This window comes from Scleropages formosus, chromosome 12, assembly GCF_900964775.1.
Source record: "Scleropages formosus chromosome 12, fSclFor1.1, whole genome shotgun sequence".
Lineage (NCBI taxonomy): Eukaryota > Metazoa > Chordata > Actinopteri > Osteoglossiformes > Osteoglossidae > Scleropages > Scleropages formosus.
The window spans coordinates 21196415-21268503 of record NC_041817.1 but is presented as its reverse complement, the minus strand read 5'-3'; the positions used below and the strand labels follow the sequence as shown (position 1 = coordinate 21268503).

Below are 72089 nucleotides of genomic sequence, written 5' to 3'. Positions count from 1 at the left end.
GGTGGACGAAAACCGAGGCAGAAAATAACACCTTTTCTTTCCGCCGCTCCTTTATCAGCGCACATCACAGGGGCCCATGGAAGTGGCTGGAGATATTCCTGAATTGAAAAAGCCGTGGCGAAATCCTGGATATCCTGAGATTTGAAAGCCCCACAGGAGGAAGGATTTACAAGGCCAAAGCGGTGAGTCCCAGCACGGGCGAAAAGATCTGCTTTGGGTGGATTTAGACTCCTCGGGCCCATTGAGGGACATAAGGAAGGGGTCATATGCGAGGTGAGGGGGATAAGCTTCGCACTGAGACCTGCGTGTCCTTTCTGTTTTTCTACGGTCATTGTGGTCGTAAGTAACCTCACGTCTCCCACCCGGGACCTTCTGCACTTTCGGAGAGCGTGGCTGCCCTCAAGTGATGTGCACCAACACGAACTGGGGAGGGGTCACATCGAAATGTGCAACAAATTTGTGTTTTCTCAACCATCTTCCTGCTTCATCATAAACTATGATCAGTTGCTTGGCTTCCTTTCAGAGTATTTAGACCTCCGACGCCCATGAAGCTGTAGGCACCGCTGTGTTTGACAGATGACGTTTGTATGTAACCTTGTGCATCTTCATGCCTTTCTTAACACATCAACGCATTATCGTGCCAAAATTGTCCCTTTCAAAGCCCTTTCTGTCGAAATGTGCCGCCTTGTCAGGCTTCAAACGCAAAACAAAGAAGAGCCCACAATGGTCATCTGCATCTTTCCTGTAGGAACACTTCCAGACTCAGTGATCGTGGGCTTATTTTCTGCTGGGCTCTGAGAAAAGGCTGACTTAAGTGGGATCTGAAAAATCAATATGAGTGTAACTGGAATCCGACTGAGACCGGTCGAAAAAAAAAAAAAAAAAAAAATAGAAGCGGAATGAATTTGCTGCAAACAGTGACAAAAACTTGATTTAGAACTGCTTTAATTATCGGCATCTGCACATTTTCCAAGGTTGTACAATATGTTAATTGCAAAATGAGTCATCACCCAGTGCCAGTTCGTAGACAGTAATACAAAACAATTTGCATGCGGCTGACAAACATCAGATCCTATAAAGGTAAAAATGCCACTGATTTAATGGTCGTGCGGTGAATTATCTCTGCAAAACACACCAAGTGGATGGTGGAGGAGACGCCATCCAGGTCCTTCGCACATGGCACACCTGTCACATATGGATTGAAGGCTAACTAGTCCTAAGTGCTTCCATTTCACCCGTGAGGACTGATGACTGGTTCGCCACATTGTTAAGCAAACAAGTGTGGCGGTATAACCTAAATTAGTTGTTACGGCTGCTCAGATGCATTGCTGACCTCCAGACGGTGTTTAATACAATATGCATTTGTCCTTTTAAGGCTCTAAGGCTGACCAGCAGACAAAGCCGGGAATTGGACGCTTTATCATAATTGAACCTGCAATTTCCACTCAGTGGATATGCACGGTAAACTCGGTGCAAAATTGCATTCCTAGTATGCGCCAGAAATTACAAATCCATTCATCTGCTTCCCCATTTTCTTTTTTTTTTTTTTTGTTATAGGGAGGTCTTTTTTCATTTTGCGTTAGAGCAAAGATGTGGGAGGAGGTTGTGCGCAGATGGAAAAATGAATCAGAACGCGGGAAGTTTATATATAGACATTTGTTTACCACACAGGTAGGATGGACAAAATCCTCGCATCTGATTGAATATGATGTACAAAATTCACTCTTCACAGCCAACAATAGAAAACAATGTGAGAACTTATTTGACTCCAGCACCTATTATTGTGTCTACGTTACATGTTTTTCTCAGCATACGTATTTTAACTGGGAAAACTGCATATTTTTCACACAGCACACTCTCCCAAACTAAACGGGGTGATACACCACTGTGTTAATTACATTATAGTTTGGATACGATGTAAAAATGCAGGGGATACCAGCTGTCAATAATTTGTCTAGATAATTCCCTAAAGTAAAAGCTTATTGGGGCACTTTCTATTTTTCTGTGACATTGATTTTTACCTCCTGAAAAATCAAAAATAACCCTATTAAAGACAGGAAAGCTAAATCCTTTTATTAAAGTATAGGATTACAAGATTAATGGCTGCGCAGGAAAATTACAGCAGCTGCGTGTACCAGCCTTGCACTGAAGAATCTCAAGTAAGGAATACAGGAAAGACCTGAAAGGAACTGATTTGATTGTAAAGGCTTAACTGCATTTGAAGGGGGTTACAATGCCAGCAGAGACAGTATAGCTGCCCTGCTATATGCGTGTTCACCTTATGAACATACAAACCCTGGGGTACGACCACGGGCGCTGGCATAGGCTTTGCAAAGGTGCATGAGGATGCATGTTCATAAGGGTACAAACTTGACTGCTGCGACTAACATACATCCATACGGCCTGAACATTAAATTTCCGATGCATTCGGTGGAGTGTGTTGTGAAAGTATACGATGTCGCACACGTCTCTAGGAGGGAAACTGAACAGAAGTGCTTTTATTTGAGTCACATCTCATATAAAGGGGCAGATGGTAGTATAGCAGTTAGTGCTGCTGCCTTTGGACCCAAAGGTTGCAGGTCTCAACGTGACCTCCAGCTGTAGTACCCCTGAGCAAGGTACTTACCCTAAATTACTCCAGTAAAATTGCCCAGCTGTGTCAATGGTTAATTAATATGAAGTCATTTTAGAGAAAGTGTCAGGAAAATGTAATAATGTCAGATCACAATAATTTACTTAGCAGATGCTTTTCTCCAAAGCGACTTCCAACGAACTCCATGTAGTGTTATTAGCTGACACACCTTATTCACCGCAGTGACTTACACTGCTAAATACACTACTTACACTGGATCACTCATCAGTGAAACACACACTCTCTGTGTCACTCACACACACACTATGGGGGGAACTTGAACAGCATGTCTTTGGACCGTGGGAGGAAACCCACACAGACATAGGAAGAATATGCAAACTAAACACAGACTGAGTGGGGACTGAACCCACATCCTCTCACACCGCCCAAATGCTGTGAGATGGCAGCACTACTTGCTGTGCCACTATGCTACCCGTTAGATGAGACAAAGCGCTTAAAAATACACAGATTTTATGTGCTGTGCATACCAGCATTTCGACTGTGTCCTGCACCCTCTGCACCCCCCCAGTGCGGTGTAGGCTGCAGGATGACTTTGTTAAGTCAAATCGAATTATTTTGCTTTATAAGAGCTAGGCCTGTCACCTTCATATGAATTCTTGAAAAAGTCAGGAATGCACGGTGCTCCAAAGGCAATAATCAGTCCACCGGTCGCATAGCAAGTCTTACACCAGTTAGATGGGCGGCGCCTGCCTTTAGGAGTACCCTCAAGCAACAGCACATTTTCAAATGATTCACTAGCAGCGGGCACCCGGCTAAGTGCCTGTCCTTTGAAATAATCAGAGAGGCTACGTTGGCCCTTTTAATGGCCTGCGATGTCCATGATCATCTACGGCGGCCTGATAATAAATTGTGATTAGTGGTGAAATGAGAGCGTTGCGATTCTTACTTGTATTTTGCATCAACAAGACATGTTGATAGCAGATTATAAGTAGTTTTAAGTTCGAAGTAGATAATTAAACTGGTGGTTAGATGTGATCCAAGAAACGAACAAAGCAATTATTGCCTCATAATGCAAATCAGCCTAATTATTAGTGTTTTAATCATAATGACAGATCTGTTGTTATGAAGGGGATCGAAAGCCTTCGGTAAAAACGACAGAGACGTAATGAAGTGGGGAGCATTAACATGAGGTTCAGCTGTCACAGTACGCGGTCCACGGTGACGCATTCAGTCAGACAGGTGGGGACGTTGACGGCGGTGCTGCAGTGTGGTCTGAGCGTTGCTTTTACATTGACGTTCATTTATTTAGCACATACTTTTCTTCAAAGCGACTTCCAATGAACTCTATATGGTGTTATGAGCCCACGCACCTTGTTCACCAAGGTGACTTACACTGCTAGATACACTACTTACAAGGGGTCACTCATACACACAACAGTGGAACACACTCGCTCTGTCACTCACACACTATGGGTGAACCTAAACAGCATGTCTTTGGAGTGTGGGAGGAAACCAGAGCACCCATAGGAAACCCACACAGACACAGGGAGAACATGCAAACTCCACGCAGACTGAGCAGGGATCGAACCCACAGCCTCTCACACCACCCAGGCGCTGAGAGGCAGCAGCTCTACTTAAAACAGCAGGTTTTAATGGCAACCTGCTCTTAAAGACAACAGCCACAACAACTATATCCACATTTATTCATTATGACACTTGTCTCCTACCCAACTTACAATCATTTACCTACTTACAAAGCTGGGCCATTTTTACTGTACCAGTTCCTTGATTAATGGTACTACAGCAGGAGGTGGGATTCCAAATGCAGGTCCTTCAAGTGCAAGGTCTCAACTCTAACCGCTACGCCACCCGTTGGCCACATTACTTGTCATGAGAAAAGAAAGGACGAGCACCTCTGGAGCGCTGACTCCTTGTCACCTGTCGGCCAAACAGCTTGGCTTTTCCGACGTCCTCCGGGGAGCACACACGGGGTTAATTGTTTCGATGAGGTGCCCGGCGTTGTAGGACAGCGGCGTGGAGCCCAGTGCGCAGAGCGTGGGCTCCTTGTGATTAATAGGTCTGTAGCTCAGACTCTGAGGAGGCTGTTAGGTTCTGCCTCCCTGTGAAAAATATGTTGCAGCATGCAAGAGAATCATAACAAGCCATCAATTTATCAACAATACGTAGCGCTGTGTATTCGGCCTAAATACCTCTTTCCTGCATTCTTAGTTTTTTTTTCCCCCGCTGTCAGTAGGTTACTAAATATAAAAAAAAAAGTTTTGTAATTTTTCAAGGTGTCGAGATTTATGATGCTGGGCAGCAGAACACTTTGATTACCATGTAGAAAGTTTTTTTTCCTAATAGGAGGAAATTCTCCCTGCAACTTCGCAGGATCCTCCTCATCTCGCATAAACAATGTTTTGTTAAAACGAAAGACTTCATGTTAATGTGCTCCGCAGAGCTGCTGGGGGTCGGGGAGGGTGGTCCTCAAAGTGGTCAAATTGCTTTGCTTCACTTTTCACCCGGTAAATTTCGTTTCAGGTGATAATAGCCATCATGGAAAAATGGCAAATAAATGCAACGTGTAGCCAGGTAATTGTGACAGGATCATGTAAATGAGGGGAACTTGCTCGCCGAGAGGTGGCCCGCAGCTGCGTCGCACTGAGATGAACCGTTACCCTCTACGTCTGAATCTCGGGCCAAATTGAACAGGATGTTTCTTCCTACTGGCCCATTTGTAGATGACAGAAGTGGCGTTTTTGGTACAGTACACTGCTTAGTTCGGCTACAAATGTTTTTATCCGAACTGACTTACTTACTCGGCGTAGCGTTGCAGCCGTCTACGGAAGCGGGATGTTTCTCCGAAGCAATTCAGGGTAAAATCTTTTATTCGGGCCACACCGGCAGAGCCATGGAACTTGAATCTTTTCATTTTCCAGTTGCCTAAGCTACTTACATTTATTTAATAAGCAGATGATTTTTCTCCAAAGCGACTTCCAATGGATACTATGTAGTGTTATGAACCCACACACCTTATTCACCGCGGTGACTTACACTGCTAGATACACTACTTACACTGGGTCACTCATCCGTACATCAGTGGAACACACTCTATCTGTCACTCACACACTGTGGGGGAACCTGAACAGCATGTCTTTGGACTGTGGGAGGAAACCAGAGCACTTGGAGGAAACCCATGCAGATACAGGGAGAACATGCAAACTCCACACAGACTGAGCAGGGATCGAACCCCTGTCCCCTCACCCCCCCCTTACAATTGTCGTTGTAAAAATTACTTGTTCTGCGCAGTAGTGTTTTTATTCTGGAGGTTCGTGTCATATGTTGCTGCTTTACTGTTTGTGGTTGCACAAAATACAAACAGCAAAACAAAAAAAAATCACAGTCAAGTGGTATGATCTTACATGAAGTCACATCCAAATGTGCTTCTAATCGGGTTAAAAAAACAAGTAAAGAAATGATGATTATTATAATGATAATTTTTAAAAATTCTGCCGTTACCTCTGCCATATTTTTAACAACTGTCATCGAAACATGTTGCCTACATTACAAGTTAAATTAGAATATGAACTGTTTTTCTTCACTAATATGCCTGTTGAGGTGGTTATTAAGATGCAACTGGTAATAAATAATGCAAATATAAATTAATGAGAATAGATGGCACTAATGAAATCTCAGATAGCAGCTGTATTGGATAACTCATCAAGCATTTCATCCTGAAGGTCATACTAATTATTTAATAAAACTAGTTTATTAGAGTGAATTAATAGTTCAAATCAATTGAAAACATTACAAGATAAAACGCATAATATCCTACCGTGGTGTGTGCTGCTCTCTAAGACCACACTGTAGGAAGCACTTCCCTCATATAAAATCAACTTTGACCTTTAATTATAAAAAGAACCTCTTTCTAAAGGACTGGAAAATACATCATAATTTCAAGCACTGCATTTTTCATTAGTTATAATTATCTAAGAAAAAAATGTTTTTGCAATTTCACCCCCAGATTGGGTCTGCAATGTCCAGCACAGGAAGGAACTGGAAGAGCCAGGTGTTCTACATGCAAATCAATTTCAGTTTTACATGTAATTTAAATGTAATTTTTATACATTTATGTTTTACATGTATAATTTTTCTGTAGCGCTGCTGCCTCACAGCATGTGGGTAGCAAGAGAGCGTGGGTGCGATATCCGCTCCCTCTGTGTGGAGTTCGCATGTTCCTATTTGTCTCTGTGGGTATTCCATGGGTGCTCTGGTTTCCTCTCACAGTCTAGACATGCCGTTCAGGTGGCCTGGTGGTGCTAAATTGCCTGTTGTGTGTATGTGTCTATCCTGCGATGGAATGCTGTTCTGTTCAGGGTGTTTATTTATCAACCTTGGGCCCAATCCTTCTGGCACGCACAGTCCAGTTCTCTATAACTGTTCAGGATGCGCTGTTATTGAAACTGGATGGATGCCTACCGAGAGCTCTGATTGGCCACTCGTGCTTCGGAGGCTCATGGGATGTTAGCACCATGGTGCAGAGTGGGTGCGGCCTGTCATTTAGGATGTTATCCATTCATACTGGAGTCAAAGTAACACTAGGGGTTGTGTGTTACTGCAAAAAGAGGCTTCCTTTAGACCTTCCCCCATATTTACAAGTAAAACATAAAAAAGATCAAAGAGTGAAAATACACATGAGTTGGGAGTCTTCCGTTTTTCACAGTTCTACTCAGTTCAGGATTCGGACCTTTAAAAAATGTCCTTTTAAATGTAAATGAATTAATGAGTTTTATAGGGGTCACCTCGCGCCATAGCTGCTTTATGTGCCCCATCAGTTAGCTGCTCCCTTTCTGGGCTCGGGCTCCACGCCATCAAAGTTTGTATCACTCCCTCTTAACCAGAAAGCTTTTTATTCTGGGATCCTATTCGACATCATCTTGACTCACCAGATGAGTGGAATGTTTTTTTTTTTTTTTTTAAATGAAATCTTTCAGGAAAAATAAATATAATTCAGGAGGCAAATATTGGAATTAAGATCCGCTAAGGTTTCCTGGAGGTGTGTGTGTGTGTGTGTGTGTGTGTGTGGGTGTGTGGGTGGGTGGGTGGGTGGGTGTATTGGTCAAAACACCACCCTCACACTGGACACTATGAGCTAATTCAGCAAGTTTTCCAGGATTAACTCTAGAGACTGAACCCTTGTCTCTCCTCCAAGACGGCTCAGCGTTGAAAAAGGCCATTGATGCACTGCAGCTGGTTGAGCTTCAGGTCACAAAACTGTGTGAATTCGGAAGAAAAATGTCGAGGACAAAAAGTTTAAAGTAATGAATCAGTTAGTCATCTAAAATATGCAAATATACCATCCAGGCTGGGATAACCTTAAATTGGGAGAAGTGAGACCGAGCGCAGGACACCCACAGGGACCCTGCCGTACTTGCGTCTCTCAGCTCATTTGGAGGAGCACATGTAAATGAGTTACCAACACACAGACCTCTGGAACATCCAACTACCGCTTTCAGGAAGTGCAATATCTCTCCCTACTATTCACAGTGACAGGAAACATAGGCTTGAGAAATCTGGGTAATCTTGTAACCTTCCTTCTTAAATCAAATCCTCACAATTGTCTTTATGAAATATATTGCAGGTATTACATTTATTCATTTTGCTGAAACTCTTCTCCAAAGCAACTTACAATTTTTCACCTACTAATACAGCCGGGTAGATTTACTGGAGCAATTTAGGGTAAGTACCTTGCTCAAGGGCACTGCAGTTGGGGGTGGGATTTAAACCCACAACCTTTGGATCCAAAGACAGCAGCTGTAACCACTATGCTACCAACTGCCCCTTTTATTACTATTATTATTGTTATTTAACAGACACCGTGTGTTCTAAGCTAATTCAAATTTTTTACACATTTGTGCAAGTTAATATGTTTTTTAAGCGCGCAGCAGGTGTGTCGATTTGAACCCATGTATCTAGAATTCCCACAATGTAATAATACAAAGATGTACTGTATTCAGGATATACTGTATGTTCATGAGTTTTTTCTTCCCTTGATGGACAAGTAATTTGGCCTTATAATTATTTGATCCATTTAACCAAAATTAAAGTTTTAATGCAGGTAATATTGATACATATTCAGATAGACTCTATACTGTAAATAATCACTAAAGTATATATAGTTTATAACGTGTCTTTTTATTCTCGAGAATTGATAAAGGACTGATACAGAACGGCTGTTTTTGATGTCTCATATTTTTATTTGCCATAAAACACAAATCTTCATTGATTTTTCTTGGTGTATTTTATTATTATTTCATAGGGTGCAGGAACACTTTGCCATAGTGTCAGCAATTTAGAAGAAAAAGAAAAGTCTGGACACTGGAGGTGCTGTAACTAGAATTACGAATCACAGTCTCAATCATTATGACTAAAAAAGTTGCATTAGACTTTCTGGAATGGTTTGTGTGCGTCAGCTTCTTTTCAACTTCACTGGCTGCATACAGATTTACGTGTGGCATAAATACACGCTTATAGTGGCAGTAAACTTAAAAGGAAAACATACCCCAAAATTCTGTCCTGTTACTATGTAGCGAACTACATAGATGATATAGTGTTATACTTCTTACAGATCCCCTTGAGAAACTAGTGAAGGAACCTTGTAAGAAACTTGCTTGTTAAATAAATACTTGCCCATCATGTTTCATAGTTAGTTAGGGATAAAGATTAGTACGATGTAGGAAAATTAGTTCCTAAGCCCTGGTTGCTTTTGATGGATGGATGGATGGATGGATGGATGGATGGTGCTAAGAATGTGCTAATGTCATTTAAAGATCACTGGGGATAGTCGGGGGGGGCGCTGCCAGCTGGTTCAGATACATATTGACATAAACAGTCAATATCACAACAAAAACAAGAGTTATTAATATGCAGAAATACTTGTCCAAAGCAGGGTCATGGTGGTCTGGTACCTATCCTGGAAAAACAGAGCCTGAAGGAAGCTACACCATAGGGAAGGAAACCTTGGGGAAAACGTGTAAACTAGCCTGAGCTCAAATGAATCCCACGTCTGAACGCACAGCCCAGGCACCGATGTACCAGCGCTACCCGCTGCACCACCATGCTGCCTCCAAGCAATAGTTATGTAACATTTAAATGGCTACAGTTTACACAAATGTTACTTGTTTCACTGACAGCCTTGCTCATGTATGTAGGCCACCCAGTGGCTCTGATGTGAAACCCATGATCAATGCATTTACCCTGATTTATTTTTTTATTGTTGTTGTTAAAAACTACCCAGCTGAATAAATGAGTAAATCCTTCTACGTAACAGTGTACAAACCAACTCTTTGAAGCTGCTTTGGAAAAAACGGACCATACAAATGAACGAATTAAAAAAAGAAGGTCACCATTAGTGCAAGCAACGCACATACCTCCACATTCGTCAAATAATCTTTTCTTAAATACGTTCCAATTGCTTTGCCGTTGCTGTCTTTAATGACTATATAATAACCAGAGCGTGAGGTGTCCCGCTCCGCAGGCTCACAGCAGAAGCGCCAGGAGACAGAGGCCGAACGCCAGGCGACCAATAGGATTCATCCATTTGTAATCACAACTGTTGCTAGGGAACCACTTGCCTGGGCTCTTTCCCCTATTTAACTTCTGCCATGAGGAATGGCTTGTCTCGGAATACGTTCCAGAGGAGAGTCATCAATTTATTATCCACATTGATCTTAGCTGAAACAGCGGGCACTGAACAATATTACTGTCATTTGTTTCACCGGACAATGTGGAGTATTCTAACAAGAATCATATAAATGGCAATGAAATAAGTCATCAGCATGATATTCATAATAGCGCAGGCTTGAGGAAGAGGCTCCGTTTCCTCAAAATAACAGGGTCGTTCAAAACATAGCGCATGGCAAGGCTGCTCAAAAGTTGCCTATATTTTATTGTCATTTTACGGTTGTCAGTGGCAGGAAAAGTATAAGTTTCGACAAATGCTGTGCAGCTATTTTATGTTTTTCCACTTTTTAAGTCCTCGGTGAGGCCTGCGGATTTAATGAATGATTAGGAGTCGGTATTGCAGGCAGCTAGAGTATTATAAATACTGGTTGTATATTATAAAAATCTAAGGCTGGGACAAGCGGTTTCAGTCAATGTGTGTGTGTGTGTGTGTGTGTGTGTGTGTGTGTGTGTGTGTGTGTGTATGTATTATTGGAAGATAATTGGAGCTTGTTCACTACTGTTATGAATGATTCCTGTAGTTACGGCAGTCAGTATATAGAGTAGTTTGGATAAACCTGTTAAACTGCCACTAAATTCCTGCCAATACACACAATGCTGCTTGAAAGTATGTGAACCCCTGTTGTCCCTTGGTTTTACCACAAAATGGTTATTTAATGAGGTGTACCATGTGGTATGTCTCATGTGACATAATATATGTGTGTAATGACCAATTCCATATGTTGCTTTAGAGGAAATCATGCATGTAGTAGAAAAACGGAAGTAGTGCAGGTGGAAAAATAAGTGAAGCCCAAGTTGCATTGGTTAAACCGAGCAGGTAAGTAGAATCAGGGGTGTAAACATCACCATTTATTAATACAGTTATTGTAAGATTTAACAATTAGATTGTATTGGATTACTTTAAGATTTTATGCAAGAATGACTAACCCTATAGGGTTCACATACTTTCAAGCAGCACTGCGTTTACACCGGGAGATCATTGAAATTTTGCGTTACATTTACATTTATTCATTTAGCAGACGTTTTTGTCCAAAGCGACCTACACCTCAGCAAAAGTACAATTTATGCATGACATTGAGAGAAAGAGACGTAGATGCAGACACGTGACTCAAGTAAACCTAGTTTGTTCCCTACCGCTTGCTGCACCGAGGTTCATCGTTCAAGCAGGTGCATAAAACACAGGATGGACAAATCCTGATAACCTCCTACCATTTTTTTTTATAGCATTATAAGATACACAAGCAAACAAAAACAATGCCAGAGCAGTGGCTGAATAAATGCTTCATCTGGTGTTGCATAGCAGCACTACTACAGGGCTGCTCCGCTGTAAATAATCTGAGATGACAACCCATGCAACTGGACATACGTCCGGTGAATCACACTCCTTTGCAAGAATAATTAAGTGATTAAGTGTCATAAGCGTCATCTCAGCGTAGCGCTAATTTTATAAATCCTGCATAACAGCCAAGCATTTTGCAGAACATAATAATCACACACTCATAGCACTTCGTTCATTATAGTGTATGCGGAATGTAAAACTCGACTTGGAATTGCCGACCCGCCCTCCCACCGTTCCCCGAATGTGAGAAAATATCGTTTCTGCATTTGAAACACATTAGCTCAAGGTTGCCCTCTGCTGCGAGTGTCGTGGAGCACCGGACTCGCTGTGGGCCGCGTTCTGGAGAGGAGCCGCATGAAACCCTGCTGAGGAAAACCGAGAGGTATCATGCAGCACTGTACCAGAGGTACCTGTGAACAACACCTCTCCATTTAGGCCATTTTTATCTCACATCAGAGCGGCTCAGGTGCCGCGATCCCGGTGCCTGTTGCTCGAGGATGACCTTGACACAGTTTACCCATCTTTTACAGCTTCAGCACTGAACCATTGTCCATTCTCGGAGGTGACGGTGTTCGTGGCCCGCCTTTCAAGCTGCAGTATCTGGAACAGTAGGCAAATTAAAAACTTAGACACCATCTTATGATCATCAGTCGAATTTCATAACTGAATTTGCATAAGTAGTGTTAATAAAGAAAAGTAAGAATGTGTCCCTTTGGGGTCATAGCGACACAGCTGGTGGTGCAGCAGGTAGCACTGGTGCCTCACAGCACCTGGGTTTTGTGTTCAGATGCGCTCGAGGGGTCACCATGAGTCAATTCGGACTTAACGGTACTTAACCATGCTTTTGAGTTTTGATATCGCTCAAAACATTTACTTATAACATAGTCCTATTCCCAAAGACATTAATTAAGGACAAAAAGCAGGAAAATGTAGCCCCCTGTGAGTGGCTTCTGTATTACTACGAAAACATAGTCCAGGATGTTTTTTTTTCATAAAAAAACAAGCTTTATGCATGAACGATCAAATATGCGTAAGAATTTTGACAGGGATGACCATATTTTATAATTTTAGGGTCCATTGGAAACATCATTCGTGATATTGATGCTTTTCTCCAAAGTAACTTTCAGTGTTAAGCTGCTTCCAATGATTTACCCATTTATACATCTGATTTTTTTAAATGGAATGATGAATGACTAATTACTGGTAATTTAGGGTAAGTGCATTGCTCATGGGTACTACTGCAGGAGGCTGGATTCAAACTTTAGCTCCTCAAGTGAAAGGCCACAGCTATAACCACTGCACCGCCTGCTGCCCACTTTAGACCTCATCACGTATCCATGATTCGTAAAACCCGTCTTGTTAACTGCAGATGTTGTTCACATTAACTGGATCTTGACGCAGGAATTGCCCAGCATGGGAGATGCCGTAGGCCCTTAGTGCAGGACGAAGATACGGCAGCAGGTTCGTCTTAAAGCGACAGCCATTTCTAAGCACCATCCCCGAGAGGCCCCGCCGACAAGTGCAATCGCTGCAATTAAAGTGAGCGATTTCATTTGCATACATCAGGACTTTGATCGCTGTTCACAAGATGCGCGCGGAAGAGCGATTGCCAGCGTTTTCGAGCACCAAATCAGCCACTAAATCAAAGCTCGGCAAAGAAATGATTGCTAAACATCAATAAAAGCGAAAGGACCACACGCTTGCAGACGCGGAGCACCATCACACATCCATCATTTCTAATTCTTGTAATCTATTATAATGTTTTAAAAAAAAAAAAGCAATCCTAAGTCTTTGTTGAATACATCGATTCAGGCGCTCTATGATTCCGATTTTGTGTCGGATTGAATGACTTCCAAGGCAACATCCTTTGTAACGCTTAAAATTAATAGAAAAATAATCTTACGTAACCTTTGCTTCGTAAGCAATTACCGTCCTTTGTGGAGAATTTCACTCTTGGTTAGATTAGAAAAGACATTTGAGGTCACAGTTTGTTTCACTGAGTCAACGTTTAGTTTGATACCGTTTGTCGAGGATTGTGAATATTTCATACGTATCACTGCTACAGTGGCTGAGTTGTGTGGAACCGAACTGTACATTTACAGTCATCGATGAAACATACTGGTTCAGTGACAACTACTTGTAGCAGGTGCAGCTGTAGCCAGGAACACCCAGATCGAGGCCTTCACGTCCTCACAAAGTCAACTTGTGATTTTGATGATATTATAGCATAATATTTCCTGAAACAAAAAAATTAAGTTTCTGTGTAGGAATGAGATGCTCAGGGTCTCCTATTACATCGTGATTTAAAAAAAAAGGTGGAAATCGAGCTGCAGATGCTGTACTGGTTAGGATTTTCACCTCGTAACCAAAGAACCTGGTTTGAATCTTTACTGCAGTACCCTTGATCAGGGTACTTACCCTGAACTGCTCCAGTAAAAATACCTTGCTGGGTTAAAGGGCACATAGTACTACTGTAAGTAGCTTAGTTAACTTACCAATTGAAATAATTTGTATAAAGGCACAGAGCAAAGGATTGAGAGACACAGTAGAAACACACACACACATTTTCAGAACCGCTTGTCCCATACAGGGTCGCGGGGAACCGGAGCCTAACCCGGCAACTCAGGGCGTAAGGCTGGAGGGGGAGGGGACACACCCAGGACGGGACGCCAGTCCATCGCAAGGCACCCCAAGCGGGACTCGAACCCCAGACCCACCGGAGAGCAGGACTGTGGTCCAACCCACTGCGCCACCGCACCCCCTCACAGTAGAAACAGATATCAGATATTAAATTAGCCCATGTATAAGATTAGCAATACAGTAAATTACTACAAGAGCTATACTAGGTAGTAAAGCTATGAAGTAAGGCAGCTGGTAACTGAGGAAAGGAAAACAAAAAACAAAACAAAAAAAAATTGCAACCAAAAGGCAAAAAAGAAAAATAAAGCTAAGTGCTATTGTCTGCCCACCCCTCCTGGGCATTCTGGGTAGAAAAAGAGGGCCAGCAGTTACACTGAAAGTTTCCTTGGAGAGGATTGTCATAAAAATGAAGAAAGAATTAACTGGCTATCCAGCAGCTTTGACGCGCCATAGTGAACACATGTGAACCCCAGTGAATCCAGACCCAGAACCCGGGAAAACCCATATATCCTGCAATCTGTTTCAAAGACAAAACCGAGTCCTAATTATGGAAGCTTTGTGGACGACTTCCTGTTGTGCAAAAATCCACAGCGAAATCTTTCAATAAACGGAAAGATACTAAAGAGCAAAGGCAATATGCTGTACTAGTAACTCTTGCTGAAAGCTGTGGCATCAAAGGCATCTGAAATCTATTTATAGGAAAAAAGGCAGACTTGAAATATTAATGCAGGAAATTCACTTCAAGAGTCCCCTAATATGGTATGAGAAATTAGCTCACCTCGTGATTATTACTTATCCAACTTCCCTTCAAAGCGACGTATAATGTGAGGTTTGTATACTAAGCAGCTTACACTGATTTACCCATTTATACAGCTGGGTGTTTTTTTACTGTGTTTTGGGCAACATGTAGACCAGCGTTCCCTTAATGTGGAAAGTCGTACTTCTGGCAGGCGATTTTTGTAAAGGTATATTTTGAAACTTCCCAAGCAAGAAGGCTGCCGTTAGGGTCAGGTGGAAATGTCAAAAGCGACCCGAAAAGGAGGACAGGTGAAGAGCTGGCAGCTCGAAGCACTTTATGGCAGCACTTCCAGGCTTTCATACACCACAAAGGCCTTCATTTTACCAAAAGGCATTTTTGTTACAATTTCTTTTTTTCTCTTTCTTTTTTATTTTCGTCAGCTTTCCGGCGTTGGTAAATAGATTAAAACGCCGGAGCCAGACAGCCCAAAGAGACGATAATTCTCCTAGTAATCTGTGAAGCATTTCTGAAATCCACGCAATCGAAGACGCTCCGATAATATCGTCATTTGTTGCGCCGATGAATCGTGACCTTGGAATCAAATGACTAAACGGAAAGAAATACACAGAGCGCTCGCAGTCTTCGGAACCGAGGAAAGCTTAAAATGTGAGAGCAATTCAATAAAGCCGTGTCCTTCCGCACCTTTAACACGGATCAGAACGTGTCGTCTAACTTATGCGACGGTCAAGGACAGGCACTGATATCATAAAGCTCCTCAGTTCCTGCCCATAAACTGCTGCATAGGATCCTCGTGTTTTTGGCTCACGGTGGATGACTGATTCTGTGGCAAAAAATTAAATAAAGCTGTTGTTCACAGGTTTGTTATGAGAACTTCCCACACACAGTAATAGTGTTATGATCTCAGTGTCATTTGAATAAAATGTTTAGCGGTATTATTTTATAGATCTCTAATATAAACCCATATAAAAGCTTTAGAACTTTTTATCAGTGGAGTGTAATGTTTGAAGAATTTATTACAATGTATTAAGAGCAGAGGTAACTCTGCATAGCGAAAGTATTAAACAGAGACAGGCTTCGAACTTCTAACGTGATCTGCTGCCTTGTACTCAAAGAGTGAGATTCAAATCCCCATGCCCATTGTAGTACCCTTGAGCAAGGTACTAATAAATAAATACATATATATAAAATTAGCCAGCTCTATAAATGGATTTAAATCATTGCAAATATCTGCTAAAAATTAAATGTAAATTTCAAAAGCACAGCAGATCTGATAACATATTTCAGTCCCAAAGATGCTAACATTTTCATCTTACTGATATGGACAAGTACAGAGTAATTACAAAACAGGATTACAGTCCAGTTTTCAGCAACAAGATACGCAAGAACTGTCAACTATTAAATCCGTGGTCTGACTCTTTTTCTTAGTTTTAGGGATATGTATTGGTTCCAAGAAATGAATAAAATAACCAAAGGACAAAAGTCACGTTGCGAGAAATTTCATCTGAGCTTCATAAATCCAGGATGATGCATTTTTAAGTGACTTGCGAGAACTTAGCTCTACAGTCTCAAATTGCAGATATGATATGCACTTTGATTTTCCTTGTACGCTTCCATGAAAGCTGATATTTGTTGTAGATTTTAGAAAGTTTTTAGGGTTATTCGAGGTGGTTGTGGGGTTGCGGACGTCAGCGGATCTTACAGGAAGGTGGCAGATTTTTCGGTTTATTTGGTTTCCAATTTACTCGAAACTTGGAGATTTTTTTCAGGCAAAATGTTTTTCAGCCTTGCTGAGATTCAACAAGGGACTGAGAAAACTTTTTGAGATTTTACAAAGACTGACTTCAGCCTGCACAAATTTTATACTCTAAAATAAGATGTCTCATATTGTTTGCTTAGGCTAAGACTGAAAGTAGATATAGCAGTGTGTTGAAACTGTAAAATGCATAAACAACCAATTCAAAAAGTGAAACTTAAAAAAAAAAAAAACTTAGCCCAGGTCTGTAAACCAGGCTCTAATGTCAATAAACAGCAAATGGACCTACAATAGTCCCAAAATTTCAAAAACACTCTGAAAAATTGCCCTTTTCCACCCTTACATTCTCTTAGCTCAAGGAAACCCTTCCAGAACATAGCCACCTTCTAGTTTTGCTAACAGTGAAATCATCCAACAAGATTACCACGCTTACACTGTTGGACAAGCTTTGGCCCCCATCATTCAGTGCATCAACACTAAATCAAACTTTAGTTAGACTCATGGTGGGTTGCTTGGTGGTGGAGTCTTGCCATGGAACAGCAATAACCTTGGCAGACATTTCCATACCAATTCCTTGAGCTCACTACATTCTGGTCCCAGCTGGGAAGACTAGCTGCCAACAAGGAAAAGCAGAATCATGCATTTGGAGTTAAGGCAGCTGCTCTGAATACTGCGAGAGATCTGAAAGAAAGTTACAGGCAGTTAGTTATTTAGTTATGGATGGCCCTGCTCTGTTGTTGGTTGGGTGATCAGCTTAGTTTGGTTTTGCCATACTGTGGCCACGCCCAGCTCCAGGATCACCTGATTAAGTGATGAGGATTAGGTGCGGTCGTGGTAATAAAATGGTCTGACAAGGAACAGGATGTTTGTTTCCCCTACGGAGATATGCAAGAAGAGGATGGATGGATGGATGGATGGATGGATGGATGGATGGATGGATGGATGGATGGGTTGAGTTTTGTTTTGTGCTTTTGCATTGTTTCTTTTGTTGTTAACAAAGACTCAGCTAAAATCTACCCCTAACTACATCATGCCTGGCTACTCCCCCCACCCAGCACAGCCACCCCGCAGAGTGGCCACGTGCTCTTTTTTTTTAATTGTTAACCTATTATCCTTTGTCATTATCTTGCCCTTGTCTCCCTCTGAGCCCCATAACTGGCCAAATCACGTACGTTGCAGTTTGCACCTGTCATATTGTGTTCTTGTTCCAATGTTTATGCAAGATGCTCAGGGTGCTCAGTTAAAAAATAACTCCAGCCAACACCACTGGCTGGAACGACTGGCACAGTAGTGGACTTGCCATCCTCAAAAGCCTCAGGGCACACAGGGTAGTTAAGCAATTATTTTAATTCCAAGTCACTCTCGTCCCAAATTGCTCCCAGAACGAATGGCAGATCTTTAAGCTGCAGCACGGTGGCCTGCAAAATCTGGAAATGCCAGCTCTACGCCAGTGTGTTGGAGTGTCGACAAGAAGAGAATTTGACAGGTGTTAACATCACCGATCCCACCCAGTTCAAAGTAGCTCACGACAACTGCTCGGCTCGCCACGACACCATCCGTTCAAAGCAAGGCACGGCTGTGCGTCCGCAGCTTCATTACAGAATTTCTCCAAGTCACTTTTTTTAATGATTACCTGCTCTTCATGTGAGTGAGCAGAAAAGCTTTGAGAATTACAGAATTTGAGATAGACCATTTCTGATGGCATCTTCTGAATTAAACGGTCGGAATCGAGTAGCTCTGAATATGGCACCAGTGCTTGACATTAATTCGTTCATCGTTAATACTCTTCGCCAAATCTCCTTCCACATTAAGATCACACAGACTTAAGTCAGTCAGGAGGTCGATTTAGCACTGATGACAACTCAATGTCAAGTTTGGTGGAAATCAAAAGTGGGAAAACATAGTGGAGCCAACAAAGCCTTATAACAAAGGGAACCAATCCTGTTTCTCCAGTCATTCCAATATAGGTGACATACATTCCAATGAGACAATATGTTTGTTTTAAGCTCTAGTAGAAAGTAATTCCTGGGAGATGAGAATGTAAGTTTTACAAGGAGTGTCATCTATAGAAGATGGAACCAGAGACAGAAAATAGTTCACTTGCAGGATTAAGACTCCGTAGATGACAGTGAAACTCAGCTTTATCCAAGCACCAGCAGGCTTCGCATTTCACTGACAGATATGACATTTTCTTCCATCTCATTTGGACCTCGGCCATAGAAAAGTTGCCAGAAAATTATGTGGACTTTTCCCATCACCTGCAATCACAGTCATTTCGTTTGCTTTCATTTGTGCTTGTTTGCCCCGAAGGAATGGAAAGATTTATGTAAAAGTTTACTGGCACAGTACATATGATCTTTTGAGGCTTTGCACTTACCGAAAGGGCAGAGTGAGCCATTTCTTGTCATGCAAGGATTTAAGCATCCATCTACACTTGTGTGTGTGTAAAGAAAAGCTTCAGTGGACTGACAGTATGGGTAGGAGTGTTGAAGTAGAAATCAATAAGTCTACAGAAGCATAAGTATAAAGTATAAGGATTGTGAGAAGGACTGAAGTCACTTTTACTTGGGTAATATTCTTTATCCATATGTACAGCCAATGGAATCATCAATGTTGAACACGTGGCGTGAGGTTTGTGAGCTCGCAGACGTCTTTAACCTACATTCTTTGAGTGTAAAGCATGACTGAGAGCATCCAGAAGTACATCCAGGAGTAGCGAGCTTTATCTTTTCGAGCTTTTTTACGTCTTTTGAACCAAGACTTCATTTTTGCTCACGCTCCATTGCAGGGACTCCCCATTTCCCGAATTCCACTTTACGCCACTTTTACCAAAACACGCTGTAAAAACAACTGAGCTTATCTGTCAGCATTCAGAAGATTTAAAATCTCCGAAAAATTTTAATTAAAAAAAAAGGCGGTTTTACGTCAAGGTCTTTTTTGACATTTGATGGAAAAATCAAGTATTGAATTTGAAAGCGGTCAATTAGTGAAAGAATTAGCATGAAAAGTCTGTGAAATACAACATTAAGTCTTTAAAATTAGCACCTTAAGCTCCCTTTAATATCATATAGAGGACACAAGTAGCATCTCAGACACTGAACAGTTAAAGAGAAAATATTTAATGTTTGCCATCTCCGATGACTAAGACAAAGAAATGAGTGACAAAAATGTATTTACTGTTTTTTTTCATTTGTTGGACAACTCACAGATGAATGTTTTTTTGTTGATTTTGATGTTTTCCTTCCGATTTATTGCCTTAATTTGTTATCTCTGCCAAAGACCCCGATTGAGGATGGGCTAACCAATTACAGGAGAGAATAACTTATTCTTAGTAGAAATGGTTAACATGTGAATTGTGTCATAATTAGAATAATTTCTGGAAGATCTTCCATTCTGTTGTTAATTAATAAAAAGGGAAGTGCTCTTCTGCACAGCATATGGGTATGTACGTTTGTTTTCTCCAGAAGATTCCTACTGCTAATCATAAGGATCAATCAAGCTTTATGTCCACAGATGCATGACAAAATAATATCACCGACTGAAGATGGTTATGAGGATTCTGACTGATTTTCTAAAGCAATAAAAAAAAGAAAGAAAAGAAAAAGAAAATTGATTTGAATAGCTTTAATTCCAGAAACTGATTAGAACCAATGGAAATGAAATAAATCATAAAACAATCACATAAATGTGAAAGGAGATAAAAGTTTTCATAATACCATAGCTGAGGTGCAGAGACATTGGAGAAAACTTTTGATAAGTAAATATAAATATCCAGTGTTTTTTTATTTGTCATTTCAGAAGTCACTGAATGAGGGGGTGTGGTGGTGCAGTGGGTTGGCCCAGGTCCTGCTTTCCAGTGGGTCTGGGGTTCAAGTCCCACTTGGGGTGCCTTGCGATAGACTGGCATCCCATCCTGGGTGTCCCCCCCCTCCAGCCTCATGCTCTGAGTTGCTGGGTTAGGCTCTGGTTCCCTATGACCCTGTATGGGACAAGCAGTTCAGAAAGTGTGTGTGGGTTTTGATAAGTATTAACTTTGCTGCTCAAAAACATGGTGGAGGGGAGAGGCCATTCAACCACATTGAAGCCAGAAGTAAGAACCTTCAGGCTTTTGATTTTGGACCTCTTGTGCTTGGGACCACCAAGCAAGCAGAGCTGAAGGAGCATGATACACATTGACATTACCTTCGCGAATGGCACCGCGAATGGCTGCCTCGGTGTGGAGCTCCACATATTGGGTACTTTATATTTTTATATATTTTTTATCCTTCATTCACATATTCTATCTTCTCATCTGTCTTGTCACTGTCATTCTGTCTGTGCTGTGGAAGTTTCTGTCACCAAGACAAATTCCTTGTATGTGTGAACATACTTGGCAATAAAGCTCATTCTGATTCTGATTCTGATTCTGATACTCTGGTTGGGGAATAGCGAGCGATCAGGTCCTGCAGGTGTCAGGGAGCAGGTCCACTGATGGTCTTGTATGGTGTAACCAGAGTGGTGAAGGTTTATGAATGGTCTCACATGTCATAGCAAGAGGCAAGGGCTAGAAAGAGTGTTGCTAAGGCTGGTGTTTGCTATGACGCAAGTCCTCGGTCTCAATGTAAGCACGATTCTGTTATTCACATTTGTAAAAGGTGCCCCAGAAGGTTTTAGTGCAATAATATATTATTGTGGACCCACACTGCCTTGTGGATCCCATCAGTGCACTGTCAGTGTGGCCACAGAACCCTCCTTGTACGAAATGGTCCTTTTTTTACTGGGAATGAAAATAAATTTTCAGTGTAGCTTTTTTTAAATAATGTAATCATAACTGTGCAAGTTGTTATTGAAACTGGAAGCTGAAAGGATAGATTTTCTTTTCAACATTAGTTTTGGATGGTCAGATGTTACATGCACAATCTTTTAGCCCCGAGTTGCGACTATTTAACGAATAGCCTCCTACGCAGCATAGAAGAAAGAGTGTAAGACATAAAAGTCGATAATACTCTGGTGGGTTTTCACTGGCATCGTTATTAAGGAGTATTTATTTACTCACTCATGATAACAGCCTGCTGTGTGAGGGGTTGCAGTGGTATGGAGCCTATCCCAAGCGTATGGCTTGAGGTTGGGTACACAGGGCAATAACACACACTCGTTCACACAACAAAGCCAATATATAGTCACCAATTCACCTGAAACAGGTCTTTCAACTGCAGTAGGAAACCAGAGCACCCAAGGGAAGCCACGCAAACTCTACACAGACTGAGGCAGATTCAAACCCATGTCCGACTGCGCAGCGCAGGCACTTTCGATTCAGCAGTACGACCCACTGTGCCACCCGATACTTATTGAGTAAAAGGAAAGAAGACGAAATTGAGCGAGACAGTGAATTGGCCATTAAGGTAATTTAGCAATTTCCACAGAGAGTAATCAAATGTAACACACTGTCACTGACACAATATTTAACCACCACGTGTACCTGTAAACAGTGTACTTTTACACAGCAAGTACCACACCTAATATGTAAACATGACCTAATCAAAATTTTGGATCACTGAATTGAATTATAGGAATATGTAAGATTTGGGCTTACACATACTGCTCAGTCAGGGCTCAGGCTTTCAAATGCTGAGAAGCCCCCCAAAAAAAAAGAAATTAGAGTAAAAATAAATTATTTTGCCCCTCTTTTCCGGAATGATTTTTGGCCCATGTCAGAATATAATATAGAACATTATTGCTTGCTGAGTATACGTTCAGAGCGTTGCAATTGTTCCACACTGCCTAGGGATAGGCCAACATCCAATTTTCCCTCCCCAAATGGCTTCTCTTCAATTTATATTGTGAGCAAAGTCTGATTTAAAATGTTTTACACTTCCGAGGCCGACTGTTTCCTATTGATGTCATGGTTGCTGTTCTTTAACGGAAATGTATTTTGCAGTGTACTTTTTCTGTTGGTATCATAATGGACAGGGTATTGTGTGTCATGATGCATCAGAGACCTCTGCTGTAATTCATTAAATACAGCTTTCAAAAAAGTCTCACTTTAAAAAAATAATAATAATAATAATAATACCATCTGGTTTCGCAGTTTTTTTCTCCATCTTTCTACCACTGGTCATGTTTTGCCATAATTTGCCTATCAGTTGTATGGAGCTCACAGGTTTGTTTTGCTCTGTTATGAATTATTACACTGTTGTCTAGAGTCTTTAATTGACGTTAACTGGATCACGCTGATATCGTTCATTTTTCTTTCTGCACAAAATGCTATATGTAATATTTATATATGCCAAATGAGATGACATGAATTGAGAATGTGTTTCCTCGACAGCTAATGCACAATGTACTGCCTGTCATCATCCCACAGCACGATGCTGTTTCACCAGCACGAACCAAATGCATTTGCACTTACAAGATATTACTGTCAAAGCCTCCGTGTGGCTGTCTTACCATCTTCATGTCCCCTCTCGTGTTCGCATTAAAATCCATCCTTTCCTCTTAAAGTCATCCTGGAAACTCTCCGCTCCCCCCCTCCCCTTCCTCATCTTCTTATTTCAATTCTTTTTCTTTCTTACTCTGTGAATTGCATTTCTTCTCGCACTGCTGGAACCATCTGATATTTTAAGCGATTATTTTTATCTGCATGACCTTGTTCTGTCTTTGCTCAAGCACTTGCGCCGAGGAGAAAAACCTGCAAAAATTATTCTGGTTTTATCTTAGTGCCAGGCATACCCTCAGCTTTAATTACTTCTTCTTTGTAGGCGCTCTCACGCTATGTAACTTATTAATTTGTTTTATGGGAGCAAAAATCATATGAGAAATAGAACAGAGAAAATACAAATTTTATTTTTAGAAAATTATACCTAATAGCATTGTGTTTATGACAGCAGTTTTTAATTACTGGTTGACATGTCTACATTGCAAGTTGATGGCCTTCATTAGACATCTCATTTGACATCTCAGCTTCTCTCAATATGCCAAAGCTGTAATCTGGTCCTGCAGATACATCCTGCATAAGATCCACAGGATCTGCCCTCACACCATACTCTACACAGCTTCTGGTCCAGGCCATGGACATATCCACGCAACTCCCTCCAGTCTGGTCTTCCACCTTCCACCATCAAGCCTCTTGAGCTCATCGAGAATTCCATTGCACAAGATGTGTTTGATCCATCAAACTGCTCCCATGTACCTCCCCTTCTTGTCTCTTTCCGTTCCTTTGCATCCTATAGCTGCCTGTATCAAGTTTTACACTCTGGTTACACACTTCAAGACCATCAGTGGATCTACTCCATGATACCTGCAACCCCTTGATCGCTCACTGTTCCCCAACCAGACTATCATGCTCCTCCACCTCTAACCGCTTGGTGGTCCCACACATGAGGTCCAAAATCAAAAGCCTGAAGGTTCTCAGTTTTGGGCCTCAATGTGGTTCAAAGACCTCCCTCTGTCCCTCAGAACTTCTGAACCCCACTCAACACAAAAGAAAGGTCTCAAAACGTGTCTTTCAGTCACACTCTCTCAATCTCCTATCTACTCCATAAACTTGTGCCATATTATGATCTATTTTAAAAAATGACTACCAGTTCTATTTGCAGCTACCTATGTAATGTGCTGGGAAGAAAACAGCTGCGTTGAGCTAAGTGACTGTACTTTGTGAGTTGCACGTCTACATCTGTATCTCTACATCTGTTCATGAAATACACTTCTATTTACTCTGAGTTGTACGTTGCTGAGGGCGAAAGCATCTGCTAATGAATAAATGTAAATGTAACATAAATTGTCTCCTACAATGAGATCAAAAAAACTAAATACAAAAATATCACTAACAACTGAAAGTCAGAGGCACAGAATAAGATTTCTTTGAACTTCATTTTAAAAATAAAACCAATTCAGAAAGGACAATATATTTATATTTCCTATGCTGAACTATGGGAAACCTGAGTGAATGCATGACAAACATGAAAGGAGCCAGAATTCTTCCTGGAGGAATGTAGTCAAAAGGAGCATTTTGTCGCAACTGGCTGGATTCATGCTCTCTGGGCTACAAACCAGCAGCACATAGCATGCTCTACCACCGACCTCATGAAAATGAGCTACAAGTTCAAGAAATTTTATTTCAAATAGCACTGGTGCCAATGTAGTGTAAATGCAATACAGTACTTTGTGCAGAGACTAAAATCAGAGCTTGGGAAGCACTGCAAAAAGTCATACCACAGTAGTGTATCGCTATAAAAAGCCATTCAGTGTAGATAATATAGCTGATAGATATTTGGATTCTCATAGCTGTATGAGAATCCAAAGTTGCTTAAATTTGTCAGTATAGCTTTTTGTGTCATCATTAATTAAGATCCTAATTATTGTTTCAATTCAGGCTAAAAGTAACAATTCCACAGCCCACAGTGAAGAATTACAAATTTTTCTGTCCAGAACCATATATGAGGTGCTGCCAATATTAAGAAATTACACTAGATTCTAGTCAATACACAATCATTCATTTATTATGGATGGTATGTTATGCTTTATATTTAAGAAAATATATTTTTATAAAGAACATGTTATGCAGTGAGTTAAACATGATGAATTGGGCATTAATATTGCTTTTATTGAACATATTTAGTGTTGTGGAGCCTATCCTGGGGCACAGGATGTAGGGCAGGGCAATGTTGCGGTGTATACTCTCTGTGGGAGCACAATCACACACCCATACCTGTTCACATTAAGGGCAATTTAGAATCACCCGTTCACTAAAAACACATGTCTCTGGACTATGGGAGGAAACAAGAGCACCTGGAGAAAATCCACATGAACAGGGGAAGGATGTACAAATTCCATATGGACCAGACCAAATTAAAACCTTTGTCTGAACCACAACCGGGAACCATCCTACCCCTACACCATAAGTTATAGTCATTTTGCTTGAGAAGGGCTGCAATGAGGCCACCTGAGCAACACCCAAGTTCTGTGCACACATTCTCTAAAGATAAAAAAGGGAAAATCCTTGTGGAGTAGCATCATACAGTTAAATGCAGTAGCAAGATGCCATCAGAGAATTTACACTTAGTGTCAGTCATGTTTGTGGAAAGAGCACCTAAAAAGCCTGACAGCAAGACAATGCAAACACACACAATCTATACTCTGCAGGTTGAAGTGTTAAAAAAGACAGCAATCAGCTTTACAAAAGATAGCCACACAATAAGTAACGCACTTTACAATGCTGATTAAATTATTAATTACCTATTTAGCAGAGAATAAGGACAAAGAAAATGTTAAATACCTCAAAACAAACTAGACTGGGCCCAGTAATCAAATCAAACATCTTTACACACAAAGAATAGCCATGGTGGCATTTGTACATGGATTTAGCACATCTGATTTCGTTATACTGTGGCTTGATTTTTTTCCGCTTTCTGGGGAATGTCCAAAAGGCGTCCCATTAGCTTTCAGTAGGCTGTGGATGAGCAGACATTCTTTGCAGAGTCAAATTCCGTTCAGATTTAAATTAATCCAAATTACCTGCTGTCAGCTGTTAAATTGAAATTTGATTGAAAGCTGTCGTAGGCTTTATTTGTTTAACATTTAATTTGAGCTCCCCAGACCTAAGCTTGATTTAACAGGACAATTATATAATGGAAAAATTCTAATACACAAATAAATTTAATTAAATATGTATTTACTCTCCATGCTTAAACTTAGGGTTAATGCCTTCTATGTATCAATTAGTACAGCGACTGTGCCTCAAGTATATGGTTTATAATTATATTAAAATCACTATGAAACTATGAAAATAATTAATAAGCCTTGTAGCAATCAGCAATGTGACATCTGGGTAGTCTGGTTCCACTTCTTATTTTGGTTAGGTTTGAAATGCCATCAGATTTTAATGATCAAACGTTAATGACAGATATACTATAATCATCTTAAATCGTTTGAACAGTGATTTTCAGATCAATAGCTACAGTTTTGCTACATTGACGCTTTATTGGTCAGGGCTTGCGTGTGACGTCATGGCGTAAAGTGGGGGCGGTGCTTCGCTGCGCGAACGCCGACGTCGGCATTTCTGGATACGAGTTTTAAACATGCCCGTAGTAAACTTTTGTCAGGGGATTGTTTTTATTTTACAACTTTATGTCGATGATTAGTTTAACATAACTACATACCGATATCCTTTGATTGTATTAAGACCAAACACGGTTCGGTCACATGTTGTGCCTCACGTAAGTTGCCTTCAGTTCACCGGCGTCACCTAAATAATTCAATCATTGTCGCTAGTAGTAGTTAGATTGGACTAGTTTAACAATGATTAACAACATGATGTGTCCGTCTTATAAATTTCGAGGAAACGTTTGCACTCACTGTCGTCTAAATGCGTTTAACTTAAGTAAATTAAGCAGTGGCGCAAATCGAGAACATTCCGCATAACCAACACTGCAGCTGCCGAGTCGCCGGCGGTGTTACTGAAAACAAATGGCTTATTTTAAATTAAAGACATTGTTTTGTTCACGTATTTAATTTAGTCTTAGTTAAAATGTTCTTTAACTGTGTCACGACATTCACCGCTGTACTGTTTGAGTAAGTTATTACTGTTATTTTGCTGAGAATAGTCATGTCTAACAATTTTCACACAAAAGCAAAGGTGCTAGAAGGTCGCATGAAATAGTACATTGGATTGGAACGCATGCGCAGTGCTGCACTGGGCTGAATCACTTTGCAAAATACAACTACACAGGCTAAAGGCAAGGCAAACTGTTGCAAACGAGCAGAGTTTAAGAACACAGTGAGATACTGTAGTAAAGATGAGTAAGATGTTTAGATGATTCTGAAAAGGTGAGAGAGAAGAGGCTTCAAAAGATTGGAAGCTGGATTGGATCTTGACTCTAATGGGATGGTCAGGCAGGAGACAGTTAGTAGTTTAGTGGTTAGAACTGCTGCCTTTTGGACCCAAAGGTTGCAGGTTCAATTCCCACTTAAGTGGTACTATGCTTGATCAAGGAACTTACTCTTGCCCCAGTGAAATATTACACAGCTGTGTATAAATTAGTAAATGGTTGTAGGTAGATTAACACTGTAAGTTACTCTGGAGAAAAGCATCAGGTAAATGAACAAATATAATAGGGAGCCAATGAAGCAGAAGAAGTGTGTGTATCTATATCAAGGACTTTTACACTCCTCCTGAGCAGCAGGATTTTCAGTGAGCTGGTGACATGGCATTGGGTGGGAGATGTAGCAAGATGGCGTCACATGGTTGCCAGTCTTAGAATTTACCAGCTGCATTACATTACCAACGTTATGTCAAGTTAGGTGATCCTAGTAATTGTTTCTTCCTAGAATGTATTGAAGTCCTCTAAATGTTTTCATATATTTCTGGAAAACGCATGGCATTTTTTCTGTGCACTCAGTCTCACTGTTTTTAAGAAAGTCAGAAACTAATATATGGCAATGGAATATTTGTTAAGATGCTACATATTTGGTGCATCAGTCTTGTGAAACACTAACAGCTTGTCTTTTTTTTTTTTGGAGGTGTCTACCAACCTTGAACACATTTTAAGGCTGATGTTCATGCATCCTTCTAGGCAGATTTAAGCTTTTTCAGGTTTCTTGGGTTGCAGTTTTTAAATCATACCACAGATCTCAGTGGGCTTGAGACTTGGCCAGTCAAACATTCACATTTTTATTCTGGAGCTATTGCAGTTTTGTTTTGGTCCTGTGCTTGGGAAAGTTGTCCTTTGAAAGCTCAATTTCCTCACAGGCTTCAGTTTTATAGTAAATTAAAATAAGTTCCCTTGTATTGTTCTCATGAACTTCGCTCCTTCTAAGATTCCCAGTACTTGTATATGAGAAGCAGCCCCATACCATGATGCTGCCTGCACCATACTGCACTGTTGGGATAGTGTTATCTAGGCATGGGATGGTCGGTTATGTCAAATATAGCACTTGACCAGAAACATCTGTGCTGGTGTCATTTGATCAAAAAACCCATTTTCACATTTTAGTTGGATCACACTTGTCAAACTGCAAATGGGCTTTGAGATGATTCTCCATGAGTAACAGCTTTTTGCCCTGGTTTTGGCCTCTCAGGATCGTCCAAAACAGGTCCCCTTCTTCGGATGCTTAATATTGAGAGACAGCTTTCTCTGTGCAGTGTCCAAATCATCAGATGCAGTTTCCACTTGTTACTGTGCCAACTGTGCTCTTTAGGACAAATAAACACCATTTTTTTTTTATATCTTATTTCCTATATTATGCATTTGCTGCTTTATTTGTAACTTCAGCAGAATACTACTTTTATTTTCATACCTTCCCTTTATCCTCAATACTTTACCAGGGATGTCTAAACAGATTGAGTTTTTTGCTCAACAAATACTGTAATGGTCACTACAGTATGGTAGAGTTAGAATCAGTTCTGTAGTTTTCCCCCCTATATCTGTGAACTGTTAAATAACAACAACAAAAATAATATTTGTGTTTCAGTATAATTTGTATTAAAAAATAAAATTCCATGAACATATGTGTGCAGTAAAAATTGTGTTTGGACAAGTGCGTAATTATCATTTGTTATCCAGCAACATTTGAAAACCTTCAAAGGCTTGAATAATTTTGCAAAGCACTGTATGTGTGTCTTAATGTGGCCAATTTTTTTTTTCCTCTCCATCAGTGAGACCTTCTCTCATGCTGTAGTTTGTAATCTCTTTGTAGGAGACAAGATGGCAGTGCTGAACCTGTCATTTTCAGCCTGTGGATTCCTTGGGATTTATCAGCTTGGAGTGGCAGAGGCTCTGCTGCGTCACGGGGCCAAACTACTGGGCTCAGTGAAGACCTTCGCTGGGGCTTCTGCTGGTTCTCTGGTGGCCACAGTGTTGGTCACTGCCCCCGAAAAACTGGAGGTAATTCAGTCTAGTGTGGAAATACAGTTAAAGATATGGAAATCAACACTTTAAGATCTTAATGGTGTTCTGATGTGACGCAGCCTAACTGAATGTAAGGTTCATGCAACCATGACCAGTAGAGTCCAACCTCCAACAACTTCTGAGGCTTCCCAAGTGATTCACATGCTTGAATCATATTTTGTATGGTAGCTGCTGAACATTATTATCATAAATACAAACGACTGTGCTTTAGCTACAGTTCTACAGTGGTTTATGAAAAATAAGAGCTGCAAGTTCAAAATGCAGGACTGCTGTTGTACATCTGAAAATGACTTTTTTCTGGATTTTCGTTGCTGTATAAAATCATGACATTGTAAGCTGCTGAATGTGAATTCTTTTCAGTAATAATAAATTTAAAAAAGCAGGTCTAATGAGCAGTATTGGCCCTCCAGGTGTTAAATGCTGTACCTTCAGAATAAATTAATGTGCAGTTCTTTTCTGGATTCTTAGTCCAAATTAGGATGCCCACTATGGCTTATTGACCACATTAGCATTTAGATATGTTATATTTGGTGCACATATAATTCATGCATCTAAACAGCTATATTTCTTTTGCTAACTTGTTAGACCAGTTCAACAGGGCTATTTGTGAAACAGCATAAGGTCTCTGGGATTTTCTTGATCATTACTGGTTTTTTTTTTTTCTTTTTGATTTTTAGCATGTGAAAGACTTTGCTTACAGATTTGCCAGTGATGTCAGGAAGCAGAAGTTTGGAGCGATGACACCAGGATATGATTTTATGCTTAAACTAAGGTAGTCACGGTTTTCTTCACAGAACTAAGAATTAACTTTTTATGCTGTGTCTTCCTTATTGAAATTTGATGATATTGTTTTCTTTTATTTTCTTCTATACTTTTTCTCTGAAATGCTGCATACTGATACTGCTTTGTGTGAATCTAAATTTATGTGTACATTACCACTGAACCATAAGCAACAATTTTATTCAATCTATTGCTTTTTTCCCAAAAATGTTTTTGTCATATTCCTGTCTGGTGAAATCCTAGTAATCTTGTCCCTAATCTTTCAATGGGGCAATAAAACAACAGCTGTTATAAAGTGCTTAAGGAGTAACACTGTACGCAAAGGACACCTGCAAAATGAAATGACTGCGTGATGTTGAACAGACAAAGCACTTGTCCCTAGGATGTTACAAGCTTTTCTTTGTCTTCAGGGAAGGACTAGAAGACATACTTCCTCCGAATGCCCACGAGATTGCTGGGGATCGCCTGCACGTTTCAATAACACATGCCAGAACAAGAAAGAATTGCATGGTGTCTCACTTTGCCTCGAGGGAGGACCTCATCAAGGTGTCCAATTCACACACTGAAACCGGTGGACTTTGCATTCAAAGCACAAGCCGGCAATTGTAAAATACACAAGAGCCCAAATTACCTTTCCATGAATAATTACTTTTATTCAGTGAAGTCAGTCACTTCTGCATGTTGGAGGCAGTTCAGTGGAACTGCACAGGAGATACCTTAGTCTCATTTAAATTAAATTTGATTTTCCACTTCACTGCAGAAGTAGCTGCATATCAAATTCAGATTAAACTGACTGCAGTGCATGCTTGCACACTTCCTAAATACACTTAGAAAAGAATCTCTACATTTAGAACACATTCTTTATGACTCACTTTCAAACATGTACTTAACTGAGCTAAATGAAAATATAGAACTTGTTTCTCAGCAGTCATTTTAGCATCTTGGATTGCTAAAAGGTGGTAGAGAGGATATTTTGAAAGTGTTTGCCCAATGGTTTGTCTTGGGCACAAATATAATGTGTTGATCTCAGATCATGTGTTTTGTGATCACACTGTGGGTATTCATCAGAAGAGGTTCTTTTTTTCTGTTTTCTAGGTCCTTCTTGCCAGCAGTTTTGTGCCAGTGTATGCTGGAATCAAGGGAGTAGAGTACAAAGGACAGGTAATGTATCTCATTGAATCTAGTCTGTGAAGTGAAAATCAATATTCATTGGCATAGAGGACCTGTCGGTAACATAGCAAGTAAGCAAGTTATCATGTTTGTGGTCAGAAATGAGTTTGTGAGCCTTTTTTCTATGCAAACATTCTGTTCACTTCTAACATTCTGCTGAATATACACACGCACACAATGTCTACAACCAGTTGTCCCGAGCGGGGTCGCGACGATCCAGAGCCTAACCCGGCAACACAGGGCACAAGGCTGAAGGGGGAGGGGACATACCTCGGAGACAGGATGCCAGTCAACCACGAGGCACCCCAAGCAGGACTCAAACCCCCAGCTCCACCACAGAGCAGGCCCCGGCCAAACCCACTGCACCACCGTGCCCCCTCTACTGAATATACACACGCACACACACACATATTGTCTGAAGCCACTTGTCCCAAGCAGGGTCGCGGTGAGCTGGAGCCTAACCTGGCAACGCAGGGCTGGAGGGGGAGGGGACACACCCAGGATGTGCCCCTTCTATTGAATATACCATTTAGTTTATTGTACTGCCCAAATATGAAAAACATTAAATAACAAAAACGTACATGTTTTCTAAGGGGGGTGTGGTGGTGCAGCGGGTTTGGCCTGTGCCTGTTCTTTGGTGGGTCTGGGGTTCGAGTCCTGCTTGAGGTGCCTTGTGACAGACTGGCATCCCATCCTGAGTGTGTCCCCTCCCCCTCCAGCCCTGTGCCCTGTGTTGCTAGGCTAGGCTCCTGCTCGCCTCAGGACAAGTGGTTTCTGTGTGCGTATACGTACATGTTTTCTAAAAGCTTGAAATAACCCACTCACTGTCGATAACTGTTTTTCCTAAGGCAGGGTCATGCTGCTCTGGAGCTTATCCCAGAATTTTAGAGTGCCTGTCTAGGAAGGCTACACCCCACACTGGACATCAGTGTGTTGCAGGAGCTTTAAATAATCTGCAGTCAGTTTTTTAGAATACTGTTCAATACATGAGTTGGTATGGAAGGTGACTGAGGGTCATGACTTGGACAGGGTCAGATGAACGTGATCATGGACAGCAGGGTCAGTCATTCGATGGTTATCCACCACAGGCAGGGAGTTTGCACCCCTGGATGTATTTCAGTTGCTATTGAGATTACCGTGAGACCTCTTCCATACACAGCAAAGTGGTTGTCCTCAGTGTTTGAACCCTTGCTGCTGTGGGGACCTGTCCAGCCATTGGCGTAGCACTAATTGAACCGGTTTGTCATGTCAGTGGTTAAAAATTAGAACTTGTGTCAGGGGGGTGAAATTAAAGTTATCGTTTTAAACCATATCAAATTTTAAATTTTACCTGTTGAAATTAATCATTTTTATTTGAATTTTAGAAATATAATTGCTTGAAGTCTCATCCTTTCATAATTTGTAATCTATGCTTTATTGCAGGGTGTTAACAGTCCTTGAATGTGTTTTAGAACATTGAGAGTTATATTTCTATAGTTTTAATTCTTTTCCATTTTGCTGGCTTTGTGTGCAGCCTTTAGGCTGCCATTGTTATTATTGTTACAAGTCATTTTAGAAATATCACAGATATCTCTGACAGTCTTTTATTAGAACAATTAAAAACTGTCCACTTTTTTGCATACATTTTGATTAGAAAATGAAGAATATATTTCAGGCAGTTGTGACCTTTGGATTCTGATGTTAGCTGTCGTTTTGAGTCACAGTTCTTATGAGCCAGGCAACGTCACGACCTGAAGACTTGGGTTCAAGAGGATTACTGCATTTCCAAATGTTACCCTTCCACTATGAATCATACAAGTCTCACCAGCTGCAGCCACATCTCATTATTCATATAATTTTTTTCTCACAGGCCCACGACGGCCTTTGCAAGATTAGCACTTGCTAGCACACCATCTAAACCTTCAGCAGTTTCCACTCGTTCTGCAACAGAACTCAGCCCTCTTGCATACCTTTTTCATAAGGTCCCATCCCTGTGGTAGACAATCCCCCTCATAACTTCCAGCACATTCAAAGTACAAGCAAATTATATGTACATGTAAAAAGGAAAGGAAGAAAGGATGGATGCAGAAGATAGAATATAAAGTCGTAGAAGGTTTATGTGGGGTTTCTTTCATCCCAGCATCACGTACAGACCCATCCAGACTCTCATTTGCAGTATTTTAACGAAGAGCAGCATTTGGCACTTGACTGATTTATATTAATAAAAAATGTTTGATTCGATTGTAATGTTTCTTCTGATTTATTGCCTTTTGTTCATCTTCCCAAACCTTAACCCTAAGACCTGGGTAGATGGTGGACTCACCAACTGGCTTCCTGTTCTACCAGTAGGCCGTACAATCACCGTTTCCCCTTTCTGTGGCTCACATGACATCTGTCCCAAACATGAAGACCTCATCAGCATCAAACTTACACTGGCCGACATGCCCATCATGGTGAGTCTTCAGCCTGATAACATATTTTCTTAAGGTTTGTAGATCTCAAAAGCTGATGAATCTTGTTATTTCAGAATAGTCACACAAGTTAGAGAAGTGTTATTCTACGTGACATGTTTGCATGTTAAGGATTATGTGTTGGTTTTGCTTTTCCAACAGATTTCTACTGCTAACATCATAAGGGTCAAACAAGCTTTATATCCACCAGTGCATAACAAAATGAAATCAATGAATCAAGGTGGTTATGAAGACGCACTGCGATTTTTGAAAAAAGAAAATTGGTTTGAATAGCTTTAATTCCTTGAATTGATTATAAGCAGTCAAAGTTAAATCATGAAACAATAGCATGAATGTGAAAGGAGGTGAAAGCATAGAATACTGCAAGTGAATGGCAGTGAAATCTGAGAATGCTTTTGATATTAAATGCATACATCCTTGTCCCCCCCCCCCCCCCCCCCACTTCAGAAATCACTGAACTGCAAGCTAAGTCTGAAAGAATGTGAAAAAATACACCTTTTTTTGTATTTGTGTGTCTGGCATCCCATTCTGGGTCTACCCTTTTCTGCACCCTTTGTTTCTGGGACAGGCTCAGACCACACCGACCCTGAATTGAACATATGATCATTGATAATCTGGAAAAAGAATTCTGTGCATTGTTGATCTGCCATACACACTAGCAAGGGAAGGGCAAGTGTTCTATAAACTGAAGTTTACAGTTTCTTTAAGCATTTGTCAAAGGGAAAGGAAATTGGGAGAGCTTTGCAGGAATACATGTCAGTGTTATATAGTCAGAGGTTGTCGAGGGCTAAAATTGAATTACCCTTTGAAGTGTTGTAGTAGAAATTTACGTTTGAACTTTCTGCTGCTCTCTTGGATCGTTTCCATGGCAGTTGCCGGCACTCTAGTACCACAAAATCTTCTCTGCGTTGTGGTCATTCTCATAAGAAGTCAAAACTTGCATATGAAGGAAACGTGTCTGCAGGGCAGGCCTCAGATGTTAAGAGGATTTTGCTTTACAGATACTTGAGAAGCGGCGGTATCTTAAAAGACAGGAACTTGTCAGCTGGTACTATATAGCCAGCAGTTCCGCCTGCCGTGTTCAAGGCTTAAGTTGGGTCTCTGGATTCACACTGAAGCTTAATATAAATAAATATTAATTTGCCAATAGATTGTTCAACTCCTTTTTTTCTTCAGGCTGATGAGGTTGTTAGAATCACTGATTTGGACTGTATCCTTTTAAACTAGTTATAACTGGGCCTATTCTCTCTAAATCAAATTTTGATGATTCCAGACACCCAGTCAAAGTGATAATGTACAATTTTAATATTGTACACAGTTTGAAACATTTAGATATCACCATATAATTTACACTTTTCTCATTAGCAGATTTGTTCTGTTGGTTTTAAAATGAATTTTCCTAGAATACCTTCTACACTACTGTTCTTTTAGGTGTGCATTTTAGGTATATGTGGTTCTTTTTAAAGACGCCAGTAGTCTCTGCTTCTTGCTACGAGTAATCCATTACTTCTACTACTATTTGACGTATTATTGTAATAAGCTTTCATTGGCATCAAAGTGATACTAATCTAAGGTTGTAAATGTACAGTATGTAATACTATTAGGGTGACTGTATTCAGTTCTTATTATGTAGCTCTATTGTTAATCTTTAATGGCAGGTCTTGGTTCCTGCAGTATTTTGCAGCATTGTATAGTTTAACTGGAAAGGACTAAGCAATCTAATGAATATCCTCCATAAACAATCCACAGCCAGTGAATGCAGATTTACATTGTGCTGTATATAGGATATCGGTGGTGGACACATGGAGGTCGGTTGGCAGTGCCGGGTGCAATTCCATCTCGTCCTGGCGCTTGCAGGCCGGGTAGGGGCAAGGGAGCGAGCAGCAGCCGAGGGGGTTCGTTGAAGATAAACAGCTTGCTGTTATCGCGCCCGACTCAGAGCCAACTCTAACACCGATGAACCACAATGATTACGATTCCACAAAACAGACAATGTTAAACTGCTCTCCCGTGTTTAATTTGTAATTAAACTGACAGTTTTAGGACGCAGTGTTCAAGCAGTTTGTGTGATGGGTTTGGGAAATGACAGGAGCACATCTTGAAATATTGCATGCGTTGGGGGGGCAAGTTTTCCAGTGTTATTCATAAACCACAATTTTACAATTAACAAATGATTGTTTTGCATCGTGTGACAGTTAAGAATAAGATCTGACGAAATAGCAGTTGGTTACATTAGGAACAAAAAAAAAACATCAACTTGTTCTAAAGAAGGTTTCTCTCAGAATGGCATCTTGACACTAAACATTCTCTGGCATCAGTGCTAAACTTTGGAATAAGAAGGTCTTTTTGGGGTTCTGCCTGGACAAAAATAGCTCCAATGCCAACATGTTAATGGCTAATTTAAGCAGCTTGCCAAAGGGTCTGTGTGGCCATGAAACTCTCCAGTAATCAAATAACTCCAATGAGCCAAGGAAGACACTGCTTCAGACAAAACAATTACCATAGTAGCGAGTCTTTGGACATGCCGAGTCAGATTTATCAAGACATTTGTAGCTTTCTCAGCGCATTTCCCAGGATCGCGCCCAACTCGTTAATGTACTTATCAATGGACCTCTGAGACCCGGAATGGCAATTGCTTCGTACAATTAAAATGCAAATAAGGCCTCCCTGCTGTCCCACACATTAGTGAGACACAATCTGTCCTTCTTTGCCCTGTTAAGAGGTCTCATGTAAACATAAAAACTGCTCAGTTTTCATAGGGTCATCTTAGACTAAAGCTACAAATGGGGTGGCACAGTCAGTAGCGCTGTTGTTGAGGATGTGGGTTCAATCCCTGCTCAGTCTGTGTGGCGTTTGCATGTTCTCCCTGTGATTGTGTCGGTTTCCTATGGGTGCTCTGGTTTCCTCCCACAGTCCAAAGACATGCTGCTCAGGTTCACCCATAATGTGTGAGTGACAGAGAGCGTGTGTTCCACTGATGTATGGATGAGTGACCCATTGTAAGTAGTGTATCTTGCAGTGTAGCCACCTTGGTGAATAAGGTGTGTGGGCTGATAACACTACAGAGTACATTGGAAGTTGCTCTGGAGAAAAGCATCTGCTAAATAAATAAATGTACAACGTGAAAGACCTTTTTTGGGTTCTATAGTTGTATCCATGCCAGGATACCTGACTTGTGGAGGTAAGCTGACGTTCACCTCACTTTGGTTTGTTACCCATCGATCAAATAGCACACATTTTGAGAGAGCGCGCACAATTCTGATTCAATCACAGTTAAAGACGATTAATCCGAAAGCACATAATCACTGGGTGTTTCACGTTCCGTCTTTTCAGGAAGTATGGAATATATGTGGCGTGTGTAACATTCACAAGACAGTCGACCATATTCTAAGGAAGCCCCTTAAGATGAGGTTTTATCTGGAGCCAGAACCCTGGTTTCAAAGAGCTGGTTCTACATTTGGTCCTTCTCACACCGGCAAAGCTGAAACGGAGAGGAGCAGCAAGGCTGGAGCCATGGGTTCCAAACCACGTTGACCAGAGACAGCTGGTTGGGGACATTCGTCAAAGTCAGGGAGTGACGAGCTACCGCCTCACGGATCGAACGCAACACATCCTTGTAAAGCGGCTCGTTCTCGGGGTTGAGAGGGTTGCTCTCAGATGGGTCCTTGGAGAGGTCAAAGAGCAGGGGGGGGTCGTGGTACGTCACATACTCCTTGGTGCAGAAGCAGATGTGTGTGTGGAAGCAGCCAGTAGAGTTCTCAGGGTAAAAATTTGGGGTGAAGAAGAACATCTTCCATATCGAAGTGCCTGAAAAAATCAGTATAAAGGGCGTAAACATAACTGTAGGCAAAAAGTCCTCTTACTACAAATTACGTGCAGAGGACATCAGTGAAAACTAAGTTGTATAAAGAACGATGCAGAACCTAATCTGACTGAGATTATGGGTTTATGCAGCAATGACAGTTGGCCTACTGTTTGCGGGGTGCCACCGCACGGCGTTCAGATGTGCATTGCAGTAGTGGAACATGAACTCGTGCTCAGAGCGCTCCACCTGACCCAGCAGGAGAGGCATGAGGTCACGTCCATCAATCTCCCTGAAGATAGACGGTAAAGGACAGCCGTTAGCGCCGTGCTTAGCTCTGAGGTCTTGGGATCCGAAGGTTGCAGGTTTGTATCCCACCTGCTACTGTAGTACCCTTGATCAAGGTACTTACCATAAAATTGCCCCATTAAAATTTCCCAACTGTATAAATTGATAAATCACTGTAAGTAGCTTAACATTGTAAATTGCTCTGGATAAAAGTTAGCAAAATTATTAAATGTAAAACATGAACGTGCATGTTGCTCTATGTTTCGCTTTCTGGGAAAACTGAAAAGTTTGGCAGGATCTCAATTGCCAGTCCAGTTAAGTTTATTAAGGGAAGGGGTTTGACATCAGGAGTTAAAGAGGTTTGGTAATGTGTGCCAAGAAGAGGAGGGAAGTGTGTAGTATCTGGCAGAAAGCCTTAAATGACATAACCCAATGGACTGAATTATTGGAACATCCGCTTCTGGACAGAAATTTGTGTCTCCCTATGTTGAGATGACCTTACCTGTCTTCAGGAGTGGCCGCTCCAACCAGCTTCACCACTGTGGGGAAAAGGTCCATGTTGCTCGTGGGTTCATCGATCTGCTTGTTGGCCGGTATCACCCCCGGCCACCTCGCGATTGCTGGAACCCGAATCCCTCCCTCCCAGTTGGTCGACTTCCCCGCTGCACCAAGACGAATGAAGCGAGATCACCGAGGGTGAACGCAACCTGACGCCACCGATTTTTTGCAGCTATCGCTGAATAGCAAGAGAGCGACTTGAAGCGTTGCGTTTTAGTCTCTGCAGTTAATCCAGTGGACAAATCTCATGGTTTTTTTTTTACTCGTTCTCCCAGCTCCGACACAAGTCATACAACTAACTCATGCCACCTGATAAGGCATGCTGGTACATTCGCTGAGTTTTACATTTACATATGTAATTTAGGGACAGCTGGTAGCTCAGTGATTGGAGCTACTGTCTTTGGACCCAAAGATCACAGGTTTGATCTTAACGTTGTAAGTCGTTTCGGAGAAAAGCATCAACTAAATGAAGTAATGTAAATGTTGACGTTTTCTCTGAGATACCAGTTTAAACAGTTGACTGCACCCTGAGACTAGAACCTACACTGGTCTTGAGACTGTGCTTTGACCTTTGTACATTGGAATACCTCTGTAGATGCCGCTGAAGCCCCCATACATCTCGCCATCAGAGACCTCCTCCAGGTGAGGCCCGTTGTCAGATGTCACGTACACCAAGGTGTCGTCACTGAGCTTCAGCCGGTCCAGCGTCTCTATTATTTTTCCTTAGAACATAAGAACAAATGACAGAGTTCTCAGTATCTTGCCCAGTACCATGACCCACATCGCCAGCTACTTTTGTAAATGTTTAGCAACTGACCCCCGCATAACTTCGTTGAGCCATTCTACCGTGTGAAATATTGACTATGTTGACAAAATAGAAAATCTGGCCTCTTAAGAACAAAGTGAACATCAGAAAATGAAGAAACAAAATGAAGATTTTTTTAACGGTTGAGATTCGGGGACAAATTAAGCATTTCACATGAACCAGACGTGAGATTTAACTCTGCGGAGATTTTCATGAAATAATTGAAAAAAAGCAAATTGAATTTTGACTAAAATTCCTACCAAACTTTCCCAGGGTGCTGTAGTGCCCCCCCAATCAAGGTGTTTATCCTGAATTAATCCACTAAAAATTACTAATCTGTATAAATGAGTAAATCACTTCCACTGAAGTAATTCATTGCAATGTTTTTCCACAAAATTCATTTTGACAATAAATACGAAACATTAAATGATCAAACTTGTTTCCATTCCCACAAAGTTACTGATGCGCTTTCCTTTCATGTGGACAGTAGTGCGTTTCTCCTTCCATTGGGATAAACTGGTGTCGTGCCGTCAATGGCCCTTGGAGGATGCCGCAACTGCACAAACCTACACTCCAGTCCACTTCCTCCACAGCATCCCCATAGAGACCATGTTTGCTCCTCCCCTTGAACGCAGGTGACGCAAACAGGGCAGTGTGTACCTGAATGAAGGAGAAGAAGAGCAGGAAGGGCCGCCCGGCATTCCTAACAAGTAAAACACGTTTGTTTGTTAGACCGACCGTTTGGGTGGAACGGGTGATGAGAGCAAACACGTCCACAGAAAACATAAATGGGGCAGCATGGTGACACAGCGAATAGCACTGCTGTCTCACGGCACCTGCAGGGTGCGAGAGGGCGTGGGTTCGATCCCCGCTCAGTCTGTATGGAGTTTGTATGTTCTCACCGGGTCTGTGTGGGTTTCCTATGGGTGCTCTGGTTTCCTCCCACACTCCAAAGTCATGCTGTTCAGGTTCACCCATAGTGTGCGAGTGACAGAGAGAGTGTGTTCCACTGATGTATGGATGAGCGACCCAGTGTAAGTAGTGTATCTAGCAGTGTAAGTCACCACGGTGAATAAGGTGTGTGGGCTGATAACACTACATAGAGTTCATTGGAAGTTGCTAAATAAGTGCATGTAAATAAAACATTCAGGAGGCAGCCTGCATGCAGATAACATAGTACCCTTAGTATCCTAAGTACTTAGATAGTAGCCTGGAGTACCCTTGAGCATGGTACTTATCCTAAAATTCTCCGGTAAAATTACTCAGCTGTATAAATGGGTAAAATAATTGTAGGTGTCTTAACATTGTAAGTTGCTTCGGAAAAAAGAATAAGCTAAATGAATAAATGTAAGATGATTTAGGGAAGTTTAAATAAATGAAGTTACCCAACACCGTGCAGTTTACTCACGTGGGTGTCACTGTGCAGCCAAATGCCGGTTCTACAGGACAATGTTTTGGACACTTAATTTACCTTTCTAGGAACTGCACTGCTTCACGGGTCATCTTCTGAGTGAGGTTCTCAGAGGTGTACGGCTGCTCGACTACCTCTCCGTTTCTCATGAGGAAGCAGTTGAGGTCAGGGAAGGTGAGCACAAAGAGCAGCAAGCAAGCCAGGAGCACGACCGCGAGGAACGCCGCTGCGAGGACCGCCTTCCGCGAGACGGCGATTACGCCGAGGGCGTGCAGGACGAGCGCCGTGGCCACCCAGATCCACAGGTGTCCGTAGGGCAAGTGAACGAAGATGTTGATGAAAATGGTGCCGTGGCCCGGCAGGCAGTCGCGGAGGTGGGTGATGGGGATGCCGTAGAAGTGGTCGAAGCCGTGGCTGTGCGGGTGGTGGCACAGGTCGTCGTTGCGCTCGCAGTTCAAACCCAGATGCCACTTGCCTGCGGTTGAAGGCAACGGTGCGGCAGTGAGGTGCGAAAAATCCGAAAAATACCAAGTGATGAGATCCTGCAACCGTGCGTGCCTTCATGACGAAATACCGTTACCGATCGTTCGGGAAATATCCCTCGTTTGAAGAGCTGAAGAGAGAATTTCAGGCCTAACGCGGATGACTAAACCGCGGTGATTTTTATTTCGGACCCTTGTCACACTTTTGTAAAGAAACTTTTGTATTTTCCCATTAATTTCCATTTACGTTCGTGGATCTCTCATTCTTGAGCTCGTGTTTTCACTATGTGCCGCACGGTGGCTCGGCGGGTAGCGCTGGCGCCCCGCAGCGACTAGGCTGTGCATTGGGACACGGGTTACGGTTCCGCTCAGTCTGAGTGGAGCTCGTCTGTGGAGCTCGTCTGTTGGGTTCGTCAGTTTCCTCCCAGAGTCCAAAGATGTTTCAGCTGAATTAATGACTCAGTTGATCATAGTGTGTGTGCCGGTGTGTGTTACGTTGCTCTGCTCTATCAGTGGGTGAATAACCGTAGCTCACTTCCTGTCCTGTATCTAACGCTGTAAGTCACCCTGGACAAAGGCGTCAGCTCAATATTCGTTAATAACCTTTGCGCATCACTTTGGAGAAAGGCCAGATGAATAAATATAAATGTTTCATGCTGCCATCCCTGACAAACAAGCGGGGGGGTGTAACATGTAGGTGATGCTTTGTTGCGCACGAAAGAAGTGGAAACGGCATGGAGGGTGCAGCGAATGTCTGCGGCGAGCCCTCCGAGGACATGCGGAGAGGATTACGGACCTATCAGCGCCGTGGAGTAGCCGTGCTGCTTGGCAAGTTTAGCGAAGGTGACCTCCTCGGTAGGGAGACCCCCAGATGAAGCTGCGATGATGAACACACCCAGTATGGTGCGGCCCGCCATGCCTGGGAAGAAAAGAAATGAGAGCGCATGTAAGGTCGGCAGGTGGGAGAGTGGTCGCGGCTGCTTCCTGTGGCGCTGGAGGACCTGGGTTTGAATCCCACTTCCTGCTCTTGGACCCTTGGTCAAAGTACTCGCCCTGAACTGCTATGGTAAAAAATTACCCAGCTGCATGAACTGGTGAATAATTGAAAGTTACTTTGCCCAAAACTCTCAGACGAATGTGAACTGCAACTGTGCGGTAAATCACGGTTGGTTATAATCAATATAAAGTCCATGCAGTGAGGACAGAAGGTAATTATTTTCTGCTTGATGTGAGTTTCAGTGATGTGTGGCAATAAAAGCAAATAACAGAAGTGATCGCAACTGGTGGTGTTCTTGCTTTGCTTGATAAGGAAATGTGTGTTTATTTATGCAAATGGACAGATTTGTTTTGGGCTCTTTCGGAACATGAAAAAAGGCCATTTGGAAACCAAGGGAAAGGCTCAAAACGCTGCTTTGTTGCGCAGGTCGTACGTCTTGTTCTCTTCCATGACGCACCTGACCTGATAGGGTATCGACCGGTGAGAAACGCCGCTCTGCTGGGGGTGCACAGGGGTGCGGCCGCAATGTGCTGGGTGAGTTTCACACCCTCCGCGGCCAGTTTGTCCATAGCGGGTGTCCTGCAGGAGACCAGAAACGGAGAGTTGTGCGCAAACTGGTAGTTCTCCTGCTATTCCTCTCTGCACGACATGAAACAGCTCAGTTTAGCCTATGGAGAAAATACCGAGAACAAACCTCATGGTTGTATTCCCAAAGCATCCCAGATCTCCGATCCCTAGGTCATCGATCACAAAGAAGACAAAGTTTGGAGGTTTCCCGCCTCGGGACACCCGGCAAGCCGCTGTGAACAAATGACTCGCGCACAGGATCCAGAGAAATTTCATCTTTCTGTAGGATGACAAGGAGATGCGGAGCATATTCTGAATATTCTGAGATGCTTTGGAGAAAAGTGTCTGCTAAATGAATACATGCGCGTGCAATTATTAAAAAAAAAATAAATACCAAAATTATTATCAAACATATTGTATGTGTATTAAATGTGCGAACTCTTTGTGACCTTTATTTAATTCGATACACTTGTCTAAGTCAATATAATGAATGCACTTTTGCAATATTGATAAGCAACTTCGCTGTGATTTACCAGTTTACACACCCGTGAAAGTTTTACAAATAAAACTCATAGTCCCTTGATCAGGGAATAAGATTCAAGGTAACAATGGAACATCTGGTAGTGTCGTGGTGAGTGGTACTGCCTCTTAATCCAGTGGTTGTTGGTTCAGTCCCCCCTCCTGCTGTAGTAGCCTTGAGCAAGGTACTTACTGTAAGTTGCTCTAGTAGAATTAGCCAGCTGTGTAAATGATTGTCAGTGGCTTAATACTATAGGTCACTTTTCAGAAAAGTGTCAGCTAAATGAATAAATGTAGCAATGTTGAATGTACTGGTAATAGGATCACCTTCCTCTACACCTGTATGGTGGAGAGTGGCGGGCGAAGGGTTAAACTCCCTTACATTCCACACACGTGCTCCTGTTAATAACTGCAGCGAAGACGTAACTTTCTCGGAGACTTGCGAAGCGGAGCCCGATCCCGCCGGTGTGTCGGCCACCGGGGGTAAATAACGATCGATCGCTTAATCAGTTACTGACACACGTACCGTGAAATCGGGGCCTTACCGCGCTGGAGTGGCGACAGCAGGTGAACGTTGGGACAGCGCCGCGCAACAACAGGAAGCGAGCCTGGCGGGCGTCACGTGGCCCCGCGGGTCTTGCGAAAGGTCCAAAGACGATGTTGTTTCACCGACTGAACACCAAAGGTCTGCAAACAACCGTTTTCTTCCGACTTTGACAGCGCGGCTCAAGACAAGTCCATGGCTTCACCTCAGTTTACCGCGGTACATACAGAGGCCTTGAGAGAAACAAGCCAACGCGGATAGTGTAGGTAAATTATTAAAAGTTAAAATAAAAAGAAAAACTCTGCTTTAATGGCTCGAGTCGTTTAAAATTCCCTTATATCTGGCTTTCGTCGATATTCGGATAACGTTTTCTGCAGCTACTCGTGTGATGAATATTGGTTCAAACGGTGGAAAGAAACAAACTTGCGACTACTTAAGTTAAGAATCACGCATCTGCAACTGTGTCTCTCTCCTAATATAATAAACACATTGTATTTTCTAAGAGATCTCAGATGTGCGTCGCTTTGGAAAAAAGTGTCCGCTAAATGAACGCGTGAATAAATGTGAAATGTAAATGTAAGCTGAAACTCTTAAATGTTTCATTGAGGAATTCCTTAAAGGTCACTGCTTTGTTCGAGTATCGGGATGTGCTCGGTGACGTCGTTGATTAAAGCCATTTGTCACGGGACAAGACGTAAAATAAACACTTTCTCCTATCACATTATACCGTTTTGGGTGTGTAAGCGGCGGAATGTATGGAGGCTGGAGCTTTGCAACTGTACACTTTCAACATATTCTCATTGTCCGCGTACAAGCTGATGTGGAATTTATTATTATTATTATTATTATTTTTTTTTTTTTTTTATTATTATTCTCCTCACTATTAAATAATAATAATAATAAGAATAATAATAATAAGAAGAAGAAGAAGAAGAAAATAATAATAATAATAATTGTTATTATTATTATTATTATTATTTTTAACAATAAAGGTCATAGTGAGTAACAATAAGTAACGTAATAGTTATGTAATCTAATAATAGTAATAATTATTACCTTTAATAATAAATATCATAGTTTTACATGTTCAGAGCTTGTAAATTTTGGACATATTGCATCGCGGTGATGTTGCTGCTTTCTGTTTTTTTTTCTTTTTTTTTTTAAACAAGAACGACACAGAAACCAGTTCAAATGAGAGCACTTATAAGATTTCCAAAATCATGTGGAAAAACATCAAACGAACATTATGAAAAAAGATGAGCAAAGTACAAAGTGAACAAAGACAAGGTTTGCATCACTAACGTTTTTTTTTTTTTTGGAAATATCCTGCAAAAAGGTCTTTTAATCTATTTTAAAGTGTTTGAATGAAGGACTCTTCCACAACCATTCGACTTTCTGTATTTAATAATGTGCCTGTACTGTATAATAATTAAGTCAGTTACAAAAGGTATTTTTTTATTATTTGCAATGGGGAAAGTTTATTAAAGCTTAGTGATTTGAAGTTGATCAGTTTCTTTAAAATAAATACCGATATTTGCCTACGGGATGTAACCAAAATAAATGTTATACAAATGTTAAATATTAAATGTTCTTTCACAAAAAAGAAGGGTATCATGGCAAACCTGAGCCCATCAGCAAGAATTCTATACATAACCCCCCCAGATTGGCCACCTGGTTGCATAGCGGTTAAAGCTGCTACCTTTGCACCAGATGGTTGTAGGTTCACATCCCACCTCTAGCTGTAGTACCCTTGATCAAAGTACTTACCGTAAATTGCTCCAGTAAAGTTACCCAGCTGTATAAATGGGTGAATGATTATAAATAGTTGCTTTCGAGAAAAGTGTCAGCTGTAAACTTTCTGCTGTACTCCAAGGGTGTGCCAGCAGTGTATTTCATTGAGCTGACGGTACCTTTCGAGGACGCCTCTGAGAGGAAGAAACTGAAGTGTGCTGACTTGGCTGCTGAAGTGAGGGAGCGAGGCTGGCGGTCCTTTATTAGACCGGTGGAGGTAGGAGCAAGAGGCTTCGTTACTAAATCAACCACGTCGCTCTTGTTGGAATTCGGTTTGGGGGGTCGGTCGTTAAAGACAGCAGTAAAAGACGTGTCTGAGGCAGCAGAAAGATCTAGCCAGTGGTTGTGGCTTAGGAGGCAGCAGAATGTTTGAGGGAAGCAGACCTAAGGTTGTGGATGTTCGCTCGTGTTGTTGTCAGGATGATTATGACTATTGTCAGTTGGGTGGATGCTGCTGCTCCATTGATGGGTGGTCAACGGGTGGCAATGGGCGATTGAAATGTGTGCTGGTTGAAGTGTGGCTGGATCTCATGAGCCACGGGGACAGTGATGTGAGCATGGAGGGGAGTGGCTCTGGGACCCCAGACCCCACCGTCGAGCCTTCTGGAGGTGTCGTGGGCTCGATTCGACAAAACACCGACAAAGGAAGGTGCCCACTTGACACCCCCGGTGAGGTGGGAGGTACCCATGGCTACCCTGTGCTGATATGCAGAGGTTTGGGTAGTAGATAGAATAAATGGGTTGTACGAAGGCCTAGGGTGGCATCGCGAAACAACGAGTAGCACTGTTGTGTCACGGTGCCTGAGTGGTGTGAGAGGACATGGGTTCGATCCTCATTCAGTCTGTGTGGAATTTGCATGTTCTCCCTAGGTGTGTGAGTTTCCTGTGGGCGCTCTGGTTTCCTCCCACAGTCCAAAGACATGCTGTTCGGGTTCATCTGAAAGTGTGTTCCACTGATGCATGGATGAGCGACCCAGTGTAAATAGCGTATCTAGCAGCGTAAGTCACCGCGGTGAATGAGGTGTGTCGGCTGGTAACGCTACACGGAGTTCATTGGAAGTCGCTTTGAAGAAAAGCATCTGAGAAATAAACATACTAGGTATTAAGCAGGAAATACTTCCCTCTGACACTTTTTTCCCAAGCAACTTACAATGTTAATCTACATGCAATTATTTACCCATTCATGCAGCTGGGTGATTTTTTTTGTTTTTTACCAGAGCTGTTTAGGGTAAGGACCTTGCTCAAGGGTACTACAGCTAGAGATGAGGCTTGAACCTGCAACCTGCAGGTTCAAACTCAGTAGCTTTAATCCCTACACTACCGGCTATTGTTTATGCAGCTCTTGATTTGTATAAAAGTGGGCTCTGTTGGTTGGGTTAGTAGTTTGTATGCAGCCCCCTTAATTTTAGCACAAGGGTTTTAACATCTTACCCTGTGTATTACTGTAGATGTATAAATATATAAATATAAATGTAAAGACTCTTTCGCAGCGGTAAAGTTGGTCCCCTGGTCCATTCCAGCCAAACTGAACACCTCCCTCCCAAGCAAAGGTAGCTGATCTAGATGTGTTTGTGCTTTTAACTTTGTCCCATATCTAGATAGAGACAGATTAATATTGTGGACAGAGATTCCCTGACAGGTGTTGCGTTTAACCGGCTGATGCTATCGGTGTGATAGGATTAAGAGGACTTTTCACATTGATCTGTCAGCTGCCTTTAAACAAAAGCCGATAGAGTCTGGGGGATTCTTGTCGAGTTAATGGGCTCAGGTTTGCCATAATATACTGATTCCCCCCCCCTTTCTCTTGTTTCATAGCCATTCTTCCACTACACTCCTCACGGGCAAAGTGCAACGCAGTGATTAATGGAATTATTTTAATATGCTATTTATCTGAACATTAATAGTCAACACTTTTATCCAAAGCAACTTGCAGCATTAGATTTTCAGTATGAAGGTACTTGTAGTCATTTCTCCACATGGCTGTATTTATCTATTTATTTTTTCCACTGCAGCATTCAAGGCTAAGTACTTTGATCAAAGCCTCCGCAGTAGGAGGTGGGATTCAAACCCAGGTCCTTAGATCACAAGGCAGTGGTGCTACCCACTACGCCACCTGCTGCCTAACATTAGTTATACACCAGCCTTCCCATGGGAAGAGATTATCCTTAAACTTTGAAACACAGGGTCGATGCCTTGAAAATTACACCGCTCTTCCTGTCTTGGACGTTGCTGTGGATTCCAGGACAAACACCTGGACGTTCATTGAGACGACGCAGGACCCTTCCAGACGCAACGCATTTATTCTGGACGCGTTCCTGACAGACGCATTCGTACGATACCTCCCAGCACATTACCGGGATTCACCCAGCAGGTGCCGGGAGAGATGTCAGTCGGCAGGAGCCGAGCGGGGAAGACGTGGAAGAGCCCAGAAATGGGGAAAACGTGGCTGATCGCCCTCGAGTGCCTCTTGTTGTCCCTCTATTGATCCAGCAGCCCAATAAAGCGCACATTAGAATTCTGATGTCCCTCTCGCAGTTGACAAGAAAGTCACGCTCCTCCATAGGACAGGAGCGAGCGAGCGAGCGAGCGAGCGAAGCGACAGCGCTCAGGGCAAATGCTCCGGAACGTTCCTCTCGTTGCACACGGCCTTAAGGGAAGGCGAACGTGTTCTTCCTGTTGCAACCCGCATTCCGTGTGATGCTGGCGAATAACTGATCGGATGAGGTGTCCTCCAAGAGCGCAGTGATGAAAACAGATTTATGATTCACTGTTTTTGCCATCTGCAAACCTCCGGCGTGGGTTTCTTCCGCACTTGTCTCATGCGGAACAGGAGGCCTGTGCAGCTCTGCTTTCATGGCTGTTTTCATGCGAGAACAGAATCACCAACAGATGTGAATATACAGCGCCATCTGCTGGACAACACGCGCTTATTATTATTATTATTATTATTATTATTATTATTATTATTTACATTTAAATTTACATTTATTCATTTAGCAGACAGTGAGTTTGTTTCTTTCACCATATGTACCAATGTTCATCACACAAGTAGCTGCATAAAACTTTATCAGAATATCCATGATTCTTGATCACCTTCCTAGTAATTATTATTATATATTATTATCATTATTATTATTATCATTATTATTATTATGGGGGCGCAGTGGTGCAGTGGGTTGCGGGTTCGAAAATGTGTGTGTGTGTATTATTATTATTATTATTATTATAGTGAAACGTTTGTAATTAGAGCTGCTGCCTTTGGACCAAATGGTTGCAGGTTCAAATCCCACTTTTGTTTGTTTGTTGATTTTTCACGGTACACGTTCCTCTCTTCAGTTGCTTCTATATCACAGTGTCATTTCCTGCTTTTATACGCAGGTGGTCCCACTTTCTGGTGATCAGCCAGTTGTGTGCATGTGATGAACAGCTCTTGGTCCTAATGACCTTCTTTACTCAGCTGTGGGCAGTAGGGTTACCATGTATTATAGATTAAATACATAATGACAGTAAAGTGGCAGTCTGCTGTCTGTTATTTGTCACGTGAGGGTACAAGTATCTATTGTTAGGGCAGCTAGAGGACTGGACAAGGGTTAGTTTTCTTTCAACATCATGTCACCACACCTCACACTTCTATCTCTAATGGAATAAACCAACAAAATGGAATAAACATAAATCACGAAAATATTTTCATCTTAGATATAAATGCATCCAGATCACTAAGAAGGGAAAATAAAAATAAAAGTTAAATTTATGAATAAAATTCAATTTTTAAACGTTATTATTTATGACATCAGGTATGTGAACATCAGAGATGCGTAGAACACAAATTTATACAGACTGAAAACTATTTTCAACAGTGAAGTTTTAATAAAGGAAAACGATACAGTATGTACTACATTATATAGTATATGTACTATTTACTGTGTACATGGACAGCAAATGTTTCACATAAATTGTTTACATGTTTAATATGTTTAGGAAAATCTCACCTATAGAGCTGGAACATTTTCAAGACGGGGGGCTGCGATGCTTCATACACTGTTGGTATAATGCATTAGGTGGCAGATTTTCCGTTTTTCAACAAAACTGTTTGTTAAATATTTTTTTTTTCCAACAAAACAATTTCATTTCTTAATTTAATTGCAAAAATTGGGGCAAACTTTGGCAGCTGTGGGCTATTGCCTAGGGTCACCTAATTATAAAACCGGCCTTATCGTGGTAATATGTGTAGTAGGACAGAGGGCTTACTTTTACACATCACTACATATTTGCATTATTTTTCTGAAATAATAAGCATATTCCCTAAGATTGCAGCAGCAGCATTTGTGATTTTGTGCATTTCGGTTCGTGTTGCAGATGTGCCACTCGCCATCAGTACTGCTAGAAACACCGCAAAGCGGCAGGTCCTGTGCGGAGAAGAGCCGGTGTCACACTGTGAATCTGGAGCTCTGTTGCCAGCGACAAATGCGAAAATCATTGCTCTTACGAGCCTACTTTACATTGTAACATGACGGAGGCCTTCGGTTTTCCGGAAAAGTAAACGTTGTCAACGTAAGTTTGACGGGGCGCTTTGAAAAGGCCGATCCGCCGTGCGTTCGCTGTGCTCGGTGTGTTCCGTTCCGCCCTTCCGGATCCTTCCGTGTGTTTAGCGGCGCACGGCAAACTGTCTATTTTTAAACTTACGTAAGTGAAATGTCAGGAGGCTTTATGGGAGTGACCCCCGGGGGGTCCTGCTGGGAGGACGCCCCCAGCCTACTGTGTTTACGTCTGGGAAAGATGAAAATAAAATGTGTCTCGGAATTAAAAAGCGCTTTTAAACACATCATTATCGCCCCACTTTTCAGGAAGCCGATGGAGGCTAATGAGCTCGAGGGGAATTTGGTTTGTGACATCAAAATAAGGAATTACTGCACTGCTTCACACTTAAAATTCCACAGACGTACCATCAGTGTCCAGGATTGCCTAAAACATGGAACAGGAAGGCAGTTTGCGCTAAAATAGGTAGTGCAGTACCTAAAGAGGCCAGCAGGTGGCGTGGTGGTTACAGCCTCACCTGCTGGACCTGGATTCTGCGCGTTCAAATCCCACCTCCTGCTGTACCTTAAATCGAAGTACTAACCTCAGATTTATGCAGAAAAAATGTCTTTGCTGATTAAGTAGCTAAATTAGTGTAAGTGCTTTGGAGAAAAGTGTCAGCTTGATGTAAATATGTGAAGAAAAGGCCCAGTTTTAGTGGTGCGCACATGACCTCTGGAGCAATATCGCTGTACACAACATAGAGCGTCGCTATCTCTCTTTTCCCAGCATCCTTTTCCTGGCCGTCGTGTGATGTTTTTGGCCTTCATCATTCTGCAACGGGTGTTTTCCTTTCTTCAGCCTGCACACACACACACCCAAAATTATGTGCGCCGAGAGACACGAGGGTGAGACGTGGTTTGAATGGCGTCCACGGGCATTAATGGAAAGGCCTGCGGCGGCGACGGCGGCGGTGGCAGCATCAGGGACGGGGCGAAGCGAGCAGGTGGCCAAGCTCCCATAATTCTCCCGAGACCCTGGAATCGGCTCAGTCCGCAGCGCTGCTCTTTAAACTCGGCTGACGGAAAGGGATTTGCCGACTCTCGCCGCGTGTCGGGGCGCACCACTTAGCGTAATCTGTGAGCGCGATAAAACCCTTGGCCTCTCTGGCGAGGAATGAGAAACCACTTACTTTTTTTAAAGATTTACACCGGCAGCAGGTGGCGTTGCGGTTAAGACGGTCGGCAATGCGGGCGGCGGGCCAGGGGAGCGGAGCGCCGTGCCATTCGAACGGTCGGATACGGGCTGCTAGAGCGCAGATATGACTGAGGAACGGATGGAGTGTGATGGAACGCGCTGGAAGAGCACGTGTGCCGGTCGAGGAGCGGCAGGGGGCGTAGCGGTTAGAGCTGATGCCTTGCGATTCGAAAACTGAGATTGAATTCCTGCTCCCGCTGTAGCACACAGAAACGAGGTACTTACCCGGAAGTGACACGGTGAAAATTACCCTACTGTATAAATGGGTAAATGATGACAAGCGCTTCAGTGTACAAACCCTACATTGTAAACTGCTTTGAAGGAAAGTGTGGTTGGATGAATGAATTAATTAAAAAAAAATATTACAGGTTCTGGACTGTTGTGACCTGAACAGGACAAGTGGTTGGTGAAAATGGCGGGGGGGGGTTATAATTTCTCTTATTACGCCTAAGAGTTCAGCCTGGATTTTAAACAGAAGAAGGAACGAAAGGGCTGTTTGAGCGACGGCCGGGAGGCTGGGTGACTGACAGCATCTCGCCGCATCGCTCTGGGCACCTGAAGACAGATGCCTTGGAGCTGGGCCACATCAGGAACAAAGTACTGTCGCGGGGAGCATCCTTTTCACTGTACCCCCCCCCCCCACCCGCCTGTCACCACACAGGCTTCATACATATTCACACACACTGTGAAGACTCTCTCAAGTCTCTCTTCGCTGTCTTTATCTATCTATCTATCTATCTATCTATCTATCTATCTATCTATCTATCTATCTATCTGTCTGTCCATAGCGTGAAGGGGTTCAAATTTTTCTATACTCTATGTGTGTGTGTGTCCATGCAGTGCTGAGTGTGTCAATGCAAGATACTATACTGTACTCCCTTTCAGCACTCAACATCTCCTCATTTGATATTGAAACTGCTAAGCAATTCAGCGGCCGTTTCCTCTTCTTGTCTGGCTATGGTTGGGGGGGGTCGGGGGGGGGTGGTGTGTGTGTGTGTGTGTGGGGGTGAAAACCAGCCAGCGTCAAATCTTGATGAAAGTGTGGAGGCATATTAGAGCGTGCCATGAAAAATTCATAGAGGACCAAGGCTGCTGTCTGCGGCGATTAGATTGCTATGTAAATCATTACGGGGGAAAAAAAATCACACGGCTGTTCTTTTAAAAACAGGAGGGAAACCAAGGAGTCGCAAAGAGTGTGACCACGGGGGGGGATCGGTGAAAACGCTCGCTCCGTCCTGCCAGGGCCGCCCATCCAACTGCCACGCGATCGGTGCTTCGAGTCGGAGATCCCGGACGGTACTCGACGTCGCTCTTGTTCGGCCGTTCGGGGCCAACGAGCATCCCACGATGTCCCACCGCGCGTCACGATGCGTCACGATGACAACATCTAGCAGCAGCGGCCGATCCGGACAGCGACGCAGCTGGAGAGAAGCGCAACTTTTTTTTCAAAAATTTCCTTCCGCTGATTTGTCCAAAGCAGCAGCGTCAAGCTGCTTACACTGATTTACCCTTTATACTGCAGGGTGAGTACATTGATCATGGGTTCCACAGCAGGAGTTGGCACTTGACCCTGCAGCAACTTTAACCACTATATGTGATAATATACATGTGCCCCATAGTGTGTGTAGATATATATATATATGTGTGTGTCTACATATACACACATATTTGCCTTTATTCATTTTTCTGATTTTTGTCTCCTATGTGACTTACAGTTATTTACCCTTTTATACAGCTGGGTAATATTCCACTGGAGCATTTTAGGGTAAGTACCTTGCTCAAGGGTACTACAGCTGGAGGTGTAATTTCAACATGAAACCTTTGGGCCCAAAGGCAGAGGCTTTAACCACTACGATACTAGCTGTCCCCAGCCTGGGGTGGGGTGGGGTGGGGTGGGGTGGGGTGAGGATGGGGGACATAAATGTGAACACATATATTTTGTTTATCTTCTTGCATTTTCTTTAACCGCTTGTCCTGATCATGGTGATCCAGAGCCTTTCCGGGAATCACTGGGCACAAGGTTGGGGGGGTACATCCTGGACAGTGTGCCAGTCCATCCGTCACAGGGTAGTTTACACAAACACACACACACACACACACACACACACACACACACACACAGATACATATTTACCGCAATATACCATGTCACACCGTGTCATGACAATATTATTGATTTAACTAAGCCATCTATTGCCCCCCCCCCCACACACACACATTTTAAATGACATGCTGTGTGATGACAATGAGATTTCACTGTATTACATCACCACTACACCCTCTACTGCCCCATATACACACATACACACGCACATATGTACAGTGATATACGGTGGTACGACGCGAATATTATTTCTTTGAACACGTTGCATCACCACACGTCCCGCAGCTGCGTTCAGCAAGGGGTTCCAAACTTTCCACGCGCCGTGCCGTGGACTCCATGCGGGTGCACTAATGAGCGCGCTTGTCCTTGCTTGGGGTCCGAGGTCACGTTCGCGGCGACCGCCTTCCATTAATCATCCCGCTGCCTTTAAAATAACCTGTGCTCTCGCCGTGTGATTCTCATTTGTCTCGGTCAATTGCTTTTCGGCGGAGAGGAATCGGTCCGAGGTTTATTGAAGGAACCGTCAGCTTTCCCCAGTTTTACCGCGTACGGACCCTGGCTTCTTCTTGGTAACTTATAAAGCACCGCCTTTGTACTTTTCTGAGCTCTGTGGCCCTGTTCTGCTATTATTTTTCTTTATTTAGCCGCCGCCTTTAACCAAGGTGACCTGCAGTGTTTGTGTGCTGCTCTACATATATGGATTTACCCATTTATGGAGGTGGGGGATTTTCACTGGAGCAATTCAGGGTAAGTCGGTTGGTCAAGGATACTGCAGCAGGAGGAGGGACTCGAACCCGCGACCTTCAGATTGTGAGATGACGACCCTGAACGCTAAAATATCCACTGCCCACGGGCACTACGCGAGGGCGCATTTTGTACAGCACCTTCCCGAAATTGCCCCCCCATCACATCGCATCCGGGACAATAAGACAGTTTATAGGCCCCTCACTCATCGCGACGGACCGCTGCCAGACGCCGAATGGATGCAAATCGCACGCGCGCTGCGGCCTGCGTGTAATTTAAAAAAGCCAATACAGGGCAGTATCGAACGGTGAAAATGAATTGGCGTATGTTTCTGCGGAAGGGAAAATCGATGCGTTTCCACCTCGTAAAAATAAAACTTTTTTTTTTTTAATAAAACCTTGTTAAAACTTTATCGCATTTGCCGTTTCTCTCATATTTCGGATGGATAGCTCATCGAAACGCCGAGCGCTCTGAGTGACCCGAACCGCTGCTTTCTGGCCTCCCGCTGGCGCACAGCGGATGTTACTGCCCGGCTCTGTCGATAGAGGGCAGTCTTCCCCTGCACTCTCCCCTGTGTCTCTCATCTTCTCAACACTCTGATTCTTGCTGTACTTTGTTGTTTGTTTCCAAAGACAAAGGGAAAAATAACCCTGTGAAAGAAAAGCTGTTCCCAGCACAGCCTAAGGGCACGGGAACGACAGCCACCTGTGTCCAATGACACCCAACACCACGTTTACTGCGGTATGGAGTCGCCTCTATACATAGGAACTCATACCAGCTTCGGATAGTGTCTTTTTCTTTTTTTTAAAAAAATCAACTTGTTCCAAATGTGATCATCTTTGGATTCCCAGCCATTGGCTCTCGGGGGTTTTTTCTCGGGCGTGACGAATACCGTGTACGCAATACGTGAACCGCGCTCGCAAACGGCGGTTCGGCTTCCGCCGGTCGGACGTCGGCCGTCGCTCGGCGGCCTTATCGCATCCCGTGGAAAGCCTGCCAAACAGGGTCCCGAGGGGGAGAGGCACAAAGCGCCGACCCCCAGAGAGCAGCCGTACCTCTCGGTGTGCGGAGGCTTAGGATGTTCCCTGCATCACAGATACGGAGATGAAGACCTCTGTCTCCGCTCCCCTTAATCCCATTTGGAAATCAGTCTCGGTGCAAACGAGTACGATGGAAACACGTGTCGGCTAACGTGCGCCGTTTTGTACGTTACGCTAATTTGAAGAGGAAACGGGAGCGAACGGAAACCAGCCGTAATAAAAGGCCCCCCGGTTTAGGTTAAATATTCAGCGCCGCGCCAGTCCAACAGCGTAACTTTGTGTAGCGCATAAATGGAAATCTACTCATCATTCATTGGTCACCGCTGCCAGAGCATTTACCACGCAGGTTCTGGTATTTTCCGTCAGTCAGTGCGACGAGAGCTAAAATGAAGGCTCTGCCCTTTTTATCTGATACCTGGTTCAAATAAAATGATGGTGTCCTGTCCATGTGGCTCCATCTGCCCACCCATCCCGGCAGCTGCCCGTCATCATGTACCACAGTCATGTACTGTAAACTGTCTACTGATATACTGTATTTCTCTTCTTCCACCTTTTCTGAGTGCAAAGTGGCAACACTCTTAATCGTGCTGAACAAGGCTGCTGTAAATGTTGCGAAATTACGATTATAACACAGTTAACAAAACGGTAAGCCGGCTGACAGGTGAGGAGAGGAAAACAAAAAACTCCCAACTGCAAAGAAAGGGAGAAAAATAACCCTCTCGGGGTCACAGCATGTCTTGCGACGGACTGGCGTCCCGTCCTGGGTGTGTCCCCTCCGCCTTCGGCCTTACGCCCTGTGTTGCCGGGTAAGGCTCCGGCTCGCCGCGACCCCGCTCGGGACAAGCGGTTGTTGACAATGGAAGGATGGATGGATGGGTCGGAGTACCAGTGGCTGTTCACCGCTCTTGATTGTTGTATTGTGGAGACAAGGGACCAGTGTGGATAGGTTTCAGTAGAACCATTTCAGGGTTGCTGGTAGTGTAGTGGTTAGCGCTGCTGTATCTGGACCTTTTGAACAGGGGTTCAAATCCCATCTCCAGCCGTAAAACTTGTGAGTCAAGTACTTACCATAAACTGCTCCAATAAAATTGTCCAGCTGTGTAAATAATTGTCAGTAGCTTAATATGGTAAGTCAGGTAAATATCGGAAGTGAGCTGTAGGCTAGAGACGCTACGGTTTACTGTCTAGGTACACGGCCGCTGATTGTTCATTTTATATAGCCATCAGTTTTCACCATCAAAGTACCTCAAGGATTAGGCGTCGGCCGCGGTAACGGTAGAAAAAAGAACGGGGAGGCGGCAGCTACCGGCACAGAACAGATACAGGGTAATTACGCCGGTAAGTAAAAAACAACAGACATTCGCACTGTCTGGACTTCCAGACACTGGGAGTCCAGATGACCAAATTACTGCTATCATTAGTGCGACATGCAGCATCTGACATTGAGTGCTGTGAGATGTCATGCTGGGAAGGGTGCTGTGTGGAAAAAAATTAAATTGAACTCAGGATCAGACTAGGTGCGTTAATCCCATTACTGTAGGAAGAGCAAAGCCAGGGGGTCAGAAGTTAAAGGCCGAAGGAGACTAGGGCATCGCATTGTTCCTCCAACTCCCTGGATCTCATTCCATTTCTTCCTGGTCACTAATTTCTCTCAGAACCTAAATACAGGTAAACGATGAGCCGAATCGAGACGTCTGTGGCCGTAACGGGAAAGACGCGCGACAGGAAAACGTCGTACGTGTAGATTAACGCGCCGGTCTCCTCCGCGCTCCTTGGGCTGAAGAACGTGGGAGCGTCGGAATCTCAGATGTTGGAGCTGCCTGCTACAATTTACGACTGAATAAAGTAAAACTAAATAGAGCTTGGTCAACAAAAAAGGATCACAAGCCTTCTGTGGGAGGAAAGAAGATCCACGTTCAATGACACGCTAACTATCGACCAGAGAGCCATTATTGGCACACAGTATTAATGACTGTAAACAAAGAGAGCAATAACCGTGTCACAGGACCTCTAATCTATGACAGCTGGCTTCGGATTTATGACGATATACGGAATTGAGGCCCAGAGGTTGCGTGCCTCTTAATGGGAGCGGTTGGGTCATGTATGAAGTACAATACACTCATTACAGGCACAGATGATCCTTCAGTGTGTGTGTGGTGTCCTGCTGCAGAAAGCATTTCAGGGTGTTGCTGGGAACGCACAAGGCCTGCAGTCAGCGATCTGTGACGTACCCTGTTTTAACTTGAGCGATAAGCTAAAATGTAAACCTAAAATGTGAAAAAATTGTGTTCCCCTAAGTAAGAGCCTCAGACAAGGCAATAATTATGTTATAAATAGAGATAAGTATTAATACAGGGCCGGGGGGGGGGGGGGGGGGGTGCGGCACAGCAGGTTTGGCCTCGGGTTTGAGTCCCGCTGGGGCGCGCCTTGTGATGGAGTGGCGTCCCGTCCTGGGTGTGTCCTCTCCCCCTCCAGCCTTGCACCCCGTGTTGCCAGGTTAGGCTCCGGTTCTCCGCAACCCCGCTCGGGACAAGTGGTTTCACACAATGTGTGTGTGATTAATGAAGGCAACACGCCAGTGCGTTGGGCGGCACCGGCACATCGCAGCTCCTGGACTATGGGTTCGGATCCTTCTCAGTCCGTGTGGAGTTTGTATTTTTTTCTCGTGTTCTTGTGGGTGAGTGCTCCGGTTTCCTCCCACCGTCCAAAGACATGTGTTTCAGGTGAATTGGTGATGCTGCGTTGACCTTAGCGTGCGAACGTGAGTGCGTGTGAGTGTGTTTGATTGCTCTGCGGTGGGCCGGCATCCCATCCAGGGTGTACTCTGCCTCACTCCCTTTGCTACCAGGATAGACCGTCATGATCCTGCATTTGACAGTTATTTACTTATTTATGTAAGGGATGGGTGGACGGATACAGATAATAATATCATATTCACATGGGTTTTGATAATTATGGAATAAAGAAAATACAGACAATAGGCGGCACTTCTAAAAGGCATAAGAGGAAGAAATTGTAACCTCGTGGCGATAATCCCCTAATCCTCTAAATCCAATTCAAAAACACAGGAGGTGAATGACGTGTTTAAGAATTCATACATCCGCAAACTTTTTTATGGCCGACACGTGGTTTCCTAGTCATGCGCACCCGTTCTATTACCTGGCAATCGCTTCCAGTCTTCCGAAGTCTAAAAATTCGCACATCTTCTCTAATCCTCACCCCTCCGAATGATTCACCGGCTAATCGCTTGCAGCCGACGTCAAGACGACATAAATGCTCGAATTTCTCCGAAACGGTCGCATTTCCCATTGAATCGCTGACTCATCTGCGCTCAGAAGCGTTCGGAAAGGCCAAAACCGTGGGCAGGTCAGGTTCTCTGTTTGTTGTCATGCCTTAATGGAATTATTTGTAGAAGCACCAGAGGGATGGAGGCTGGAAAGACTTTGTTTTGCTCAGTAATGTCTAAATGGATGGATTTCCTTCTGCAAATCGCTCTCGTGAAAGAGGTTTGCGTAGAAAGAGTTCGGAACTTTTGTACAGCGCCATCACGGGCGCCCAAGGCTTCCCGGAGTCATCGACATTAAGCCCGACGGCGCCACGGTCAAGAGGATCACAGGGTATTTGTGCGCTTTTACACTTCCCCTACAGGTAATTCTTCCCGTTTCTGCCATCATATTGCCTCTCTGCCTGTTTATGGTAATTACCTCTAATTTCTACATTTCTGAAAGCTTCGATTCATTCTTCATATCCGTTCGAGCACATCCGGCAGTTGTTTGACAGAGCAGAGTTTAATGACACCATAAATAACATTTTCATTCAGTTCTTTGTTGCAGCCATTCTTCCGGCGTAAGTGCGAAAGACGAGCGTTCTCCAAAATCAATAGTTCGATACGGTGCAAGAGGAGCTGTGGGTTATTTGTTCTCTCGTAAGAATTCGTATAAAAAGTGCTTTAGTAATAATGCGGCGCTGCACAAACGGACCTGTTTGAAGAAAAAGTAACAAAACTCAAATGTAAAAAATATTACTTATATAATATAATATAATACAGACACACACACCGTCTGAACCGCTTGTCCCACAGGGGGTCGCAGGGAGCCAGAGCCTAACCTGGCAACACAGGGCGTAAGGCTGGAGGGGGAGGGGACACAACCAGGATGGGACGCCAGTCTAATACAATATCATATAATATAAACTTACATAAGGTGTTTATGTAAGTTTCTATTATACTGTATAATACTAATATAAACTAAGATAAACACATAAAATGTGTTTTCAAAAGATGTTTTCCGGTAGATTCTATAAATAACAGAAATAAAGAAAACTATGTATTCAAAATCTCTCAATATACTTTAAAACCATTTGATTTTTACTAGTATGTTTTCTAACAAACATCCTATATTTCCAGGCACCTCTTGCACTTTGTCTTTTTTAATAATGGCATTTTATATCAATATATAAATAGTGCATGTTAAATATATAATCAGAAGTGCATGTATTAGTGTTCCACAGTCCTAATTTTGTTATTAACTAACCCCTAGAAAATTACAGAAATATCGTTATTCAAGTAATAACACCAGACTTATATCTTCATATTGATGTTTACTTTGTATTTACATCAGTTTAATTCGTTGGTTTTGTTCGGATATCCCCTGAATTCCCAAGCGTCCTTCTGTGTTCCGATTTCTTAAGTAATGCATAATTTTCCGGATTTTTCTCTTTTTTTTTTTTTTTTTTTTTTTTGAACATATTCATATCTGCTTTTCTGCCACGCATCCTGCTTTTGAGGCCTGTCGCCGGATGTCTTCTCTCAAACGCTCGCGCGGCGGGAGTTTTAGCACGCGCGTTTTCGGGACAGTTCGGCTCCAGCCGTGGAAGAAAGGGGCCCGATTCCAGGGTCCAACGTTTTACATCCCCTTGATTAGCATATCGTTTGAATTGCCTCCTGGTGGGCGGATCCGAACCGAGCGATATCCTCCGGCTTTCGGCTCTGGCTCTCGGGCCTCGCCAGCGACTCGCTCTCCTTCTGTACGAGCGAGAGCGGGTGGGCCCTGGAAGACCATCGTAAATAACTTAGTACCACTTGAACACCAGCGCGCACACTCCCCCAAGCCTCCTCTCTGAACATAATATCAGAATCCCGATATGAGATATCATAAGAGTCTTAGTCAGATTCCGTAACTGTAGGGTTAGGGTAGAGCTGCCACCCTGCAATCTAAGGTTCGAGGGTTCGATCGTCACTCCTGCTGTAGTACCCGTGCTCAAGGTACTTACCCTGAATAGATAGAGTAAAAAGAGCCACCTGTATAAATGGGTAAATAACAGTGAGTAACTTCGTATTCTGACATTTCGTGTTGCACTGGAGGAAACTGTCAGATAAATGAATAATAATAAAAGACCATATTGTTGAATATGTCAAAACGGATAAATTTGACCGTAAGTGCCGAATAAACGCACCATTTGAGATGAGATGAATCGAGAAATGTGTTGTGTGTGTTTTTTTTTTTTTTTTTTTTGTAAAGTATTTGCTTTGCACCTGAAATCACTGCATGCATATTGCATGTGTAGAAATACATCATTTGTTTGATATATGTCATCGGTTTGATCCAACCTCAGACTGCAGTGTTCGGTGAGTCAGGGAGAAAAGGAGATGTGACCCGGAACCACAAACATACCAGAACGTAATCTTGGTCTCCTTCATGGTTGCAGGTCTAAAAGGATCAGCCGCATCTGAAATTCAATCCCGCACATGGCAAACAGTTTGGGGGTGCGTAACAAAGTGTAACACCGAGAAGTCTTCATTTTCTCCTGTTCCTGTCTGAAGATAAGAGGATAACAGGGTCGGTTTAGCGCTGAACTTGTCTGCTTGCGGTGTGTAGAATTACTGAGAAGCGGCGCTGCTCACATCCGAGGCTGAGCGACGGCCTTTAGATGCGCAAGGCTGCGATCGCGGGGGGTGCGGTGGCGCAATGGGTTGGACCGGGTCCTGCTCTCCGGTAGGTCTGGGGCTTGAGTCCCGCTTGGGGTGCCTTGCGATGGACTGGCGTCCCGTCCGGCTTGTATCCCCTCCCCCTCCGGCCTCTCGCCCTGTGTTGCTGGGTTAGGCTCCGGCTCCCCGCGACCCCGTATGGGACAAGCGGTTTCAAATGGTGTGTGTGCGGGCTGCGACTGTTCTCCAGCAATGGTGTAAAACGTCCATAAATTCCAAGTGGCAACTGAAGGATGAGTTTGGTGCCGTCTCCCTTTTTTTTCCCCTCCGCTGCCGTCTTTTTGAAATGATCCAACGTTTTCTGAATTTTTCCAAAGAATGATAGTTTTGGTCCCTTCATCGGTGCTTGCAGCGACAGCTCTCGCCTGATTTGACCCGAGGTCCGTCCGTCTGTTTTCCCGGCCGTCCGCACGGCGTCTTCAACGGACAGCTCTTTCACGTAATTACGCGCGCATTAAAAGTACGTTATTTTCTGAGAACCATATTTGCGGCACATTACGTGCGGACGATTAACCTTTCTCGGAAGTTCCATTCAAACCATCCAATCCTGATTTTAAAAAAAAAATAAAGTGATAATCAGCGATGATCAACAATGAGAAAATTCAATATTGTTCTCAATGTGAGCAAAAAAAAGTTCTTTTTTTTTTTTTTTATTACAGATAACGATTCTGTCCGAATTTGCTTTTGTAGAATGACAAGTTTCATTTTGTCTGAATTATAGACTGCCCGATATGCAGAAAAAAAATGTTAATTAATTGTGTCTGGGAAGGAGATGTACAATTCAGTGGCTTTAAGGTTAAGTCCTTTAACAATCCAACGCAGGCTACAGCGAATTATGATATCCCAAAACATCCTTTAATGGTTATATACTTTGATGTGAAGTAGACCTCTGTGTGTCGGGCACATTCCCTGCAACGCTGAACCGCTGGAAGTATTTCTGTAAACCTAGTTCAAAGATAAACAAAATGTACCCAAGATCCCCGCAACGTCTAAAAGGCCTTGCACGTTGTCATGTCTACTTTATACTGGCAAATAAATCAACAAATCTTTCCTGGACCGCTCTTATTTTTAGCCAACTTATACTTTGCCAATAGGGCTCTCGAGATTTCCACATTTCTTCCATTATACATGAAAAACAAAGTAAAACTAAAGAAAAGAAAACACAGCCGACAAAGTAATGCAATTTTTTTTTTTTTTGCTGCTCGAGGACTTAAAACAAAATCCAAATTGCCTTTGGCGTCAGGCGCACATATTTATCTGGAATGTTCATCCTGAACTATTACATTTAATTGAGCATTAGATGTATTTGTTTTCTCTATATCTGGTTTATTCTTCTGAGAAATTACTGCCATTCGGTGCACCGCAAAGGCCGTAGCCGGAACGTCTCTGTTCACTTCAGGGCAGCGGACAGGTACGCACTTTATCCTGACAGCTGCACGGCCCGATTTTGCTACCTGTTCGGTTCACGCCGCGTTCGCTGTTTTCTCCACGTAAATTTTCACATTCGAAACACTTTCGAACTCTCACCCACCGCTTGTCCTGATCGGGGTCGCAGTGGTCCAGAGCCTATCCCAGAATCACTAGTGGGGCACAAGGCCTGGAGAACAGCAGGGTAGCCACACGCACACTCCCGTTCACGCACTAATGCAATTCAGAGTCGCCAGTCCACCTGAACCTCGTGTCTTTGCATTGTGGGAGGAAACCAGAGCGCCCAGGGGGAACTCACAGGGAGAATGCGCAAACTCCACGCGGACTGAGCCATATTCGAACCTACACCCAAACAGTCCAGCAGCCTTCGAACGCTTTTGTCCTAAAAAAACTACTTTAAACAGTTGTAAATACTAGTTTTACTCTGCAGTATGTGAAAGCCAGAAAAGTTTCAGGGAGCAAATTGTCCTTTTTCCCGTGGGCCGACGCCGAGCGCAACAGAACGCTTCACGTTTGAGTTTGTTTCCATGTCAAGCCCATGCTGAGCCCTCTGCCAAAATTCTGTACTAAATGCACTTTTCAGAAGTTCCTATGAAAAGCACAATTGAATATTTGTTTTTTTTTTTTAAACCTTCTGAGAATCCGTCTCTTGCGTGAGAAAACTCACTAAATTACTATGTTTTTGCCAAGTGTTGTCATCTTAGTACAGTATACGGTGTGAGTGAAGATCCTTGACGGTGGGGTTTCCTGATCTCCTTGGGGCGAGAATTTGAGCGAAGAGCTTGACAGGGAGCCGCACAGATTTACCGCGGCGCAGACAACACTGTCGGATGACGCAACGGAGACACGGCTGCCGTCTGCGGCCTCCTTCCTGCTGCTGGATGGCAAGAATGAAACCGACCCAAAGAGGGCACTTGTAAGTCTGCCGTTTAATAATAGAAGAAATATACCTGGGTGTCTTTGTTCTTGTGTACTTTGTTCTGACTTATACTGTAGGACGTGTAACTCTGGAGATATATCCACAGCTCAGAATTATTGGCGATGCCACTGTGCTTTTATTTTTAGATATTTTTTAGGGGTGCTAATAATACTGAAACCTATGCTTTGCAGAAAAAAATTGCACTGTGCAAGAAAACTGTTGCGCACACACACACTGCTGGAAACCACTTTGTCCCAAGCGAGGTCGTGGCGAACCATAGCCTCACCCAGCAACACAGGGCGCAAGCCTGGAGGGGGAGGGGACACACCCAGGACGGGACGCCAATCCATCGCAAGGCACCCCAAGCGGGACTCGAACCCCAGGCCCACTGGAGAGCGGGACCCGGTCAGACCCACTGCGCTGCCACACCCCCCTCAGAAAACTGTTTATTCTGGGAAAATATTGTGTTAAAATAAAAGTATATGGCATCCCAATACGTTCAAGTACAAAATTTCACCCAGTGAGTCTGTTGTTCATTTCGTTATTTCCCTAATTTTCATGAAAGGTGCCAATAATTCTGGAGTTCACCGTACATTTATTTATTTAACTAATGTCTTTGTAAAAAAAGACATGAGATGTTGGGTGTGTACACTAAGATGCTCACAATTAACTGCCTACTTATACAGATGGGAAATTTTTACTGCTTGACAGCAGAAATGGGATTTGAACCCCACTTCCTTCCGACGGAAAGGTGGCGGCTCTAGCCGATATGCCCCCCTGAACTAGACAAAAGCATCCTTTCAATATAAGAAAAATTATGATTACTCTTGTGAAAATATTTTTTATGGCACCTACCCTGTAGCGGACCGGTGTCCCATCCAGACTGTGCCCCACCTCTGCCATGAGCTCAGTGATTCCAGGATAGGCTCCAGACCTCCTCAACCCTGACCAGGACAACAAGTTAATGAAAACTGACGGACAGATTTATGGAAACCTATGGAAGTCATTCGTTACAGCTTAACTATTTATGGAGATGTTCTAGTCCTCTGCCACATTCAGCTTGCGAACGCCAGTAATGGAACTTATTTGTGTTTTCCTTAGTTGTCTCCAGCACGTTCGTCCCTTCACCGCGGACATTTCCGCTTCCCTCTGCCTACAGCGGCGGCGGCACTACGGGCTCGGAGGTAGTACAAGAGCTCTGGGTCGCCCAGGCTATAATTTTAATAAATTAACAATTAAGTGGTTTGTGCCGCGGCTGTGAAAAACAACACATCACGTTGGGCTGAAATTAGCGGGCATGCAGAGCGATAATGGCTGGAAAAAATACGTGGGCACTCAGTGTGTGTGTGTAATTACACAGGCGTAATGTATTCACAGCTCCCATCCTCACAGCTACCGGACGGCGCGGCGCTCACTTGTGTCGTTGCCAGCGCTTTCTGCAGGCCACAAACTAGGAGAAAAGTGGAAATGAAATCTTTGACTTCAAAGTGTCTTTTGTATTGTTTTGTTAAAAATTCACGTTTTAAAAAATAAACCACATCAAACACAAGGAAAAGCAAAAAAAAAAAATTAATTCAAAAGCTAGAATTCAGGATCTCTTAAACATTAAGTACTCAGTAAACAAATCCAGCTGGTGTTAAGTTAACTAATTTGTTATGTTTAGATGACTATATTACTATTACTTACACACACACACACACACACACACACACACACACAGGCTGACTGAAACCGCTTGTCCCAAGGTCGGTCGTGGCGAACCGGAGCCTAATCCGGCAACGCAGGACGAGGAGCTGGAGGGGTAGAGGACACACCCAGGGCGGGACACCAGTCCATCACAAGGCACCCCAAGCAGGACTCGAACCCCACACCCAGCAGGACCCGGTCAAACCCACTGCACCACCACTCCCCCCACATTACTATTATTAGATATTAATTTTCTGACACGTTGCATCAAGGCAACTTGCACTTTTAGGTTTGAAGCTCCGGGTACTTTCACTTATTGATCAGTTTATACAGATGGGTAATTAAGTACCAGGATTGAGGATGCTACGGCATTGTGGCGGGGTTCAGTTTTGGGTCCTTCGATTGCAAAGATACAGCATTACCCCTGGACCCCCGAGACACAACTGAGAAAGTTCTGGTCTCACCTTGAGTCTAGTCACGTTGCGTTTGTAGAGGTCACAGAATACAACCCCTCAGTGCACCGCTACAGGGCGACCGACTGTAGGCTAGCGTGACCCAGTGACTCCGAAGTTTTAATTTAAATTTTAATAGGCCACGCTAATCAGGGGGTTATTTTAAACCAAGGGTGACTATGTTCCGGTAATAATAAAATGCATGTTAACTAGCAGATCAACCCTTTGAGATACACATTGGAAATTGCCGCTGGGCCTCGGAGAGCGGCTCTGATGACAGGGGTAGACCTTTGTTAGGGAACTTCAGAGAACCCCCCTTTTGCACATTTGCTCAAAATGCAAATTAGCAGGTATGTTTCAGACTGCTTTTCCCCTCTTTCAACTCACATTTCCCCCTGTAATTCAAAGCTGCTGCTTATAATTAAACCAAGTGACTTCTGGACTAAAGATAAAAATATAGCAAAAGCTCTCAAAGACAGACTGTTTTAGATTTTTTTCATTTCTGGTGCTTTTATTAAAAGCAGTATTTACATTTTCTGATTAAGAATGATGTAATAATTGTCTGTTGGTTCACCGTCTAATATTTTTTTTCTGTTTAAAATGGGTTGCATGGTGGTGAACGTTGTCGCCTTGTATTCAAAGGATTTGGGTTCAAATCCCACCTGCAGCTCTCTAGATCAAAGTACAATATTCAGAAACACCTAAATGTGTAAGTCATGTTTTAGAACAAAGTCTAGTAAGTTAATCTCTTGTTTTTTTATCCCCCTGTTGCTTTTCTCTAAAGTGACTTACAGTGTTGAGGTTACAATTAAGTACCCATTTATACAGCTGGGTAATTTTACATGAGCAATTTAGGGTAAATACCTTGCTCAAGGACACTACAGCCAAAGATGAGGCTTGAACCCACAACCTTTGGGTCTAAAGAAAGCAACTCTAACAACTACACTACCACCTGTTCCCTTGATATAGCTCTGTTTCTATTATTATTATTACTACTGTTATTATTATTAGTTGTGGCAAACTTGAGACATAATTTGCGTAGTCAAACTTCTCTGAGTTCAGAAGTTTTAGTCAGACTACGGAAAACTTCAAAATAAGCACTCCGGTGTAACTTCCGCCACCCACCACAATCATCTTGCTTTCTACTGAGAAAAAGGTTTTATTTGATTTATTTTTTAACAGTTTTGCCGTGACCAAGAATTCACAGGTGTCCTTCTTGGCTGCGCTTTCTAGTGTGAATTTGAGGCATGGACACTGGATCGCTTTACACGTAATTCACGCGTATTGCATTTAAACCTTTACTGCAAGAGTTATATTAAACAGGCAGAGTTCGGCTGTTCGTGGATTTTACTTTTCAAAATTAGAACTTTATTCTTCTGAACTCCGCTGTTTACATTTTCGCCGCGGTCAGGCGAGCCAGTAAAATGTTTGCAAACGCTCCGGTTTTCATCAGGCCTCCGGATTTGCCAAGTCTAATCAAGAGATTTGTAGCTCGGGGTTTGGATCGGCATTACGAGAATAATGCCCTGAGCTTCTGACGCGCGGTTAGCGAGCGGTGGCCCGGGAGGGAGACGTGAATTTAAATCAGCCGTGTTTTGTGCCGTCGGAAAGGAATACACAGCAGTTACAATGTCTGCTCTTGTTGTTCCACACCGCTAATGTGACAGCGTTATCGTACTGGCGTTAGTACCAAAAGGAATTAATAACAGCTGAGATGTGCAGGGCTCACACCACCCTAAAGTTCACTCATACTTGTGCCACCGCCTTTTTCCGGATGGAGTTCGTAACATAAGGGGGGGGCGCAGTGGCACGGTGGGTTGGACCTAGGCCTGCTCTTCAGTGGGTTTGGGGTTCGAGTCCCACTTGGGGTGCCTTGCGATGGACTGGCGTCCCATCCTGGGTGTGTCCCCTCCCCCTCTGGCCTTACGCCCTGTATTGCCGGGTTAGGCTCCGGCTCCCTGCGACCCCCGTATGGGACAAGCAGTTCAGAAAATGTGTGTGTGTGAGTTCATAACATATTGTGGCATCCTCTTACGGAGCCTCTAGAAACCAGCTCAGGAATCATGGAAAAAGGAACGTGCTCTTTATTTACTGGGTGCATGTCTTTTTTTTTTTAACTTTATTTAATAAAGTTATTAATACAATGCACAATTAAAAACAAACATCAACAAATTTACAACCAAACAAATCCAAAACCGCACTTCCTGCAGTCGGTCAAGAAAGCTTACTAAAAAGCCATTACATAAAACGCATTGTCAAGACAATAACAAAGTCTCTTTCCCGTAACGATCCCCCTTCCTGGCTTCAAAATATATAACTGACCTACGTCTTCCTCACACCAGCATACCCATGAAAGGACTGTCCCCCAATATCAGACTAACCCGAGTCATCGTACCACATACATGCATCTTCCAAAACGCATAAAATACTTCTAAATTACAATATAAAACCTTACCACGCCCCCTAAAACCTGACAAATAAATACAAAGCAGACATTCTTTAGCAACAGTCTTAACAAAGACACTTCAGTTAGTACAAGTGATTCCCAAACACCCGAGAACCCCCATGAGTCAATTCCAGCCCCCCTTCCGTGCCCAACGGTTAAGGGGCCACCCCTAGAACTCCCCAGAATTCCCCTCATGACGCACCTAACATAAACAGAACAACAACCAATCAGAACAACACACACACAACGATGTACAGACATGAAGACCAATAACAACTATTTACACGGAGCTATTCCAGCTCCCCACAGCGCCGTTTTATTATTTTATTTTATTTTATTTTATTTTATTTTATTTTACGGCAGTTTTTTTCCTACAGCGGAATAAAAGTTAATTAAATTTTTTTTTTTTTTACTACGACTGAACATTCGCAATGCTTTCTTCTTTGGCATCCAGCGTTTGGTGACACAGATTTACTGTTGATTTCAGCTGGATGTTACATGTATTATTTCCATTAAACCATGTGGAAATTTCACTAGCGCTCGGAGCAATAAAAAGGCACAATAAACCCGACGGCCGAACATAACAGGCTGGAGTAGCTGTCAGAAGACCTGCCCAAGGGGAGAAAAGGTTCAGCGTTCTTTTATTTAGCGAAACATTGGTTTAACGTAGGAAACCGTGTGGAATCCGAGGCTTTTCCCTCCACCAGCGAGACGCCATCGCTTGCGCTTCCCTTTAAATCCCTGCGTACATATATTTGTGTTCCTTTACAGCAACGGCAGGCCATCGCCGTTCCGCCAGGGCCCTTGCGGAGCGCTTGCTTCATCTGGACCGTTCCCAACGATTGTGTCAGCGATGGCCCAGAATAGCCCTCTAGCCGGCCGCAGATGCCGGTCTCTCTTTGTGCGTCGAGATCACTGATATTTCCCAGCACCCCCTCCGAGGCCCGCGAGCCCTTTTGATGTTTAAATGGGTTTCCAGCACCCAGATGGGTCGTCTCACTGGTGGTCGCGAAAGTGACAGCCGCTCTGCCCCTCGCCGTGCCCACATCCGGCCGATCGAAGGCTTCGGGCAGCCGACTTCGCGACCTGTCAGCGGGAGAAGCCGTCCGCCTGCGGGGAAAAGTCTCATTTTCGGTTCGAAAAATCAACGTCGCGTCGACCGAGCCGAAAATGCAAACCACATGCGAACGGCACCGGTTTATGAACTGTTACGAGGCACAGCCCGCGTCGATTTACAATTCGGAATTGAATTTCTTTTTCGGAACCTTATTCGGCGCGTGGGGAGGAGCGTGTGATATTTGTCGTGGTGGGTGACTTACGTTTTTTAATAATCGTCGAAATTATTAAAACAGCATGTGATTTCATTAACAAATAAGCGTATGAAATGTACGCTCCAATGGAAGTTTTAAGGACGGCAAAGTAGGCTCCGCTTCACATTTGGTTCCCTAGATGTATATTTTAGAAGCTTGGTTCGAGACAATCGGAAAGCCCTGATGTTGTTTTTTAACAATTATCCGAACTGGCTAAGCAGTCAGCTTTTCTCTGTAAACATTTTCGAAGGATTTATGTATGTTTAGGTGAAGCATTTTCCAAAGAGAAAGAAACAGGTCTGAGTTAATTCCAGGCCACAACCAGACATTTTGCTTTGCCTGTGCCAGCTGTTATCCGTAATCTGCTCATTAAATGCGCAAACAGCCCCTGGCCATCACCCTCGCTTGACGAAGCGAGGCTCCGCACATCTGAGAGACGAGTGACACGTTCGTCATGCTCATATTATCCTGTCAGCGAAACGGCGCACGGCTCTCGACGCGTGCGGTTCGGAAGGCGCTATTCCATACGCGGCCCCCCTGGTGCTGACGCACGTCGGCCCTACATTAAAGACAAATGGGCGGAATTAGCTTGCCGCACAACGATAAGTCATAATAAATAAACGAGGACTCGCATAAAATTCAGGAATGAAACACCAAATTGTTTTTTTTTTTTTTTTTTTTTCTTTTTACCGGATAAAAAACAAATTGCCGTGGTAATTATTCCCAAACAGGTAAGGCCATCGATCCAAAGCGGGAAGAACTTCCTTAGAGCATCCCAGCAGGTTCACCCACAGCTGACCAAAGAGCTCCCTACCCTTTCTCTTTGACCAATAACCTGCATCGTCTTCTTTTCTTCTACAAGAACAGTTTGCTTGTTGTTATCAACTAAATGTCTGTATAATATGACACTCATTAATGCTGAGCTATATCATGTAGCGGTTGGCATATTTTAATGCCTATACTCCCTTCTCAGTGGGTGGTAAGTAAGCGTTAACTTCAGCTACCTGCGATGTACTGACGGCAGCAGGTAAAGTAACGGGTAAGGAAGTCAACCAATCAACCAACCAGACCGCTGCACTCTTCCACATCTGCTTACCTGGTGGCCCCACGCACAAAAGGTAAAGCACGGCGGTTCTCGGTTCTGGCACCGTTGTGGTGAAACGACCTCCCCCTCTCGCTCAGAACTGCTGAATCTCTGTCCAAATTTAAAATGGGTCTTAAAACTCACCTTTTCCAGACTCAATTTGCCCATGATTTCTTAAGTTCATGTAACGTGTACATGTTCATGCACTATAACTTTAAGATCATGCCAAGATAAACCTTTACGCAGCTACTTGTGTAATGTAATGAAAATGTTTATATGTATCTCCAAAAAAATACCAGGAGGGTGATCAAGAATCATGGATATTCTGATAAAGTTTTATGCAGCTACTCGTGTGATGAACATTGGTCCATGTGGTGGTAAAACAAACTAACTGCACTTAAGAATCACACGTCTGCATCTATGTCTCTCTTTCTCCTAATGTAATGCACAAATTGTATTTTCTCGAACAAAGCATCCACTAAATGAATAAATATAAATGTAAATGAAATCCAAACATAACCACAGCTGTTAACCCTTGAACAAGGTACTTACCTTGAATTACCCCACAGAGCTTCTACTGGGACAGATGGGTTCAGCAGTCCAATCAACCAATCAAAACTATCCATTCTATAGCCACTTAACAGGCTGCATAAACATGGTATTTAAAGTACTTAAACCCCCTCATCGCACTTCCTTTTTGCTTTGTACACATCAACAGTACCTTGATTGATAATGTAACTTTCACATCAAGAATACCAAGCATGGATATCAACTGAAGATCACAGTCAAACACCCAGCTATCAATCCCCCTCTTTTCTGTAATAACAGGTGTCTGATGATACTGAAATACGCAAATTAAAAATTGTATCGGGCAAACGGATGCCTGCTGCTTAGAGCTGCTACCTTTCGACTTGGAGGTTCCAGGTTTAAATAGCACTTCCTTCTGTAGTACCCTAGAACCTCATAATACGTATCCTGAGTTTTTCTGTTTAAAAATAAGAGAAAATATCTGGTTGTTTGCATTGTTGAACAGGTGTAGGTAGCTTGAAATTTTAATCTGCTTTGGAGGAAAGCACCAGCTCAATGAATAGATTTAATATAAGTGTTAACAGTGAAACTTTGCATTGTGGGTTGGAACACACAGACATGGGAACACTCTCCTCCAGTGCTAATCCACTTAACAAAAAACAGATCACACTTCAACCGAACTGCTACACTGGAGGTCAGTCGCTCAGAATTAAC

The 72089-nt window shown here is 43.0% G+C and overlaps 2 protein-coding genes across 6 annotated transcripts; one reads left to right on the top strand and one right to left on the bottom strand.

The window, feature by feature from the left end:
* Positions 1-26832: 26832 nt before the first annotated feature.
* On the top strand, positions 26833-53258 carry pnpla4 (patatin-like phospholipase domain containing 4). 4 transcript variants are annotated; one of them, XM_018744724.2, is made up of 7 exons: positions 26833-27021; positions 29501-29688; positions 30390-30484; positions 30903-31038; positions 31588-31653; positions 33942-34094; positions 52817-53258. In XM_018744724.2, the coding sequence occupies exons 2-7, from the start codon at positions 29509-29511 to the stop codon at positions 52865-52867; spliced, it is 681 nt and encodes a 226-aa protein (XP_018600240.2). In that variant the 5' UTR covers positions 26833-27021; positions 29501-29508; the 3' UTR covers positions 52868-53258. The 4 variants fall into 4 exon arrangements, with proteins under 4 accessions (XP_018600240.2, XP_018600218.2, XP_018600233.2 ...); XM_018744702.2 differs by lacking the exon at positions 52817-53258 and adding an exon at positions 50233-52287; XM_018744717.2 differs by lacking the exon at positions 52817-53258 and adding an exon at positions 35897-36992.
* On the bottom strand, positions 37167-44474 carry sts (steroid sulfatase (microsomal), isozyme S). Of its 2 annotated transcripts, none has more exons than XM_018744690.2 (10): positions 44068-44474; positions 43150-43302; positions 42913-43034; positions 42255-42377; positions 41037-41451; positions 40132-40268; positions 39348-39482; positions 38705-38864; positions 38085-38206; positions 37167-37919 (listed from the first exon to the last, which is right to left on the bottom strand). In XM_018744690.2, the coding sequence occupies exons 2-10, from the start codon at positions 43296-43298 to the stop codon at positions 37564-37566; spliced, it is 1719 nt and encodes a 572-aa protein (XP_018600206.1). In that variant the 5' UTR covers positions 43299-43302; positions 44068-44474; the 3' UTR covers positions 37167-37563. The 2 variants fall into 2 exon arrangements, with proteins under 2 accessions (XP_018600206.1, XP_018600197.1); XM_018744681.2 differs by having other exon boundaries at positions 44087-44474.
* Positions 53259-72089: the final 18831 nt, after the last annotated feature.

Bases quoted from the DNA above. Each gene is read 5' to 3' on its own strand.
- pnpla4 (XM_018744702.2), top strand. From the start codon at position 29,509: ATGGCAGTGCTGAACCTGTCATTTTCAGCCTGTGGATTCCTTGGGATT. The intron at 29,689-30,389 runs GTAATTCAGTCT...TTTGATTTTTAG, and splicing joins CTGCCCCCGAAAAACTGGAG to CATGTGAAAGACTTTGCTTA. The intron at 34,095-50,232 runs GTGAGTCTTCAG...TTCGTGTTGCAG, and splicing joins TGGCCGACATGCCCATCATG to ATGTGCCACTCGCCATCAGT.
- sts (XM_018744690.2), bottom strand. From the start codon at position 43,298: ATGAAATTTCTCTGGATCCTGTGCGCGAGTCATTTGTTCACAGCGGCT. The intron at 42,378-42,912 runs GTGCGTCATGGA...TTTTCTTCCCAG, and splicing joins TCGATACCCTATCAGGTCAG to GCATGGCGGGCCGCACCATA. The intron at 41,452-42,254 runs GTCCGTAATCCT...CTTCAACCGCAG, and splicing joins CTACTCCACGGCGCTGATAG to GCAAGTGGCATCTGGGTTTG.